The 72,089-nt window shown below is 36.0% G+C and overlaps 2 protein-coding genes and 1 long non-coding RNA gene across 11 annotated transcripts; 1 reads left to right on the forward strand and 2 right to left on the reverse strand.

Moving 5' to 3' along the window:
• Positions 1-27,193: 27,193 nt before the first annotated feature.
• On the reverse strand, positions 27,194-28,629 carry LOC145094363 (uncharacterized). Of its 2 annotated transcripts, none has more exons than XR_013703310.1 (3): positions 28,462-28,629; positions 28,037-28,105; positions 27,194-27,426 (listed from the first exon to the last, which is right to left on the reverse strand). It is a non-coding gene; the product is annotated as an uncharacterized LOC145094363 (long non-coding RNA). The 2 variants fall into 2 exon arrangements; XR_013703309.1 differs by having other exon boundaries at positions 28,458-28,629.
• Positions 28,630-39,422: 10,793 nt separating this feature from the next.
• Positions 39,423-42,717, forward strand: LOC145091993 (BOI-related E3 ubiquitin-protein ligase 1-like). Of its 8 annotated transcripts, none has more exons than XM_079029856.1 (7): positions 39,423-39,583; positions 39,681-39,715; positions 39,966-40,025; positions 40,090-40,215; positions 40,924-41,066; positions 41,162-41,520; positions 42,119-42,717. In XM_079029856.1, the coding sequence occupies exons 5-7, from the start codon at positions 40,961-40,963 to the stop codon at positions 42,623-42,625; spliced, it is 972 nt and encodes a 323-aa protein (XP_078885982.1). In that variant the 5' UTR covers positions 39,423-39,583; positions 39,681-39,715; positions 39,966-40,025; positions 40,090-40,215; positions 40,924-40,960; the 3' UTR covers positions 42,626-42,717. The 8 variants fall into 8 exon arrangements, with proteins under 8 accessions (XP_078885982.1, XP_078885978.1, XP_078885981.1 ...); XM_079029852.1 differs by having other exon boundaries at positions 40,090-40,183; positions 40,928-41,066; XM_079029855.1 differs by having other exon boundaries at positions 39,966-40,215.
• A 9,476-nt stretch (positions 42,718-52,193) lies between these two features.
• On the reverse strand, positions 52,194-53,681 carry INO (Plant-specific transcription factor YABBY family protein). The gene is made up of 6 exons (XM_079032594.1): positions 53,555-53,681; positions 53,290-53,427; positions 53,042-53,186; positions 52,795-52,843; positions 52,636-52,711; positions 52,194-52,502 (listed from the first exon to the last, which is right to left on the reverse strand). Exons 1-6 carry the CDS (start codon positions 53,636-53,638, stop codon positions 52,395-52,397), a joined length of 600 nt encoding a protein of 199 aa, XP_078888720.1. The 5' UTR covers positions 53,639-53,681; the 3' UTR covers positions 52,194-52,394.
• Positions 53,682-72,089: the final 18,408 nt, after the last annotated feature.

Here is a 72,089-nt window from a genome sequence, read left to right on the forward strand (position 1 = left end):
AGTATGTTGGATTAAGAAGACAAGTAAATACCAAATATGAATTAGAAGTGAAAAGAAATTTTTGTGCGGGAAGGGTAGGAAATAGAAGCAACAGTAATTGAGGAGGGTTGTATGCAAAAGACCAAAATATATGATATTTCGTGATTTTTATACCAAACTTTCAGCACAAATTTATTAACACGCCTCACTCTAGCCATACCCTTTAAATCAAAATTCAAGAAAACAAAAGGGATACGACTCATGTAAGTAAATAACAATAAAAATGTTCTAAGAGAGAGTTATAAAGGGAGAGTTTTATTTATTCAACTAGGTTAATACCGATAGAAATCAAGCTCGAAAATAAAAACATTATTGATAATTTAAAATCATATTAACTAATCAAAGGTTTTTAAAAATTTATTAATTTACAAAAATTTTGTTTGTAAGACTATAATGATTAGTCTCTCTCTCTCTCTCTCTCTCTCTCTCTCTCTATATATATATATATATATATATATATATATATATATATATATATATATATATATATATATATATATATATATATATATATATATATATATATATATATATAGAGAGAGAGAGAGAGAGAGAGAGAGAGAGAGAGAGAGAGAGGTTTAGGTTCTATGGAAAAAAAACCCTAAAAATCATAAAAATACATAAAAAAATACTTAGAGATCACAAATTTTTTTTCTGATTTTTTTTTTAAAAAATCGTAGGTTTTTGTTTAAATTCGCTGAAAAAAAATAAAAAATTAAATTTTTTTGTAAAAAAAAAACAAAAGTTTTTTCAAAAATTTTTTTCACCGGTTTTGTATAAAAAGTTGCGATTTTTTCAAAAAAAAATTTCAAAAAAAGTTTTGTGATCTCTATGTATTTTTTTTTATGCTTTTTAGGGTTTTTTTGTTTTCCAATAAACCCTTCCCTATATATATATATATATATATATATATATATATATATATATATATATATATATATATATATATATATATATATATATATATGGGGATAGAGAATATACATTACAGCCCCACCTAAGTTTAGGTATTAAACCTTTAACATATGTCGTTTTAACTTAGTAATTATACACGATTTGGTTTTCACTTGGTAATTATATCGTCCCCAATAACATTTCTTCCCTTTATTATCGTTTTACCATCCTTGTTTTCTTTCATCCGTTATCATTTATTACTTCACATTAATGAACAATATTATTTTCCATCATCACAAAAGTCAAACATAATCAGTGTTCTTGTTTCCTTATCAAAACTATTGTATACATCATGAATCTACATCTTCAAGTGTTAATCGCGAATCCCCTAATCAAAATCTTTATGTAGTAAAACAACGTATTTTCATGAGGCTTAGTACCTAAGTTTAGGTGAGGCTATAATGTATTCTCTCTCTCTCTCTCTCTCTCTCTCTATATATATATATATATATATATATATATATATATATATATATAGAGAGAGAGAGAGAGAGAGAGAGAGAAAGAACTAGGTCCAAATGTTTCTCACATCTATTTTCTGCTATAATACACCAATAAAAATTTAGTAAAAATAAATTATTATTTAATCAAATAAAGATAGATATTAAATGATTTCCATGATTATATGTATATTAAATTATATCCATAATTATAATTCTTTTTTTTATGGAAACTAATTAAATTCGTTATTAATATCAACAATGATATTTTTTTCAGAATGAATTTGCATCTAAATTTTCATGTATGGGTTCGTATTTTGTTTCACGACCCACTCATTTAAAATACAACAAAGTTGTCTACAACATGGAGAACAAGAGTGTATTCTAGTAGAATGAGAGTTTATTCTAGAATAATGAAAATATATTCTAACAAAATGAGAGTGTATTCTAGACGAATACACTCTCGTTCTTTATACTCTATACAACTTTGTTGTATTTTAAATGAGTGGGTCCATAAACAAAACACGAACCCATATATGAAAACCTAGAAGAGAATTCATTCTGAAAGAATGTTATTGTTGACATTAATGACTGTGACATCCCCAATTTCACGGCCAGAAAAGACCGATTTGTTTATGCTTTATTTGAAAATCAGAGCATCCTTTTGAAGAAATATGTTGCGAAATTTGTTCCCAAAAATATGACAAGTAAATTATCAAAGCATTTCCGAAGAAATGTGTTTTCATTATATTAAAAACGCTAGGATGTCATTATCAATACAGTACATAAGCATAAACAGAAACAGTACAGGCCTTACAACATCTATTATTCTAATGGCCTATAATCCATTAATCTCTCATCAGATCATCACTCATGTGCTCTATTGCTGTAACGCCCGTAGATCGGGGCTAGTCAATTTAAAGACGATAAGCATCAAAAAATGAGTTTCTGATAGAAGATTATTTAGAATGAATAATCTTAACTAGGTTATAGTATATGTTACAAGGATTCCGTACATATAAAGAGCGTCGAAATCCGAATTATAACGAAGAAGTTATGACCTGTCGAAGTTTCGCGACAGAACCGGCACGATGCTGAATGACGTAAAAAGTGAATTTATGTTAGAGCGATATTTAGCCTTAGCGATCTAAACAAAAGTCGTAGATTTCGTTAAACCGAGAGCGTGCATAAAAGGAACGCCCAAATCTGACTTCGTATGAGGAAGTTATGATTTTTCTAAGTTTTGACTTAGCAGTATGCAGCCCAAATACTCGATTTGAGATCGAGCGGTTTTTAGCCGAAACAATCTAAATGAGAATCGAAGATCTCGTTGTTAGTAGCGAAACGATGAAAAGTTAGGCGAGAACGGACGTCAGACGAAGAAGTTATGAATTTATAACGAAGTTTTTATGTCCTAGCCTTCTAAAAATAAATAATAAAAATAAAAGTCAAAATTAGCCGACGGAGTCTAAATGAAAGTTGTAGAGTATGGTCTGACCTTCGCGTGGATATAAAGAACGTCGAAAACGGAGCTCGTATGCGAAAGTTACGCAATTTAGAAGTTCGACGAGTCAATTACGCCCCGCGTAATTGAGTACGCCCCGCGTACTCAGTCGGATGCAACTTGTCTGACCAATACTCGAGTGCCACAGATCGACGCATGCAGTGACGTCAAAGTACGCCCCGCGTACTGAGTACGCCCTGCGTAATTTGAGATTACGCCCCGCGTAATCCCAGACCCTCAGCCTATAAATAGAACTCGAAATCAGCCATTTTCTCTTGTTCAAACTCTTCCCTCTCTCTAAGTTTTGCCTCGATTTGCGTGCCAATCATATCCCGAAGCCCCGGTATCATTCCCGAGCCCCGAAGTGAGATCCGAAGCCCCGAGAATCCCGAAGAGCGTTATTCCCGAGCCGAAGCCCTGCCCGCGAGGAGCCGGTTTTTGTGAAGATCTTCCAGATCTACGAAGAGACACTACTTCTGCAAGACGTAGTGCTGTCAGATCATCTTCTGATCAAGTGAGTGTATAGTCACTTTCATCTTACACATAAATATGAAGTATTTTATAAAATACGTGTTATGTGTATATTTATATATATTGTTGTTTAGATGCATGAGTGCATAGTTACTTTCTCCTAATACATAAATATAAAGTATTAGCTATGAAATACGTGCTATGTGTTGTATATTAATTATCTATTTGAGATGGATTTGGAATTGATGTTTTTATACGGGTGTTAAATGATTTAAATTGTGTTTGTATTTATATCTACAAAAAATGTTGGGTAGAACATGGGTAGATGGAATAGTTGGTGACGATGCGACTTCGTGCCTATTGAGTAAGCCCAGGTGACTATGAGACGTAGTGCCTATTGAGTAAGCCCAGGTGACTATGAGACGTAGTGCCTATTGAGTAAGCCCAGGTGACTATGAGACGTAGTGCCTATTGTGTAAACCCTGGTGACTATGAGACGTAGTGACAATTGTATGAACCCAGGTGACTATGAGACGTAGTGCCTATTGTGTAAACCGTGGTGACTATGAGACGTAGTGCCATTTGTATGAACCCAGGTGACTATGAGACGTAGTGCCTATTGTGTAAGCCCTGGTGACTATGAGACGTAGTGCCAATTGTACGAACCCTGGTGACTATGCGACGTAGTACCTATTGTATGAACCGTGGTAGCAAATGGACTGTGAGCCAGTTCCTCAGGTAAACCCTTAGGAATGAATAAAGGAAGTATAATCGATTCTTAGGGTAAAACCTTAAAGAAGATAATGGGGATGGGTATTTGGGTCAATTGTTGGTAATTGAATATAATAAATGTATTATTGTGGGTTGAAAACCCTATATGCTCACCAGGCTCCCAAGCCTGACCCACTCAGTTTTCTTTGTATCACAGATATCAATACGAAGACATAATTCACTGAGAGAATAAAGGAGATGTAAATCATTAGTGTAAATGAATGTAAGTTCTGTTTATGCTTATGTTCCTGTATTGACGATGACATCCCAAACGTTTTAAAATGAATAAAATACGTTTCATCGAAAATGTTTTAATAACGTATTTATCATGTTTTTCTGGGGACAAATTCCGCGACACTTTTATTAAAGAAGTACTCTGATTTTTATAAAGCATAAACAAATCGGTCTTTTCTGGCCGTGATTTTGGGGATGTCACAGTTGGTATCAGAGCATTAGTTTAAGCGAACTAGGAATTTGTAGGAAATTTCTAGACTTAAACTTAGAATGCTAAGTAATGATTGTGAGGAGTGTGTCTAAAATATGTTAGGTAGTACACCTAAATTGACACAAGCACTAGTTTATTTTAGGAGTGATGCCTAAAATGCTTTTATGTGCTAAATATTTTGTGTGATAGCTATATTGATGCTATTATTTGTTCGGATCTATGGTCTGTTGCCGACCGGATTTGGAAACCTTATGTGTGTAGGATTCTAAGCGTATGACTACGATATTAGAACTAGCATGTAAATGTTTCGGAGTGATAAGGAGATTTATAAGTTTATCGTAATTAAAGCTTTCTTATCTTAAAATTCTCGCTTGGTACACCGAATGTCTGCTTGGATGTACAAAAGGTCATGGTGAAGACTTGTAGAGAATTGAGTAAATGGAAGAAATAAAGAAGGCTTATGATAGTGAATGACACCTATCGGAAGATATCATAAGAGTGGTATCCTGCCTTTAGAGTATGTCTTATGAAATAACAGTACGTTTAGAGGAGTACGGTACGTCTGAAGTACACATTTGATTGGCGGGATGATGGAACGATTGGTGAAATTCTTGAAGTTGTCTCATCGTCTGGTATTTCCATCACCAATCGAGTTGAATTAGAGTTGATGATTGAAGATTGAGCAATGAAGAAGTCCTAGTAGAGTCTAGGGAAATTGTTTATGATTATTTGGACACATTCGTATGTGTTAAATTGTTTTGTGATTTTCTTGTATGGTGACTTGGTCGACTGCGGGACAATACTTGGGACGAGTATGAGTAGGTGTGAAAGGTAGTAGATGCATATACTACCGGAAGCACAGGACTCGCACTTGGATCAGGGAAAGTCACAAGGTTACCAAGAAGCTAGTGATTGATTCCACTTTATTCTGGTATGTCATTACCATTGTTTCGGTAATGACTAGTAAGATGGTTCTTGTTCCGACCCTAGTGGTCATGTTTAAATTTGAGTTCGACTATGAGGAGTTTGTTACGTGGTCTAGAGGACCGAGTTAGATGTAACATCTGACTTAAGTCAGAAGGTTGAAGTTAATGCGATTGATAGTGTCGCTCTCGTTGTTAAAAGAAGTTTGTAGGTAGAAATGCTACATGCTGAAATGTGATTATATCGCATTAGAATATGAAGGAAGGTATATTCCATTTTGGAATTTAACTCTAAGAGACCAAAGTCTAAGCATTACATCATGCGATGAGAGGTCAGTAGAGCACGACCCATCGGTCTGTTACAACAGATAAAGGAAAGTATTTATCCTGAGAAGAAAAAGGAGTCCTCAATAAGGACCTATTTTGTAACTCAAAGGTTACGATTGAAAGCCAACATAGTACGAAGAGCAGGTGCAAGATTGAGCATCACGGTGATTACTTAGGATGGAAGGATGACATATGGAATCATTATACAAGCCCTATTTCGTTGATGATTCCGGGACGTAATCATCCTAAGGGGGAGATAATTGTAACGCCCGTAGATCGGGGCTAGTCAATTTAAAGACGATAAGCGTCAAAAAATGAGTTTCTGATATAAGATTATTTAGAATGAATAATCTTAACTAGGTTATAGTATATGTTACAAGGATTCCGTACATATAAAGAGCGTCGAAATCCGAATTATAACGAAGAAGTTATGACCTGTCGAAGTTTCGCGACAGAACCGGCACGATGCTGAATGACGTAAAAAGTGAATTTATGTTAGAGCGATATTTAGCCTTAGCGATCTAAACAAAAGTCGTAGATTTCGTTAAACCGAGAGCGTGCATAAAAGGAACGCCCAAATCTGACTTCGTATGAGGAAGTTATGATTTTTCTAAGTTTTGACTTAGCAGTATGCAGCCCAAATACTCGATTTGAGATCGAGCGGTTTTTAGCCGAAACAATCTAAATGAGAATCGAAGATCTCGTTGTTAGTAGCGAAACGATGAAAAGTTAGGCGAGAACGGACGTCAGACGAAGAAGTTATGAATTTATAACGAAGTTTTTATGTCCTAGCCTTCTAAAAATAAATAATAAAAATAAAAGTCAAAATTAGCCGACGGAGTCTAAATGAAAGTTGTAGAGTATGGTCTGACCTTCGCGTGGATATAAAGAACGTCGAAAACGGAGCTCGTATGCGAAAGTTACGCAATTTAGAAGTTCGACGAGTCAATTACGCCCCGCGTAATTGAGTACGCCCCGCGTACTCAGTCGGATGCAACTTGTCTGACCAATACTCGAGTGCCACAGATCGACGCATGCAGTGACGTCAAAGTATGCCCCGCGTACTGAGTACGCCCTGCGTAATTTGAGATTACGCCCCGCGTAATCCCAGACCCTCAGCCTATAAATAGAACTCGAAATCAGCCATTTTCTCTTGTTCAAACTCTTCCCTCTCTCTAAGTTTTGCCTCGATTTGCGTGCCAATCATATCCCGAAGCCCCGGTATCATTCCCGAGCCCCGAAGTGAGATCCGAAGCCCCGAGAATCCCGAAGAGCGTTATTCCCGAGCCGAAGCCCTGCCCGCGAGGAGCCGGTTTTTGTGAAGATCTTCCAGATCTACGAAGAGACACTACTTCTGCAAGACGTAGTGCTGTCAGATCATCTTCTGATCAAGTGAGTGTATAGTCACTTTCATCTTACACATAAATATGAAGTATTTTATAAAATACGTGTTATGTGTATATTTATATATATTGTTGTTTAGATGCATGAGTGCATAGTTACTTTCTCCTAATACATAAATATAAAGTATTAGCTATGAAATACGTGCTATGTGTTGTATATTAATTATCTATTTGAGATGGATTTGGAATTGATGTTTTTATACGGGTGTTAAATGATTTAAATTGTGTTTGTATTTATATCTACAAAAAATGTTGGGTAGAACATGGGTAGATGGAATAGTTGGTGACGATGCGACTTCGTGCCTATTGAGTAAGCCCAGGTGACTATGAGACGTAGTGCCTATTGAGTAAGCCCAGGTGACTATGAGACGTAGTGCCTATTGAGTAAGCCCAGGTGACTATGAGACGTAGTGCCTATTGTGTAAACCCTGGTGACTATGAGACGTAGTGACAATTGTATGAACCCAGGTGACTATGAGACGTAGTGCCTATTGTGTAAACCGTGGTGACTATGAGACGTAGTGCCATTTGTATGAACCCAGGTGACTATGAGACGTAGTGCCTATTGTGTAAGCCCTGGTGACTATGAGACGTAGTGCCAATTGTACGAACCCTGGTGACTATGCGACGTAGTACCTATTGTATGAACCGTGGTAGCAAATGGACTGTGAGCCAGTTCCTCAGGTAAACCCTTAGGAATGAATAAAGGAAGTATAATCGATTCTTAGGGTAAAACCTTAAAGAAGATAATGGGGATGGGTATTTGGGTCAATTGTTGGTAATTGAATATAATAAATGTATTATTGTGGGTTGAAAACCCTATATGCTCACCAGGCTCCCAAGCCTGACCCACTCAGTTTTCTTTGTATCACAGGTATCAATACGAAGACATAATTCACTGAGAGAATAAAGGAGATGTAAATCATTAGTGTAAATGAATGTAAGTTCTGTTTATGCTTATGTTCCTGTATTGACGATGACATCCCAAACGTTTTAAAATGAATAAAATACGTTTCATCGAAAATGTTTTAATAACGTATTTATCATGTTTTTCTGGGGACAAATTCCGCGACACTTTTATTAAAGAAGTACTCTGATTTTTATAAAGCATAAACAAATCGGTCTTTTCTGGCCGTGATTTTGGGGATGTCACAGTTGGTATCAGAGCATTAGTTTAAGCGAACTAGGAATTTGTAGGAAATTTCTAGACTTAAACTTAGAATGCTAAGTAATGATTGTGAGGAGTGTGTCTAAAATATGTTAGGTAGTACACCTAAATTGACACAAGCACTAGTTTATTTTAGGAGTGATGCCTAAAATGCTTTTATGTGCTAAATATTTTGTGTGATAGCTATATTGATGCTATTATTTGTTCGGATCTATGGTCTGTTGCCGACCGGATTTGGAAACCTTATGTGTGTAGGATTCTAAGCGTATGACTACGATATTAGAACTAGCATGTAAATGTTTCGGAGTGATAAGGAGATTTATAAGTTTATCGTAATTAAAGCTTTCTTATCTTAAAATTCTCGCTTGGTACACCGAATGTCTGCTTGGATGTACAAAAGGTCATGGTGAAGACTTGTAGAGAATTGAGTAAATGGAAGAAATAAAGAAGGCTTATGATAGTGAATGACACCTATCGGAAGATATCATAAGAGTGGTATCCTGCCTTTAGAGTATGTCTTATGAAATAACAGTACGTTTAGAGGAGTACGGTACGTCTGAAGTACACATTTGATTGGCGGGATGATGGAACGATTGGTGAAATTCTTGAAGTTGTCTCATCGTCTGGTATTTCCATCACCAATCGAGTTGAATTAGAGTTGATGATTGAAGATTGAGCAATGAAGAAGTCCTAGTAGAGTCTAGGGAAATTGTTTATGATTATTTGGACACATTCGTATGTGTTAAATTGTTTTGTGATTTTCTTGTATGGTGACTTGGTCGACTGCGGGACAATACTTGGGACGAGTATGAGTAGGTGTGAAAGGTAGTAGATGCATATACTACCGGAAGCACAGGACTCGCACTTGGATCAGGGAAAGTCACAAGGTTACCAAGAAGCTAGTGATTGATTCCACTTTATTCTGGTATGTCATTACCATTGTTTCGGTAATGACTAGTAAGATGGTTCTTGTTCCGACCCTAGTGGTCATGTTTAAATTTGAGTTCGACTATGAGGAGTTTGTTACGTGGTCTAGAGGACCGAGTTAGATGTAACATCTGACTTAAGTCAGAAGGTTGAAGTTAATGCGATTGATAGTGTCGCTCTCGTTGTTAAAAGAAGTTTGTAGGTAGAAATGCTACATGCTGAAATGTGATTATATCGCATTAGAATATGAAGGAAGGTATATTCCATTTTGGAATTTAACTCTAAGAGACCAAAGTCTAAGCATTACATCATGCGATGAGAGGTCAGTAGAGCACGACCCATCGGTTTGTTACAACAGATAAAGGAAAGTATTTATCCTGAGAAGAAAAAGGAGTCCTCAATAAGGACCTATTTTGTAACTCAAAGGTTACGATTGAAAGCCAACATAGTACGAAGAGCAGGTGCAAGATTGAGCATCACGGTGATTACTTAGGATGGAAGGATGACATATGGAATCATTATACAAGCCCTATTTCGTTGATGATTCCGGGACGTAATCATCCTAAGGGGGAGATAATTGTAACGCCCGTAGATCGGGGCTAGTCAATTTAAAGACGATAAGCGTCAAAAAATGAGTTTCTGATAGAAGATTATTTAGAATGAATAATCTTAACTAGGTTATAGTATATGTTACAAGGATTCCGTACATATAAAGAGCGTCGAAATCCGAATTATAACGAAGAAGTTATGACCTGTCGAAGTTTCGCGACAGAACCGGCACGATGCTGAATGACGTAAAAAGTGAATTTATGTTAGAGCGATATTTAGCCTTAGCGATCTAAACAAAAGTCGTAGATTTCGTTAAACCGAGAGCGTGCATAAAAGGAACGCCCAAATCTGACTTCGTATGAGGAAGTTATGATTTTTCTAAGTTTTGACTTAGCAGTATGCAGCCCAAATACTCGATTTGAGATCGAGCGGTTTTTAGCCGAAACAATCTAAATGAGAATCGAAGATCTCGTTGTTAGTAGCGAAACGATGAAAAGTTAGGCGAGAACGGACGTCAGACGAAGAAGTTATGAATTTATAACGAAGTTTTTATGTCCTAGCCTTCTAAAAATAAATAATAAAAATAAAAGTCAAAATTAGCCGACGGAGTCTAAATGAAAGTTGTAGAGTATGGTCTGACCTTCGCGTGGATATAAAGAACGTCGAAAACGGAGCTCGTATGCGAAAGTTACGCAATTTAGAAGTTCGACGAGTCAATTACGCCCCGCGTAATTGAGTACGCCCCGCGTACTCAGTCGGATGCAACTTGTCTGACCAATACTCGAGTGCCACAGATCGACGCATGCAGTGACGTCAAAGTACGCCCCGCGTAAGCGAGTACGCCCCGCGTACTGAGTACGCCCTGCGTAATTTGAGATTACGCCCCGCGTAATCCCAGACCCTCAGCCTATAAATAGAACTCGAAATCAGCCATTTTCTCTTGTTCAAACTCTTCACTCTCTCTAAGTTTTGCCTCGATTTGCGTGCCAATCATATCCCGAAGCCCCGGTATCATTCCCGAGCCCCGAAGTGAGATCCGAAGCCCCGAGAATCCCGAAGAGCGTTATTCCCGAGCCGAAGCCCTGCCCGCGAGGAGCCGGTTTTTGTGAAGATCTTCCAGATCTACGAAGAGACACTACTTCTGCAAGACGTAGTGCTGTCAGATCATCTTCTGATCAAGTGAGTGTATAGTCACTTTCATCTTACACATAAATATGAAGTATTTTATAAAATACGTGTTATGTGTATATTTATATATATTGTTGTTTAGATGCATGAGTGCATAGTTACTTTCTCCTAATACATAAATATAAAGTATTAGCTATGAAATACGTGCTATGTGTTGTATATTAATTATCTATTTGAGATGGATTTGGAATTGATGTTTTTATACGGGTGTTAAATGATTTAAATTGTGTTTGTATTTATATCTACAAAAAATGTTGGGTAGAACATGGGTAGATGGAATAGTTGGTGACGATGCGACTTCGTGCCTATTGAGTAAGCCCAGGTGACTATGAGACGTAGTGCCTATTGAGTAAGCCCAGGTGACTATGAGACGTAGTGCCTATTGAGTAAGCCCAGGTGACTATGAGACGTAGTGCCTATTGTGTAAACCCTGGTGACTATGAGACGTAGTGACAATTGTATGAACCCAGGTGACTATGAGACGTAGTGCCTATTGTGTAAACCGTGGTGACTATGAGACGTAGTGCCATTTGTATGAACCCAGGTGACTATGAGACGTAGTGCCTATTGTGTAAGCCCTGGTGACTATGAGACGTAGTGCCAATTGTACGAACCCTGGTGACTATGCGACGTAGTACCTATTGTATGAACCGTGGTAGCAAATGGACTGTGAGCCAGTTCCTCAGGTAAACCCTTAGGAATGAATAAAGGAAGTATAATCGATTCTTAGGGTAAAACCTTAAAGAAGATAATGGGGATGGGTATTTGGGTCAATTGTTGGTAATTGAATATAATAAATGTATTATTGTGGGTTGAAAACCCTATATGCTCACCAGGCTCCCAAGCCTGACCCACTCAGTTTTCTTTGTATCACAGGTATCAATACGAAGACATAATTCACTGAGAGAATAAAGGAGATGTAAATCATTAGTGTAAATGAATGTAAGTTCTGTTTATGCTTATGTTCCTGTATTGACGATGACATCCCAAACGTTTTAAAATGAATAAAATACGTTTCATCGAAAATGTTTTAATAACGTATTTATCATGTTTTTCTGGGGACAAATTCCGCGACACTTTTATTAAAGAAGTACTCTGATTTTTATAAAGCATAAACAAATCGGTCTTTTCTGGCCGTGATTTTGGGGATGTCACAATTGCCACTACCTGTAATACGAAAAACTAAGTGAGTCAGGTTTGGGAGCCTAGTTAGCATATAGGTTTTCAACCCATAATAATTAAGTTTTTTAATTTCATCAAATCAATCAACCCGGTTACCCGTTCCCGTTATCCTCACTTCATGTCCCTAAAACATCTAAATTAAGGGAGCCTAGCCTAAGGATTTTCATTGGGATGAACAACACTTAGGGGATTCATTAGCAATATATGTCAAAAAGGCAACCATGAAAGGGAATGAGTACACCTGGTGAACACGTAGTTCAAAAACACCTATAGGTTGCGAGCCTGCCAGCGTTCTATTGGACTGTCTAGAATAGCCCGTGGTCGTCATCTATACTCCGTTAGATGACTAAATCAGCTTAAACATCGAGGCCTCTCATCAATTATTTCATCATCTATATCATCTACCCATCTTTACCCATCATAATTATAGGTATAAAATACATATATACTTTAAATCGAATAAAACATGTATATTTTGTCCATCCAGCATAGATATCAAGAACACATATAATATGCACACAACACATAATTCATATTAAATACTTCGTATCTATATGTAAAATGAAAGTAACCAATACACTCACTTGTTAAAGTGACGACTCCATAGTCGGGCAGCGCATCGCTTCTAACAATATTATTTTCCTTCGACGAAACCTAATATCATTATCACTAGATTTAGTCTAATATTTATTGCGACTTAAGGTCTACGAGAAATAGTGTTTTTATTGTATTATATAAGTGTTAAACAATACTTTTCAACTACTATGTACATATATGGGCCATATATGAAACACCGGAGGGCAGGACCATTTTGGCATTTAAGTTGTTCTGAAATCCAACAACCTTATGCGGACCTTCAAACTAGATCCCCCGTACCATGAGCAGTTAAAAGGTATTATAATAGCATTTTGTATAATTTATAATACTTAGTACATGTATTCTCCACAAAATAAGTAAATACAAAAGAGGGGTCGTAACACTCATAGATAAATCTTGTTTATAGGTTCATAATAACGATAATGAACTTAAATATAAGTTATACTTAAAGTAGGGTACGCTTAACTCACTTACAAGGGGGTTTTAGCTAGGAGCTGAGCTCTGCAGGGCCAAAACTTCTGAGCCGAAAGCTCTTCTTCTAGCACTTGGGAAGTGCTAGGGAATGGGAGGGGCTAAGGAGGGTATTAGAGAGAGAAAGAATGGATTTGGTGTGAGGAAATGGGGTGATTTATGATGGGTTTTATACATAACAAACAATCCTATGTGTGCATACAGCTCTAATTTGCAGGATCTATGCTTTCACTATTAGATATACAAGCATTGAACACAAAACCTAGAAACCCTAGGAGGCTAGTATAATTTTCGAAATTAACATAAAACTAAGGTTATGATACATACCTTGATTGTTAATTGTAATAACAATAAAATCCTTGAAGATCTTGAACTTTGAGAGCAAGTGTCATAAGTGTCACACCTCTAATGGCTCACAAACACACCAAGCAAGAGGCTGATATGAGAGAGAAGGAGGAGGCTATGATTTTATGATCTTCTTAGGGTTTTAGAAGCCTAACATATCCGAAATCCATAATGGGTTATGCCCTTTATATAGTTGTTGGTTGCTTAGGGCCAAAGCTAGGGTTAAGATAAGGAAACCCTAATCCCTTTGCTTAAGGCCTAAACAGCTCATGGATCCTCATCCTTAAGGCCTTGAACGAAATATCTAGGGCCTTCCCAATAGAATTTCATCCATCCCTCCAAGGATGTCCCAAGAGCCAAATTCCACAACTATCAATAAATTGCAAAACAGCCCCTGCACTACTAATTAATTCCTTTAATCCTAAAATTAATTCCAAATTAATTTCTGATTAAATATCAATTAATAATATGATTTCTAATTAATATATTATTTCCATACTACATTAATAAATCATGTATTTCAATTTATAATTCAAAATGATAAATTCTTCCTTTTCCTCAATTAATCATCCTGTCAAGTTGCTAGTATGAAGGCAACCCAAAAGGAGTGTGCTACTATCAATTCAAGTATATAAAAATTATAGTTGTGAGCTTAGACACCTAATCCAACAATTTATGCCTCTATTACTAGGTTGAGAAATGGGAGTACGTGGGGCGTAATTTTTTCGTACGTGGGGCGTACTGTTAGGTGCATTTCATGCATCCATTTTGTAGTTTTACTCCATAAAAGTGCATTGCATTTAGGTTTAAACTCATGCATTTTGCATATTCTTCGGGATTTTTCATGATGCAATTTCATTCACACACTTTTCTGATATTTCAGGGACTTTTGGAGGTAGGATCTTAATTAAGGTGATGAATAAGAGATATGGATGAAGTTTCAGGACTTGTGGAGCATCGAGGAGGAAGATATCAAGAAAATGAAGATTTTAGCTTTACAGAAATTTACATGGCCGAGTAAATGCAAGCCTCGTGTTTACACGGGTCGGGTAAACGCATTCTATCAAGCATTGAACTTTGAAGGCCTGACCAAATTGAGAATTCTACTTTTTGTGTTTACACAGCCGTGTAAATGGTAGTGTTAGTTTACACGGGCTGTGTAAACGAGGTCGTCAGATTAAAATAGATTATCTCCTTTCTAAAAAGGTGCAACGGGTTCCTGAAGAGAGAGATTCGGTTTTGTGAGTTCTGGAGGCGATTTGGAGGAGAATTTTGAAGGCAATTGTTGCTTGAAAACACTTGGATTTCATTTGGATTTTAATTTGTAAGACTTTAATTTCAACTTCTAGGTTTGTTCTTTGTTCTAGTCATGAGTGGCTAGAAGCCTAACTCTCCAACTTCATGTATTGACAATTATGCGTGTGAACTCAATCATTCGACTTGGTGTTTGTTTTAAATGCTATCTAGTGAATTTGATTTTGTTTTAATTGAAGGTTTGATTTCAATTCTAGTTCTTTTTAGCCAATTGATTTAGGGTTGATTCATTCCAGTTATCTAATATGCAAAATTTGTAATTGTTTTGTCATATAGAACAAGTAACAAACACTAGATTGAACTTTCTTAAAATTATTCCAGTGTAAATCAAATTCATACATTCTTACACTTCCAAGCTTATGAGAAGTATTGAATGTTGTTGGTAAATTTCACACAAGCATAATGCAATCTTTCCACCTATTCTAAGAACTTGTTTAGATTATGTTAGTTAGACTAGAATTAATTAAATAACTTATTTTAATTAATTAAAATGGTGAATGTGAATTGCTAGAATAAGTTCTTTAATTAATTCTTTAATTAATTCTAGTCTAACTAACCTAATCTAAACAAGTTCTTAGAATAGGTGGAAAGATTGCATTATGCTTGTGTGAAATTTACCAACTACATTCAATACTTCTCATAAGCTTGGAAGTGTAAGAATGTATGAATTTGATTTACACCAGAATAATTTTAAGAAAGTTCAATCTAGTGTTTGTTACTTGTTCTATATGACAAAACAATTACGGATTTTGCATATTAGATAACTTGAATGAATCAACCCTAACTTAATTAGCCAAAAAGAACTAGAATTGAAATCAAACATTCAATTAAAACAAAATCAAATTCACTAGATAGCATTTAAAACAAACACCAAGTCAAACAATTGAATTCACACACTTAATTGTCAATACATGAATTTGGAGAGTTAGGCTTCTAGCCACTCATGACTAGAACAAAGAACAAACCTAGAAGTTGAAATTATAGTCTTACAAATTAAAATCCAAATGAAATCCAAGTGTTTTCAAGCAATAATTGCCTTCAAAATGCTCCTGCAAATCGCCTCCAAAACTCACAAAATCGACTCTCTCTCTCTTCTGGAACCAGATGCACCTTTTTAGAAATGAGATAAATTGTTTTAAACTGACGACCTCGTTTACTCAACCCGTGTAAACTAACACTACCATTTACACGGCCGTGTAAACACAAAAAGTAGAATGCTTAATTTGGTCAGGCCTTCAAAGTTTGATGCTTGATAGAATGCGTTTACACGGCCCATGTAAACACAAGGCTTGCATTTACATGGTCATGTAAACTTATGTAAAACTAAAATCTTCATTTTCTTGATATCTTCCTCCTTGATGCTCCACAAGACCTGAAACTTCATCCATATCTCTTATTCATCACCTCAATTAAGATCCTGCCTCCAAAAGTCCCTGAAATATCAGAAAAGTGTGTGAATGAAATTGCATCATGAAAAATCCCTAAGAATATGCAAAATGCATGACTTTAAACCTAAATGCAATGCAATTTTATTAAGTAAAACTACAAAATGGATGCATGAAATGCACCTAACACGTACCAAGCCCTACGTTGGGCGAACGTGGGATATGTGTCGCAATCCGGTGGCAAGGCGTGGGGAGGAAGCAACGACCATGATTGTGCCATGTGTCATCCTCACATCTTAACTCATAATTTAATTATCTTCTAAATACCGTAACTTTCGCATACGAACTCCGTTTTTGACGTTCTTTATGTCCACGCGTAGGTAGTGACACAACTTTCATTTAGACTCTGTCGGCTAGTTTTAACTTTATTTTTAAAGTTATATTTTAACAGACTTAGATAGATAAAGTCCGTTAAAAATTCATAACTTTGTCATCCAACGTCCGTTTTTGTATGTATTTATATCATCGAGCTCCTATTAACGATATCTCCGATTCTCGTTTAGATTGTGTCGGCTAAAAATCAATCGATCTAAAATTCGATTTCCGGTCTGCATACTGCTATGCCAAATCTTAGAAAAAGCATAACTTCCTCTAACTAACTCATATTTGGACGTTATCTATATGCACGCTCTCGGTTTAACGTATACTGCGACTTTCTTTCAGATTGCTAAGGCTAAAAAGTATGTTATCGCAACTCACTTTTTATGATACACAGCTTCATGCCGGTTTTGTCGTAAAACTTTGACGAGTCATAACTTCTTCGTTATAAATCGGATTTCAGCGTTCTTTATATCTCTAGAATCCTTGTCACGGCCACTACAAATTTCTTCATAGATGTTGGTTCTATCTATTATTTTATTTTTTATGCATATTTTTATTATTATTTTGTTACATCATTATAAGCACGTATATTGCACATAATTCACATAAATCACATAATACTCAAGTAATTCTTCTTCAATACTTCAAAATAGGGTAAAATTGTTGACCCTAACTACTACATCATTATAATAATGCTTATCTAGAAATGCGAGCGTTACAATTCTCTCCTCCTTAGGATGATTCCATCTCAGAATCATGCATCAACAAACAGATGTGGATAGCGACTGATCATATCACTCTCTGTTTTCCCAGGTGAGGTTCAGCCCATTCGAATGTTTCCATTGCACAAGCACTAATTCGACCATCTTACATCGCAACTAATTTTTCTTACGGTCAACAATTGCTTTAGGCTCTTTGACTAACCTCTTATTTTCATCCATCCTTAACTCCGAAAGTGGAATTATATCGGGAACTTCTCGTGTGAACTTCCTCAAATAACACACATGGAAAGTGTTATGAACACCATCTAGTTCTTCTAGCAATTCCAGCCTGTAAGCTTGGTTCCCAATCCTTTGAAGAACTTTGAATGGTCCAATAAGCCTTGGAATCAACTTTCCTCTCTTTCCAAATCTTATAAGTCCCTTCCACGGGGAGACTTTAAGCAATACCGAATCTCCAACTTCAAATTTCATTGGTCTACGTTTTTTGTCAGCATAGCTCTTTTGGCGATCCTGAGCTGCCAACATCCTTTCTCTAATCACTTTTAGCTTTTCAGCAGTATGATGGACTATTTCGGGACCCATAAACTGCTTTTGTCCAGCCTCAAGCCAACAAGACGGCGTATGATATTTATGTCCGTACAAGGCTTGATAAGGTGTCCTCTTAATGCTCGAATGGTAACTATTGTTATAGGAAAACTCTACCTGGGGTAAATGCTCATCCCAATTACCTTGAAACTCTAAGGTACATGATCTAACATATCTTCCAGTGTTTAAGTTATTCTTTCGCTTTGACCATAAGTCTGTGGATGGTAGGTTGTACTTAAACACAATTGTGTACCCACTTCCTCTTGTAGACTCTTCCAAAATCTTGATGTGAAACGACTGTCATGATCCCATACGATTTTTAAGGGAACACTGTGAAGTCTTACTATCCCCTTCACATAAGTATTTGCAAGCTTATCCATAGACCATCTCTCTTTGGCTGCTATGAAGTGTGCACTTTTCGTGAAACGATCCACAACTATCCAAATCATGTCGTGACCGTTCTTCGTAGTTTTGTCACAAAATCCATGGTGATGTCTTCCTATTTACCCATGGGTACATGTAAAGGTTCTAAGCTCCCATATTGTTTCTGATGTTGCGTTTTTGCTCTTGCACATGTTACACAATCTGCCACATACTTTGCAACATTGAGCTTCATCGTCGGCCACCGGTAGTAAGGTTTCATATCCCTATACATCTTAGTGTTATGGGGATGAATTAAATACATTGTCTTGTGAGCTTCTTCCTTCAGAAGGTCTCATATTCCTCCCATCTTAGTGTTGGATAAGGTGTCTAAGTCCATGACTATATTTGGTATGTACTTGACCCAACTTAGCATGGTCCATTTGTGTTGCATGACATCAGAACAGTTGGATAGACAAATTAGAAAAGAATAATTGTGATTTGTTAATATATTATAAGTTCTAATATATTAATATAAAATCATATTATTTAATTAGTATTGATCGAAAATTAATTTGGAATTAATTTTGTGATTAAAAGAGACTAATTAAATACATGGGGATTGATTGTGTAAATCATTCATTCTTATATAGTGGGCTTATGATCCATGGTTCATTATATTGGGGTTAAAACCCATAGGGTCATCCATGAATGCTCCATGGAGGTTAAAACCCATGGATCATAGGGGAAATGAAAAGTCATGCACATTAGGGGTTACATGGTGTAATCCTACATGTGACACGCTATATAAAGAACCTCATAGCAAGTAAATCGGCCACTAGACATACAAGTGAGGGCTAGTCGAATTTTGAGTACAAGTGGTCTTCTCTCAAGTTATTCCAATAGTTGCGGTGTCGTGTGAGACATTTGAGGCATCACACTTGGGGTGCTAGGCTCACAAGGTCTTAAGGAATCAAAGCTACAAGAAAAGGTATGTTATTCTACTAGTTTTTATATTACATATACCCCATGATACGCTAGTTAGGATGAAACCCTTGGAAAATGAAATTTTGCATGTATAATAGAGAAAACATAGATCCAAGGTTTCTAGGGTTACATGTACACCATAGGAGTGTTAGAATGCTCAAAACCCTTCAACGGTATCAAAGCCTAGGCTTGTTTTCAATTATACTTGATGCAAATTGCTGAAAAAAGTCAAATTTTTGCTCTTTGTTTAGTAAACTCGCCGAGTCCATGGAGGGACTCAACGAGTCCATGTGAAAACTCATCCAACTCGTCGAGTTGGTTCTTGCACTCGACGAGTCGGAGGCCCTAAGTGTAGAATTTCAAGTTTTATTGTTAGAATTGGACTAGGATCATTACCCTAAACTGTTTTTAGATTGTTAAACTTGTTTTTGATGTGGTAATGATTGTGCTTGTCCAATTTCAATGATAATTGTCAAAGTTTCAAGTTTTATATTAAGTTCATATGATACTTGAAAATTGTTGATATGAATGTTTCTTGCTTATGAGTTGTTGTTAGATCATATGAATTATTTGCATATTGTTTGTTATTTAATTGTTGATTTAAATGTTTCATAATGGACTCCATAACTTGTCCTCAGGTTATGGAATTCCAAAAGTCTCTTCCATTAAAATCCTTTAAAACTCATAAGTTATAGAAATATAAAGTTTTGAATAGTTTCAAAACTTGCCCCTAAGTTTTGGAATTTGTAAAGTCACTTTAGAAAACTTTAATTCCAAACCCTAGAATTTTAAAAGTTTAAAATTCATCCCTTATACTTTATAATATTATAATTTAATAATATATATATATATATATATATATATATATATATATATATATATATATATATATATATCAAGTCAGTCTTACCGTTAGTAGGCCTCATTCACGAAGCCGGTCTATAAGGGGGTATAAGGTTGTTGCCTATAAAATGGCAGCTTAATGGGTGTCCACTCTCACCCACCACTTCCTTGACTGGTGGAGGGTCGTTAGCCGAACAAGTAGGATAGGACTATAATTCTCCCTTCATTAAAAGTATAATGATAATTATAAAGTAATTAAACTTTTATAAATTCCCAATCTTAGTTACTTTAGGAAAATGTGAAATTGATGCTAACCCATGAAATTACACTTTGTACCATTACCAAGTCTTCAGTGGAGCGTGTGTGGTTAACCGACACACTAACTTAGACTAGTAAGGGTGGCAAAGGGTAGCTTAATGTTTATTATAGATCAGTGGAGTGTGTGTGGTTAACCGGCACATTGATTAGGTAATAAAGTTAAGAGTACCAAGTTAATTTGCATGGTTATTCACACCTTGTTTTGTGATCCCCGATATCCCAGTCACAAACTTGAAGGGCATATTTGAGATTTAAACATGTCATTGAATTGTTCAATGAATCTCAAAAGATCTAGGAATTTCAATCCGATTAAAACCTAATAATCTATTTCGTTTTTCATGGTGGAAATTGGTAAATCATCATTTACCCACCTTCAAATATTTTGTAGCTTGGATTATGGCATCCCTCTTCCAAGTTATAAAATATTGTGTTGGGTCCTCACCTTAATATTTCATTTGGGTGTCTTATTAAGGATTCTATATCTAATCTAAACTTGTCTTTCTTTCTTTTCAAATGTCTTCCAACAATGCTGCTTCTGGCTCAAACCGTTCTGGCTCATTCTCTCTCATGAACCTTTGTGGGAAAGTCATCTTTGATGGATCCAACATCAATGATTGGATTAGGAACATCAGGATGGTCACTCATTATGAGGACAAGGAATATGTACTAGACAAGGAGCTTAAAGAAATCAATGAGTCTGCTGCTACTCCTCAGAAAATTGCCGACTTTAGGGCACATGAGAAAGATGCCACCAAGGTAGCTTGTATCATGCTTGGCACTATGGCACCTGAACTCCAAAAGTCCTATGAGGACTTCTACCCTTTTGAGATGCACCTGGATCTGATGGAAAAGTAGCATCAGAGTGCACGCCAAGAGAGGTATGAAATCATCTGCTCTATGATCACAATAAAGATGAAGGATGGTGAATCCATCACGGCCCACCTACATAAAATGCGAAGGTTCGTGGATCATCTGCTCAAATTGAATGTGAACTTTAACAAGGAGCTGGCTATAGATATCATTATACACTCCTTACCTCCATGTTATGATTAGTTCCGAATGACCTATCATGTGAACGAGGAGGTCACTTTGAGTAAGCTTCAGGGACTTTTGAGGAATACAGAAAGTGGTCTTAAAGGTAAAAATGTTGTGGCTACTCCTACTACTGCCCCCGTTCTGGAAATCGGGCTAGGTAAAGGGAAGAAGAGGAAGTGTAACATCCCCCTCTGGCACATATCACAATATTGTCCGCTTTGGGCCACTCGGCACGAGGACTTCCCAGGGGGTCACCCATCCTGGTACTACTCCCACCCAAGCACGCTTAACTGTAGAGTTCTTATGAGATCTGTTGCTCTCATGGCTTTAAAACGCATTGTGATAGGGAAGGTATCCACACCCATTATAAGGAATGCTTAGTTCTCCTTCTCAGCCGATGTGAGATCAGATCTAACCCACTTTCACCCCCCATTATAGGGTTCGACGTCCTCGTCGAACACATCAACCCGTGCCCTGGCTCTGATACCATTTGTAACATCCCCCTTTGGCACGTATCATAATATTGTCCGCTTTGGGCCACTCGACACGAGGACTTCCCAGGGGGTCACCTATCCTGGTACTAAGCATTTGTAAGATCAGATCCCACATCGGCTGGAAAGGAGAACTAAGCATTCCTTATAAGGGGTGTGGATACCTTTCCTATCACGACGCGTTTTAAAGCCGTGAGGGAAGCAGATCCCATAATAACTCTGCAGTTAAGCGTGCTCGGGCGGGAGTAGTACTAGGATGGGTGACCCCCTGGGAAGTCCTCGTGTCGAGTGGCCCAAAGCGGACAATATTGTGATAGGTGCCAGAGGGGGATGTTACAAATGGTATCAGAGCCAGGGCACGGGTCAATGTGTTCGACGGGGACGTCGAACCCTATAATGGAGGGTGAAAGTGGGTTAGATCTGATCCCACATCGGTTGGGAAGGAGAACTAAGCATTCCTTATAAGGGGTGTGGATACCTTCCCTGTCACAACGCGTTTTAAAGCCGTGAGGGTAGCAAATCCCATAAGAACTCTGCAGTTAAGCGTGCTCGGGCGGGAGTAGTACCAGGATGGGTGACCCCCTGGGAAGTCCTCGTGCCGAGTGGCCCAAAGCGCGAAGCTGCCCTAAGTACCTGCAAAATGTTAAGGATGGGAAGGTTAAACCTACCCATGTAGATATTTACACTATATTGTCCAATAACTCACCACATACTAATTCTTGGGGTCCTTGATACAGGGTGTGGAATTCACATTTGTTCTGATTTGCAGGGCCTAAAAAGAAGTGAGCATGTGGAGCACGGGAATATAAACTTAATCATGGGGAATAGGAAATCATCACCTGTCACCAAGATTGGAGTTTACTCTTTATTGCTTAGTAATGGATTGGCTATTTGAATAAATGTTGTTACTCGTCTAAAATGGCGAGAAATATTATTTGTTTTCATGGCTTGTACAAACAAGGATTTACTTTTTCATTTGATAATGATATTGGTGCTATTAATGTTTTTTTACAATGATGTATTTTACTTTAAAGCATTACCTTATAATGGTGTATATGAAGGTGTGAATGTTGTAGACAACTTAGGAAATAATGTATTGCATATTGATTCTTCCATTAGTATAGATAAAGCACCTCGTGGCATTGTCGTCTTGGACATGTCAACAAGAAGCGCATAGGCCAACTCCAAAAGGCTGGAGTCTTGGAGTCATTTGACTTAAAGTCAAATGATAGTTGCAAATCTTGTTTACTTGGAAAAATGACTAAGTCACCCGTCACTAGTACTTGTCAAAGGGGTGAGGGTTTGTTGGATCTCATACACACCGATGTGTGTGGGCCCTTCAGAACCGCCACAAGGGATGCTAACCGCTTCTATGTGACTTTTACTGATGATTATAGTAGATATGGTTATGTCTACTTAATCAAGCATAAGTCAAAAACCTTTGAAAAGTTAAAAGAGTTCAAGCAAGAAGTGGAGAATCAGATGGGCAGGAAGATTAAGATGCTCTGATCCGATCGAGGTGGTGAGTATCTTAGTATCGAGTTCCTTGACTATCTTAAGGAATGTGAGATTGTCTCACAATTGACACCTCCTAGGACACCACAATTGAACGGTGTGGCTGAGAGGCGTAATCGAACTTTGTTGGACATGGTTCGTTCCATGATGAGTTGAGCTTTGTTACCAATCTCCTTATGGGGGTATGCGTTAGAGACTGGCGCCCACATCCTTAACCTAGTTCCAACTAAAAAGGTCACCAAAACACCTCACGAGATGTGGATTGGGAAAGCTCCCACATTAGACCACATCAAGATTTGGGGTTGCGAGGCTTTCGTGAGATGCGAGACTCACGACAAGCTCGAACATCGAAGTGAGCGGTGTATTTTCATCGGCTACCCATATAAATCCTTTGGTTACCTCTTCTATAGACCTAGTGAAAACGTGGTTTTTGTAGCAAGGAGAGGAATCTTTCGTGAGAGAAAATTCATAAGCCAAGGAAACAGTGGGAGGCAAATTGACCTTGAAGAGCTTCAAGAGTCGAGTGGTGAAGGAACCTCAAACACTAGTCATCAGCCTGAGGAGGAAACTCCTGTTGAGCCAATTGTCGAGTCTGTACCTCTGAGGCGTTCCACCAGAGTTAGGAATGCACCTGAGCATTATTATGGTTTCCATATTACTGCAGAAGGTGATACAGTGATTGGTGATAATACATTGATTAATCTGGATGAACCTAACAGCTATAAGGAAGCCAAGGCAGGCCCTGAGTCAGCCAAATGGAAAGAGGCTATGGACAGCGAGATTCAGTCTATGTATGACAATCATGTTTGGAACTTGGTTGACAATGTACCAGGTTTTAAGATAGTAGGCTATCCCACATGGTCTTACATTAAATGCCACCGGCTCCTCCCCCCCCCCCCCCCCCCCCCCCCCGGAGGGGGGGGGGGGTCTTCCATGCAGGTATCACAAAGACAACTAGCATAACACATATCATATAATCACTAGCATACCACTTAGCATAAAACTAACTATCATACCACATATCTCTACTACAGTTAGTGTACCACATAACATAAAATGGGTCGGCCTTGGTACCTTAGACTCATTGGTATATTGAGAAGACTCGCCTCGCACTGCAGAAGCTTCCCGTATGAATTCCTTAGCTACTGCCCCTGCCAGCTTCCCAAGCTGTCACTACCAGTCAATATACCCAATTAGCAATTTGTTGGGTCAAAATATGGTTTATACTTTGCTTTTCTAGGCAATTATATTTTTATGTAATATTTTATGAGCTTTCAGTCTAGTTTACGATCAGGTGGGGTTTACGGTTGAGTTTACGGCCGTAAACCCATTTACGGACCATGTCCAGATAGCTCATATTCCCCTTGTATAAATATAGGTGTTAGGGTGTGAGGAATTGATGGGTGAACAGAAGAGAGTTTACGACCAAGAGAGAAACTAGAGAGGAGCTTTTGTGTGTGTGAATCTTTTGTATCTGGAAGTTTAATTCTAATCAATTCATACAGAGATTCATATTATTCTTCTTCTCCTTCTCTTCTATTTAATCTGACATCATCCGTTTGATTGGGATTCCGCACCATCAAACGGATCTGATTGATACACAAGCAAATTAGGGACTTACAATTGGTATTAGAGCAAGGTTGTATCAGTCAATTTTGTTAGATTTGGAGCATTATTTGATCTTATTTTCGAAATATTCTTGCGTTTTTAGATAGATCTCTGAAAAATAAGGGGGGTTTGTTCTTCGTGTTTTTCATAAAAAATGGTTTTTGATCGAGTTTTGGAGCAAAAAAGGGCAAAAATCATTGTTTTTGGTCGTAACCTGCGAGGGGGTGGTGGCCAGCAGCTAGGGTTTCCGAGGAGTTCACGGTCAGAGGTTACGGTCCGAGGCCTCGCACATTTACGGCCCGAGCTTGCGGCTCGGAGTTTACTGCTCAACATTGTTTCTGGTTCGCACTTCAGCAGCCTCGCACTCAGCAGCTCGTTCAGTAAGCCTCGCAGCACAACAGCGTCAAATAAAAAGAAAGCGAAAGTGCAAGGGCCGGGTTTCGAACCCACGACCTCCAGATCAACAAGCCTGCGCCTTATCCAACTCAACTAGTCAAATCCTTGTTCCTTTCCTTCGAAATTTAAACTATAACCCGTCTTTCTCGCAACAAGTTTTCCTATTTTGACACTTTTAACCAAAACTCAATTTCTTTTAATTTTAAATTTCTTTTTCATCCAAAATAAAAAAAAATTAAAATAAAATAAATAATAATAATAATAATAATAATAAAATAATTTTAAAAAAATATTATTTTTAACTTTTTATTTTTGATTTTTTATTTAAAATTTTGATTTTGACTTTCAAGTTTGATCTTTGACTTTAAACTTTAACTTTTTCGTTTAATTTTTAAATTTTCAAATTTAGTTTTTCGGTTTGACTTTCAAGTTTGACTTTTTCAAGTTTGACTTTTTAAATTTGACTTTTAAGTTTTATTTTAGCTTCTTGTTGTGCTTTTTAATTGCTTTTAAGGTCAACGAGGGAAATAAAGACATGAAAGAGAGTCGCCAGGAGATGTTAAGACAAAGTTTCAACATTTTCGATTATATCCCTGAAGAAACCCTCGAAACTCAGTTGCAACGATTTACTACACTTACTAGTGAGATGTATATAGCTGGGATCTTCTTGTCTAAGTTTGAGATAAACAAAAAGCTACTGAATTCACTTCCGAAATTGTGGGATATGAACGTGGCTATCATCAAGAAGACAAAAGATCTCAATCATCTTAGTCTTGCTGGAGTAATTGAAGAACTTGATGCTTTGAAGTGTAGAGAAACAATGAGTTCTGAAAACATTCCGGTCACTGAAGTTACATGTACTCCAGCTTGTGAAGCTATGATTAAATTTCTTCGGGAACAAATTGATTTATTAAAAAGAGAAGTTGAGGACCTGAGATATGAAGGATATCAACTCAGGAAAGGACAGAAACCCCTGCAGGCTGAATTGGAAGCAAAAACCAAATACTTTAGGAAGCTTCAGGAAGAGTATAGCAACAAGTGTGAAAATTATGATTATGTTAAGAGACAATTTGCTGTTGTAACTGAAGAACTTGACACATTGAAAATTAAGTGTGGAAAAACAGATGTCAGTTTCAAAAATTATACTGCGTCAAGTCAGACAGTCGAGTCCTTATTTGAAACCCAATTAAAATTTAAAGATAATCAAAACAAGGGTCTAGGGTATGATAGTGTTCCTCCACCTTTCAATCATAACTACACATCCATCCCTATGTCACAGGAACAAATTGTCAGGGAGGCACATCTTAAATATGGCAAACGAGCTGGATTTATGTCAGGAGGAGTTATTAATATTGAAAATACTAATGTTTCTACTTCATGTACAGGTAAAGTAGCAGAAGATAAGAACAAGGAGAGCACTACTAAACAAACCAATGACACCTTGAACTCAGAATATGTTGCTTCGAATTCTGTTACACCTAACATGTGACATTCCCAAAATCACGGCCAGAAAAGACCGGTTTGTTTATGCTTTGTTTAAAAATCAGAGTTACATTTTAAATGAAAGTGTTGCGGAATTTGTCCCAAAACAAAAATATGATAAAGATTTATCAAAAGCATTTCCATAGAAATGTATTTCATTAAAAGACTCGGGATGTCATGTTCGTACAGATCAAAAGCATAAACAGTACAATATAAGCCTTACTACATTATTTCATATCTACAGGCCTATATCCGTAATCCCTCGTCCAAAACATCACACCTATGCTCATGCGCCACTACCTGTAATACATAAAACTAAGTGGGTCAGGCTTGGGAGCCTGGTGAGCACATAGGGTTTTCAACCCATAATAAATAAGTTTATTAATTTCATTGATCAACAATAACCAAATTACCCGTTCCCGTTATCCTCACTTACGTCCCTAAACACCTATCATAAGGGACCTAGCCTAAGGATCATCATCGGGACGGACACTACTGCTAAGGGGATTCCTCAGCAATAAATGTCCTAAAGGCAACCATGTGGGGGATGGAGTACACCGGTGAACATATCGTTCACAAACACCTACAGGCTGCGAGCCTGCTAGTGTTCCACCGGACTGTCTAGAAGAGTCCGTGGTCGTCATCCATACTCCGCTAGATGACAGAATCAACAACATCAACATCGAGGCCTCTCATCATTTTATCACACATCACCTATTGCATCTACCCATGTTTTACCCCAACATTTTCGTAGATATAAAATACATATACAGTTTAAATCATTGAAAACATGTATAACAACGTTCATCTAGCATAGATAGCAAGTATTCAGATAATATGCACACATAGCACGTAATTTATATAAAATACTTCATATCTATGTGTAAGTTGAAAGTAACTATGCACTCACTTGTTAAGGTGATGATTCCAAAATCGGGCAACGCTTGCTTCTAACGATTCTATTTTCCTTCGACGAAACCTAGCATTATTATCGCTAAATTTTAGTCTAATATTTACCGTGACCAACTATTAGTCTTAGTATTATTATTATTATATAAGCGTTAAAAAATATTTTCCAACCACTATGTACAGACAGGGGCCAGACATAAAACACCGGAGGGCATGACCATTTTGGCATATAGCACTTCTGAAATCCAACAACCCTATGCGGCCCTTTAAACCAGATTCCCCGTACCGCGAGTAGTTAAAAAAAAATATTATAACGACACTTATATAAGTTATAATAATAGCTCAAATATTTATTATAAGTTCATAATAACAATACTAATTTTAAATATAAGCTATATTAAAATAAGGTAAGCATAACTTACTTACAAGGGGGTTTTAGCTAGGAGTCGGGCTCTGCAGGGGCAGAACTTCGTCGCTGAATCTTTCTAAGAAAGATTCGTGCAGCGCTTCAGCGCTCACCTTACTATACTAAGCTACAGAAAGAGAAGTCGAATCACGAGGGACCGAAATGCTCGGGGGATAAGGAGAGAAAGACTCTTGAATCAAGAGATTGGTGCAAGAAATATGAGAGCCCAAGGCTCTTATTTATACTAATTGAATTTTCAAAAACTACCCTCCATAATTACTTAATGACCTTTTAGTTATATAAACAACTAAACACCCCTCTATAATACTATTATAAATGGATTTAATGATATTTGTACTAAACTAACGTCGAAAGAACTCAACATTAGTCTTATAATGACCGCATCGTCGATACCTTTCTAATGATATATACATATGTATATATATGTGTACGTATACATGATTTATACTTTATTTTAATACGTAAATATGCTATTATAATTTGTAACTCGTTCATACGAACTCCGTTTTTGACGTTCTTTATATCCATGCGTAGGTGAAGACGTACTCTACAACTTTCGTTTAGACTCCGTCGGCTAATTTTGACTTTATTTTTAAAGTTATATTTTTAACAAACCGGGACAGGATTGGTCTGTTTAAAATCTCATAACTTCTTCATACGAAGTCAGATTTGGGCGTTCTTTTTATCGATGTTCTTAGTTTAACATATTCTACGACTTTCGTTTAGATCACTAAGGCTAAATCTCGCTCTATCGTAAATTCACTATTCACGCTTCCCAGTATCGTGTCGGTTCTGTCGTGAAACTTCGACAGGTCATAACTTCTTCGTTATAACTCGGATTTCGGCGTTCCTTATATGCACGGAAACCTTGAGACATATTCTACAACTTTATGTAGAGATATCGGGATTATCTCACACTTTAATTTTGACGCTTATTTTTATTGTTTATTAATTATACATTTATAATTAAATAATAAACACATATAATTCACATAATACTCAAATATTTCATCTTTATTACTTCAAAAAGAGTTACAAGAGTTGACCTAGACTATTACATTGACAAAAATGCTTAGCCCTGAAACCTGGGCGTTACGGTGGGTTAGACCTGATCCCACATCGGCTTGGAAGGAGAATTAAACACTCCTTATAAGGGTGTGGATACCTTCCTTGTCACAACGCGTTTTAAAGCCGTGAGGGCAGCAGATCCCATAAGAACTCTGCAGTTAAGCGTGCTCGGGCGGGAGTAGTACCGGGATGGGTGACCCCCTGGGAAGTCCTCGTGCCGAGTGGCCCAAAGCGGACAATATTGAATCGTCTACGCTCTGTGTTCGATGCGTTGGTAGGCACGAAAGATTTTAAATGGACTTGACTAGGGAGAGTTGAACTTAATGAATTTAAGGACTTGACAAACTTTGACCTAGTTAGATCCGTTTAACCTGATTTCACGACGCTCGGATAGGTTGAGCAGGGAGATATACATGGGAATCTACCGGTCACATTAAATAACCTATATCTAGAACTGTGGATTCACTTTTCCTCGATGTGTGGATTCTGTCCTTAATTCCGGTTGGATGGGGCGACTGGTAAATTCCAATAAATTAGGTATGTAAAAAATCATTTTCTTTCTTTCTGTTTGTTAGTCATATGTTGTCTCCTTTGCGTGACTTCCAATCCGACCTGGTACACAATATATGCAACTCTATTTCTCTGCATGTTATATATATGAAATTCCTCTTATCTGTTAGCTATATGCTGTCTTATTTGCGTGACTTCCAATCCGACCTGGTATACAGCATATGCAACATTCTACTTCTCAATCCCTCTAAAACGTTAAGTAATAGCAATCTGAATCTGCTCTCTCTCTCTCTCTCTCTCTTTCTGAATGATTGTCTACTCACCCGATATAAGGAGTACTCTGGAAGTTCTTGATGGCTGGGGCATATCAGGAAGCGGGAAACATGTTATAGTACAATTAAAATTAAACACATACAGATTATCTGTAGATCTCGCTGCTCGATTTAGGTGGACAACAATATCCCTGGTTGTAGTCAGTTAAATGGTCATAAGAAAAATCTATTTAAGAATTAGGGACAATCATGATAATAAAGTTATAATTAGATATATGCATGTATCATGTCATTGGTAAATTGTCCAAATCTTGTCACAAATGTTTCGCGTTTAAGTGGACCACAATACTGGCGATCGATCAGACGAAGATGTGAAGATAAGGGTACCAACAAGTGGAATAAGACTGTCCAACAACTTTGATCCCAAATCACTCTTAAAGTTAGCTATTATTTTTGCATTTGTTAAGTTTGTTCATAGTGTTCTTCTAATTTAAATATTAGGGGAAAATTAAAAAAATAAAAATAAAAAATAGTGTTATTTCTGTTTTATTTCTTGTTCAGAAAAATAAAAAATAAAAATAAAAATAAAAATCCAAAAAATATTTTTGTTTCTGTGCTAAGTTTTCTTTTAGTTTTGTTTTGTCTTGAAAAGTGAATTTAGGTGAAGATGAAACTCATGGAGTTTGTGTCGAAGATTTCTGAGCCAAGGCTTCGTCCGTGAGCATCGAAGAATTCTCACTCGAAGGAGCAAGAAATGAAGATTATTCTTTCAACATTCAATTTGTCAACCCCAGAAGCAAGGTGAAGCTGCACTTGAAGATTATGTGACAGATTGCATTGAAGCCTCCTCAATCAATCTGCTGCTATCTATGAACCTGCTGAAGTGATCCAGAAGATTATTTCTCTATGAAGTTCTCTCTGAAGATTCTCAAGCTGAAAGCACCAATTTTCAAGAATCAATACGTCAAGCCTCCTCACCCAATCTGCATTCAATGCCACATTCTGAAGAAAAGCTCAAGGGCTCAAGATGAAGTCATTCATGGAAGATTCATATGTTCATCCTGATGTTGTGAAGAAATCGAAGGTTAAAGCTGAAGCCAAGCTCCCAATGAAGATTAACAAGAAGAGTCAGCTACTTTTTAGGGGGGACTTGTTGGGTCAATTAAGAAAAGAAAGCTATAAACCAAGGGGGAGATTGTTGGGTCAAAATATGGTTTATACTTTGCTTTTCTGGGCAATTATATTTTTATGTAATATTTTATGAGCTTTCAGTCTAGTTTACGGTCAGGTGGGGTTTACGGTTGAGTTTACGACCGTAAACCCATTTACGGCCCATGTCCAGTTAGCCCATATTCCCCTTGTATAATATAGGTGTTAGGGTGTGAGGAGTTGATGGATGAACAGAAGAGAGTTTACGGCCAAGAGAGAAACTAGAGAGGAGCTTTTGTGTGTGTGAATCTTTTGTATCTAGAACTTTTATTCTAATCAATTCATACATAGATTCATATTATTCTTCTTCTCCTTCTCTTCTATTTGATCTGACATCATCCGTTTGATTGGGATTCTGCACCATCAAACGGATCTGATTGATACACAGGCAAATTAGGGACTTACACAATTGGGTCCCATACCATAATCCTTAATCCATGCATGGGGTAAAATGACCATTCTACCCCTGGCACAGTATGATCCAAAACTAAGGCCCAACCAAAAACAAAAACTTAACACTATAATGTCCATAAAACCATCAATGGACCAAAACATCTAACTTTTGATGACCCACTAAATCCCAAAGACCCAATGTCCATTTCTTGGCCTAACCCGAGGCCCAAAACACACCAACCCCATAACTGATGAGTATGTCGGGCATACTCTTCTATACGCTAAGCGTATTGGCTGAATGAAGTGTACGCTGCGCGTACCTGCATGTACACCCATCGTACTCCTATGATAAGCCACCTTTCCATTAAGTGCTTAATACTCGATCCCACCAGTCCAAATCACAGATCTGAGCTATACTTAATGTATAAACCCATAAAGTCACTGACTTGGTGACTTTGCATGCCCCAAACAAACCCAAACTCCAAAAATGGCATTCTACTTCCATAAAAATGACCCTAACTCATGCATGAACCCATTAAGATCTTCAAGATGGCAATTTTCTGTCTTAGGGACTCAAATAGCATCAAGGGTGAAAACCCCCAAGTCTACGAATCGAATTTGAACCATAAAGCTTCATCCTTAGGACCAAAAAGGAACCAAAACCCAAAAATGGTAGATCTAAGAGATGAATGATAGAGTTCAAAGCTTTATACATTCATCAAGCTGATAATGAGTCCTAAAAGCCATATCCATAAGCTTCTCCTTGATTCTCCTCTTTGCATCAAACTCCTTCTTCTTGAAATGGACCAAACACCTCCAAAATGGGCTCCATAAGCTCAAAATGCCACCATGGATGATATATGACGATTTCTAGGGTTTAGAGGGATGGAGGCTGAAGATATTAGGGTTAGGTAATGAGATAAGGAGTTTAAATAGGGTCAAAGACCCTAAAATAGGGTTCTGATTTGACTAGAGTACGCCCAACATACATACGGTACGCCCAACATACTCCGGGGAACATTCGCGACCCTCCTGGTCAGTACGCCCAACGTACTACCTTCTTCGCTAGTACGCCCCATGTACTCGGCTAAGCCTGAAAACCATGAAACTTTTGAAGACCATAACTTCTTCGTTATAAGCCTGATTCCGACGATCCTTATATCCACGTAAAGGTGACGAGAAGCCCTACCCTTCTAACAACTCAAACCTTTCTTAAGACCTTATGAACAAAAATCCATTTTCCACAAAAGCCCGAACTACCACTTTACTAAAATCCCCCTAAGCTCTAAAACACGAACCGAACACCTGAATCACTTCTAATACATCACCAGCACCCAAATAGGCATAAATCTTACCTTCCCAATAGCCATAATCCTTATAATGAGACCTTCGAGCCACAACCTCAAACTAGGAGTCAATTTGGAACAGAGCGTTACATGATAGGTGTTAGCCTCATTAAACCTACTTATACTGGTGTCTTATAAAGCCTTCTACGTTGTAGGTGATCAAATACTTATTATTGGTTGGGATTGGATTAGGCCAATATACACAATTTCTTGAATATGGTTTCTTACGTGGGAGACATCAAGGAGTATATGTGGTCTTATACATAACCCTTTCTACTTTTGAGACCATGTTTTGGACCTAATAAATGGACCAAATTGGTTGTAAATCCATATAATCCAATATATTATAGTTCAAACCATTGATGTATCATGTCGCTTGTTGCTCTCATGTCTTATTAAAATCTTATATGTCTTGTATTCGTATAAACTCGGTTGTGTAATGTACAGCAAACTGATTTCCTCGAGTTCAGTTATGGTATTGTTAGTAGAGAATTTGATCATAATTATAGGGTAATAATTACACATTAATCAGAAACTTCACAAACCACTCTGGCACCATACATTTTCATCGTTCGTCCCTCTTATGATTGCAACACGTTTCTGCCCGTGCACGAAGCTTGTATGTAATAATGTTCACATGCCAATATTCTAAATGTGCATGATGTTAAAAATATTATTGACCTCCTATAGCTAGTCGAGAACGCCTTTAAGATCAAGATTCACAATGAAATTGGTTACCTTAGCCTTGATCCAATAGTCGCCTCCATAACCATTTTGCTTGCTTCTACCACGTCGATCATCAAAAAAATATCCCTCTTCATGAAAGAAATCATTCACATGGATCTATTGTTTGTTGTTAACAAGCGGTCGACTGCATCATGTAGCATCAATTTTACCACGATTGTGTTGGGGTTATCGTTGATTTCCCCCATGGTTGCCATTCTCATGATGTTCATGGTCATTGGACCACCTACAATCATGGTGCATAGTTCTTTAAGTTGTATAATGATATTATCAACTACATGCCATAAGTCCTCAACCAAGTGACCCCTACCATTTTAGGTTTGGTTGTTGGACTTCTTCAATGTTGCTTGTCTTGTGATGGTAACAAACTCTATAACTAAATGACAAAAGTATAATTTCTAGAGCTAATTGGAATTATAGAACAAGGAAAATGCTAGAGCTAAATGCTATAAGTATATATTCTAATTATTTAAGTTGATAAATCTTCCATGGAAAAAGCTAGAGCTAAATGAGCTTTGAAACATTGATTAGCTTAATTATGTTAATATAATATGTTCGGACAACTATGTTTACAAGCTTCCATTGTGACATATTATGAGTTAGATTAATGTCATATAAGATTTATTTATTAAAAGTAATGGGCTAATAAACTAATATGTTACGGTACCTCCGTACCTAATATATTTGTGAACTCGTAAGTCGTAACACAACACCACCCAATTTGAAAAACCAACTCGCAAAGAAAACATAACCCACAAATTTGTCATCGTCTCATATGACCATTTTCTTTGTTTGCCGGCCGAATAAAACTGCTTTAAGATGATACAGAAGAACCGTATGCTTATCAATTTCTTTAGTATCGGACAACCATGGACGTGTCTTTCAACTATTTTATAAGAAACATACAAAGTTATACGAATGACAACTAATACAAATCTATCGTTTATTTATTTCGAATCAAATAAATAACAAAATTGACATATAATAATTCAAAATAAAATATGACATTCATATTCTAGCATTATGTTGAATGTTCACCTTGAAAAAAGTCAAAAGAAAAGTCCCAATCAAGAAAAGGCACACAATTTAGATGGCTCCGGAAATTCAATTTTGACCATTGAGGGTCCAACACTCTTTGAAAAATATGCTCGTATTGTCTCCAATATTCTAAGTTGTCAACTCCTTCAATTCAACCCTAAATTATGCAACCTACTATCTCGAAGGATTCTAAAGCGTTGGTATGTCATAGCTACAGAATAGGGGTTGAATGGTCTTTTCTTATCTATCATGTATTTAATTTTATATCTATCTTATTTATGAATATTTTTGAATTGTATCTCATCAAATCCGTTATTTTTGATTATTTTGTTTCACATTCACTTATCGAACCGTATAACAGGTCTAAACAAATGTTTATAAGAAAATGTCAAATGGGTCATGAGCCGATTTTGATCGAAATGGGTTAGGTGGATTTAAAGCTAATGACTTGTAGATCCATCTCCAAAGTCCAAACAACTTCATACTTGTTTTAAAATTTAAAAGTTTTGGAGTTTGGAAATAACAAAAAAAAATTGTTTTTTTGAACGGCCAAATTTTATTAATTAAAAATTATCAAAAAGCTAACAAAACTTACAAACGAATTGAAAGACTAGGGTTTACAACCAAGCTCCCCAACTAATGCTAATCTTTCTATACCGATACACAAATGAATTATAAGAATATCATTTAATGAATTTCTTCTAACATTATTCCAACTAAAAAGGATGATGTTTCTAAAATTCCATAGAATCCATCATTTAGTCATGATAATTGATTTCAAAGCAAGCCTGTTTGTCATTGAAAGGTTAACTTAGTCATTGGCAACTTCACACAAAATAAGAAGATGCTTGGGATCTTCCATATTTGAATTACAAACACCACACACCACAAAAGGAACATCCATTCCTTTCGCATCCAAGTTTAGACGAGTAGACAATCTGTTGAGACGACAACTCCATTAAAATATATTGGTCATCCTTACGTGATAATTATTTCATTTGGTTGAAATAGTACCATCTAGGAGAGAGTTACCATCAATAATCATTCTAGCTTCGGAGACCATGAATTGATCATCTCCACCTATATCCTATACTTATATGTCCATGAAGTATGAAAGAGTACAACCAAGGACCAAATCGGTCATCTATTGTAGTTGTGCCAATATTGTCCCTTCATTAACCGACTCCAAGACCAATCAAACAATTTTCCATTCCATCTTTGACTGATTTTGCAACCAAAATCGGTATCAAATAAAAACAACCGATTAAATCTCACAATCAAAGGACAATTACAAATCCATCAATCTTTCCAGAAATAAGTAGACACCCCATCACCTACCTTTTCTTTTGATAGCATCTCGATCAATAAATCTGCAGTCATGTAATTGATTAATTGAACCAATAATACTCAATCAAACACATTTTATGTATTTATTATTTAATGACTTTTTTTTTGCCCTAAAAAACCTTGTTAGGGTTTGTGTTATCGACCAAACAAGAAGGGAAAAAGGAGAACAGAGAGATAGTGTGTTTAATTAGGTCTCTCCTCAAACACTTCTTATCTTTTCGCCAAAAGAGTGCAACCATAAATCATGCTTTAAGTCAAAACAACGAAAAAATGTTCAAAAATAAAAACAAACATAACAACTTATGTCTTAAGAATACGAAAAGCGACACCAATACATATTTCTTTTTATATACAACACTTTATGTTTTATAGAATTGTACAACACAATACTTTAATAAGCAATTGTTAGGCTGATGGGTGTGGTGTCACACTTGCTATAGTCCACATCAGCGCCACGTAGGATTTGCCACACTCTTTTTAATTTTTGTCATTTATATGACGTGGGTTGTCATACTTGCCATGTTATTTTTTTTAAAAAACAATTAATTGAAAATGGTTAAATTAATAATAATAATAATAATTATTATTATTATTATTATAATAATAATTAATAAAAATAAATCAATTTATCTTATATAAATAGGTTTTATACGTTCATTTATTATGCATAGAGATGGCAAAAATCCCCATACCCAATGGGGAACCCGAAACTCGCACCTGTTTTGACTGGGGAATCCCCAGGTTGACCGGGGATGGGGACGGGGATGGGGAATACCCGAATAAAAAAAGTGTGGATGGGGATGAGGATGGGGTTACCCTTAATCCCCGACCCTGGACCCGCCCCCGACATATATTAATATATATAAATAATACATAACATATATTTATAATATAGTTTATAATACATAAAATTTGATCTAAGTAACCTAACTCATTAGTAATTACTTGGTTGAAATTATACTTTTTGCTTTTTCTTTTATCTAATTTAAACTCGTGTATATATATTTTTTCTCTTTGGTTGATTTATTTTACCTTAAATATCAATCTGATAATTTTTTCTATTTGATTTTTCATATATGTATTTAAATTTGGTAGAAAATTTATTTATATTTTTTCTGCAATTTATGGGTACTTATATATTTTATAAAATCTTTAAACTTATGCTGGTGAAATTGAAATATAGAGTTTTTTCTTATGTAAAAGTTTGCATGTTAAAAGAGAAAAAGAAATCCTCGTTCCCCGTTGGGAATCCCCAGTCCCCGTTGGGGGTGGGGATGTTGGGGGTGGGGATGAGGGTTTATTTATATTCCTTGATAAGGATGGGGATGAGGATGGGATTGGAATGAGGATTCGAGGATGGGGATGGGGATTGGGGTCCCCTGTGTTCCCCGCCCCCATTGCCATCTCTAGTTATGCAATTTCTTGAAGTCCGATTTGAGGAGATATTTCAAAAAAGGTTTAACGGCGCAGCTTGTTGCCTGTTTGTCATCTCAGTCATTGTACGATAATAATTAAATGAACAATAAATGAATTATAAGATGTAGTTTTATAAGTCCGGTTGTCTTCTTCCTTCAACGACTGGAATGAGTTTTTTTTTCTGTAGATCCAAATTTCCAACCCTAATTAATATCCAAACCCCATACTTTTACTCTCTCTCATCGGTATATTTCCGCCGAGTTGCCGAGTCGAGCTCGGCATGCCGAGGGCTTGACCGAGTGTTCGCCGATCATACCGAATCCTTTCCCAAAGCCACACCGTTTAGTCTTATGTATGAAAAAAAAAATTATTATATACAAATCTATCAAAAATATCAAATGAACAAACTAAAAGGATCGAAGTGTCAAACGATCATAGCGGAGGGGGGGGGGACTTTTGATGTAAAGAAAAGGTTGTCCGCAAAAAGGGTATAAAAGAGAAAAACCAAATATTATGGGTCGTCGTTTTCTCATCCGCCAGCATTTACCCGCCAAAAACAAGAATGCGGGGCCCACCCCTTCCTTCCTTGTGTTCTGTTCAACATTGTCATCCGTTCCCGGGCATCGGACCGACCACCGCTATTTTCAAGGCATTGACATAAATACCCTCCACTAGTTTCCTATCCTACATCAGTAATTTCTAATAATATTATTATAAAATAAAGTTACAATAAATAGCAGATACAAACTTATCATAACAGTTTATTTCTAGATAATCAATATTTTTATCAATATAATATTTATGTTTAATTTGCAATAAAACTATATCCATAACCTCCAGAAACCTATTCATCGTTTTTCCTCGTTTTTTCATAAATTTTATATCTCTCCAAGTCTCCAACATTTCCTTATTAAAAAGAATTTAAAACTATAATAATATTTTTCATTGATATTCATTACAAATTATAAGTCATTTATGTCGTTGTAGAAATAAGCAGTTAATAGGTATCATTAAATGTGTGCATATTTAACAATTTTATTAATTTTAGAACAAAAAAGTTTATTTTATGTATCATTTTGTTTTGACCGATTAAATTAGGAGAAACTCTATCAAGGCATTAAATGAATTTATTGTTTTTCTCATAGAAGTGATTTAAAAATTTGCTAGATATGTAACAATTTTGCCTTTAGTTTTAGGCATTATTTACTAATTTAAAATTTCTACCAATATGAGTAATGATGAAAGCTTTGATTTACTTACAATATTATTAAGAATAGCCGTCCATTCTTGAAATCAAATTTGGTAGAGAAAACGAAAATACACAGATATAATTAAATTGGATTGCAGAAAAAAAGAGGAAGATTTTAGTAGATCTTTGAAAACATAATTATATTATCAGATGTGTGTATCCAAGGGCAATTACGTAATTTTAGTAGAGAAAGATCCGGTGGATCGAGGAGTAGGGGGCGTGATTCCAGAAATTTGCTGGGTCGCGTGTTCCCTGGGCCCCACACTCTCTACGTATTTCCCCGCCTTTACTTTTTTTTTTTTTTTGTCAGGAAAATTAAATTAAAAGAAAATACGTTATAAGAAGAAGTGAAGGCGCATTTTAATATTTATGTCTCAACGTCCATCCATCCATCCATCACCCCCGTTTGCGTAACCACCACCACCGCACCGATCAATTATCTGTTTATCTCATCTAACCTTTCTCTCTCTCTCTCTCTCTCTCTCTCTCTCTCTCTCTCCCTCTCTCTCTCATCACTCATGAACTCCAGGTATATTCTCCTTTTCAGATGGATTTTTGTTCTGGATTTGAGTTTTTGAAGTGATTCGAGTAATGATGTATAGATTGTTTGGTTTGTGAATTTGCAGGATCGATTGAAGTTTTCGCGGTGGTTGTCGTTGAGGTAATTTTCGATTTGTGCGTTGTTTTGTTAACTGATTGATTGCTTTGGTTTTCGTGTAATTGATGATGTAAGTAGATTCATCATCTGGTTATAAGTTACAATACTTTGTGTTACGTTTGGTTTTTTGTTTCAATTCTGAATTTTGTTTGAGTTTACTGTTTGATTTGTTGTTTTTACTATGAGAAGTTTTCGATCATGTACTTTCTTTTCGTAGTGCGAGTTTTATGTGTTTTTGAGATTTATCATGTAGTGGTTTTCTGTGGATTTCCGGGAGTTGGAAGGAGTGCTGGATTGGTGTTGAATCCAGTAGGTAAGATAGTTCGTTGGTGAATGTTTTCGACTTGATGAAGGGCTTACGCTTGGAAATTTTGAAGGTTGAGGACGTGACTGTTAGGATTCTAATTTCTAGGGTTCATATCTGGGTTTTGGCTCAAGAAATCATACATGGATAAGAATCATAGGAGATATGTATGTGCGCCTGTTTAGCCTTCCTTAATTAAATAGATATTTCATTAAAGTATTCTACTGGAACTAATCATCATTTTGGTTTATAATCAAGATTTCATAGTTGTAGACTTGATCATCAATCTCTCTTTTTGTAGTTGAATATATGCTGCAAATATAGATTCTTGTCACTTGTTGGTGTCCCCCTCATCCAACTTGTGTATTTAACCCAATAAAGATGATCATGACGCCCATTTGTTGCAAGTTTATTCCTTGCTTGTTAGTTCTGTGTCAATGTAGTGCTGTGTATCACACTATTAAGGCACATGGAATAGTTGCTTTTTAGTGGAGTCGTCACTTTGTAAGTAACTGGCCGTTGTTGTTCATCCAAAATTGTGAATTTTGGCTTGACTTGGGTAAATTTACTCCCACAAAATTTCAACATCTGTCTTGTTGCCTCACTTGATTGAATAACAACTGTCTTTTTATGTTGATAAGCATTCATTCTTTAGGAACCAATAAAATACATCATTGTGTACAAATTGGAAACATACATTATTGCTCCCATTCTTAGCTTGGTATCCTTTTAAGTTCTTTATATCATATATCACTATTCTTGATTGGAAACATATTCTCTGAAGTAGTGTGGGAATCTTATGTTATTGGGTGCATAAATTTGTTGTATAGTGTAAAGGGCATTACTTTTGGTGGCATTGGCAACTTGTAGCATTCCAAAATCTAATTCTTTTTTCCATTATTCTTTTATAGGTGGATTGTCTTTGTATAAATCATTTAAAGAACATGTTGGGAGGAAGTAACAGCAATTCATTAATCCCTGTCTTTGTTGATGAGAACCTTTTCCAATACCCTTCAAACACATCAAACCAATTGCAACTATTTGGAAATGGTAAATTTCTATCCTTCTAAAACAAGATTCAAAAATTCTTTATTTTTCAAACTTATTGACATTCATCTGATCTTTTTGAATTTCCATATTGTCAGTTGCATGTAATGTTGATCAAGTAAATTATTCAGCAAGAGATCAAAATAGTCCTGTTTTTCGACCCAACAAACGACCAAGGGAAACTGAGGCTAATAACCTTATGCAGAAAAAGCTTCAGATTTCATTGAATCATAGTTTTTATAATGAGGATATTAACCCCCCTTCAACCATCCCAAACCCACACCATGTATCAACTGGTTTAAAGTTATCATATGATGATGAGGAACGCAACTCTTCCATCACTTCAGCAAGTGCAAGTATGACATTAGCACCATCAATCATGTCTTCTTTTGGTGATAGCATCACAACTGAACTTGATCGACACAAAGATGAATTTGAAAGATACATTATGATCCAGGTACTATTTCCTTGGGACCAAATATTGAAAATTGCATTTCTCTGTTCCTACTGAAAAAAAAAGACGTAAATGCCCTCTTGTTCTTCATCATTGATACCTTGAAACCTTTTCTAGTTAATGCAACCCCAGTGATCTGTCATGTATAGATATGGGCAAAATAGTCATTTGACATGTGTTAGGGACTCAAAGCAACAGCTTGTACTGCGTTTTGGATGGCATGACCTTGCAATTTTTTTTATTGCTGCCAAAAAGGTGGGGCATTATCCCACTCTCGGATTTTTGTAAATGCAAAAGACGTAAATGCCCTCCTTGTTCTAGAAAACTTTTTTAGTCCCTTCCAGGTCTTGTCACAAATGCTGTTATCATATAAGGTGAAAATAATAAATTGATACGGGTTTTTGGTTAACCCATGTAAAAAGAGTATTTTACCCTTTTTATGATATTTGATAGATTATTTGGGTCATTTCACATGTGTTGGCCAATGAAACCATAGGGGCATTTTTTCAACACAAAGTGGACGAAACACTTAATTTACTATAATAATATGAGTCTGTACATTATTTGTGTATTAACCCTTTTTGGAAATTAACAATAACAGGAAGAAAACATGTTGAAAGGGATGAGGGACATAAGGCAGAGACACATGGCTTCATTCTTGGCTGCCATAGAGAAAGGGGTAGCCAATAAAGTACGCGAGAAAGAACACGAGATCCAAACCATAAACCGCAAAAACAAAGAACTTGTGGAAAGAATAAAACACGTGGCAAATGAAGCTCAAAATTGGCACTACAGAGCAAAGTACAACGAGTCCATGGTTAACATATTGAAAACAAACCTCCACCAAGCACTTGCTCAAGGAAATGATAACCAAATCAAAGAAGGATTTGGAGACACGGATCTTGAAAACGATAATGATGCGGTATCATCTATGGATCCTAAAAACCATACTACTACTACTTGCAAGGCATGCAGAACAAAAGAGGTGTCGGTTTTGGTAATGCCATGTAGACACCTGAGTTTGTGTAAAGATTGTGATAGTTTTACAAGTGTGTGTCCCGTTTGCCAGGTAGTTAAAACTGTTAGTGTGGAAGTCTACCTGTCGTGAAAGGAGAAACTTTTAACTTATAAAATGAAAAAAAATCATCCACACATATAACCTTTGTTTATTTGTTTATTTGTATATCGAGTGTTCTGGTATATATATGCGTTTAACAGAAACTTATATATATATATATATATATATATATATATATATATATATATATATATATATATATATATATATATATATATATATATATATATATATATATATATATATATATATATATATATATATATTCAAATGATCCTTAACATGTTGAAGAAATATTATTTCTTTCATCTCTACACAATAGACACACCTCTTCAACATAAGCCTCTCACTCTCTCATGACGTTTTGTTTTTTCAACTTCTTTTGGTCAAGAGCTTCTTGACATATCTCATCTATGGTACCAACAATGATGAATAATTATTTACTTATTTCGAGGATGAACCTAAATACATTGATCGGTACTGGCACTTGGAATGAATCGAAGGACCAACAGATGACCCTGAACTTGGGATCGTCTTTATTGAAGATAAAGATGCAGGATCTTCTTCTGGTTAATAAAGAAACACCTCGGTCACTATGAATTCCTTGACGCAATAATTGATTTGGCTTAAAGATCCAAGAAGGCTTTAGAAGATACGAGGAACAAGATTATCAGAGAGATTGAATGATGGCTAGCTGTACGAATTGGGTAATATAAATCAAGGACTTTATGATTGATTATCCGTGGTCCAACAAAAGTCACATAGGGGGAGATTGTTACTCTACCAAAAAAAGGACCATATTGAACCATCCCACAAACCTTCCATTTCAAGTAGCCGAAGATGGAAGATGTGTATGCCAAAAGACATCCATTTATAGAATCTTTTAGTTGACTTTTAGTTTTACTTTGTAATAGGACAACTTTAGAAGATATGACAATATCTTTTGTCAACGTAGAAATCAAATATTCTTTTATATTTTTGTTCCTACTCATCTTTCTACTCACCAGATCAAAACAAGTATTCAAACCAAGAGAATGATTAAAAGAAAAAAAAAAAGATTTGAAAAACCTCAACTTTTTAGAACAAGTCCGAAGTCCGAGTCAAATAACAATGATTTGAAGCACTTCTTTTTACACTATTTCGAAAACCCAAGGACTCAATCGTATGGATATGTAAAATACAAGATTTCCAATCCTAGCAGGAAAATGAGGGAAGGGATACTCAATTTAAAGTGAGTAAACAGAATTCCATACTCGATCTCATAGATACGTATAGAATTCTGCGGAAAACCATATTCGATGAAAGTCCTATGTACGGCTTGGAGGGAGATCTTTCATATCTTTATAGATCCACCCTACCATATGGAGTAAAAAAGCCAAAATAAGTGATTTTAGCACTTATAAAAAGAAAACCGATTCTTGAACCTTTTTCACGCTCATGTCACGTCGAGGTATTGTAGAAGAAAAAACTGCAAAATCAGATCCAATTTATCGTAATCGATTAGTTAACATGTTGGTTAACCGTATTCTGAAACATGGGAAAAAAATCATTGGTTTATCAAATTATCTATCGAGTCGTGAAAAAGATTCAAAGACAGAAACAAATCCAGTATTGTTCATGTGATTATTTTATATAAACAGGAACAAAACATAGAAATATATTTAATTTATATTTGTCAACGTACTATTTGTAAAAAGAAACAAGAGTAAATTACAGTTTTGGTCCTTATGGTTTGTCAGATTCGTACTTTCAGTCTAACTTTTGAAAGTTCGACAAGATGTATCCCTGAGGTTTAAAGAAATTGCATTGCACACCCTTAGTTCTTTAAAAAGATCATTTTACCCTTATATATATATATATATATATATATATATATATATATATATATATATATATATATATACACACACACACACACACACACAATTGTTTAATTCATTTATATTTTTCCGGTTATATTTTATTTTATTGATTTATATTTTTTTATGATTTAAATCTTTTTGAAATTTTATTCGAATATATTTTTTAATGTTTTTTTGTTTATATTTTTTTGACGTTTTTTTAAAAACATTTATTGTCTTTATTTTGATGCTTTGTTCGAATATATTTTTTAATGTTTTGTATTTTTTTATATTTTTGTAAAGCTTTTTATAAAATTTTTTATATAAAAAATATAAAAAACTTTTTTAAATGTGAATATGATTAACACATATTCGGTAAAAAAATTATTTATTTGAATAGGGTTATTGTATACACTAACTGGAATTCGAAACGAGTGTCAATGACTTCGAGTTCAGTTTATTTAGTTTTGAAAATTTTTTAACAATTTTATTTCGAACAACTAATGCTAATCAAAATTCATATAACTCACACACATGTGTCAACGTTTTCGAGTTTATTTTTTATTTTTAGAAATTTTGTTCATTTTTGAGTTATATAGTTTCCAATTAGCAATTATATAACTTGAAACACGTTTTCGAATTTCGGTTAGCCTATATATTAATATTCTTGCCTTAGTTATTTGTTTTCATTAGAACTCATATATATATATATATATATATATATATATATATATATATATATATATATATATATATATATATATATATATATATATATATTTGAGACATGGGGACACGATTTTAGCAACTCAAAAATAAAAAATAAAACAAGTAAAATGCAAAATAAAAGGAAAATTCTGAAATAAATTTTTAAATCTTATTTTCGTTGTTTAATTTATCAAAAAAAAAAATTAGCGTTTTTTTTTTCAAAATATATGTAAAATATTCTAATAGAATATCACGCTGTAAATAATCAAATTGAATTTTTAGAATGTTAGAATATTTAATATTCTGCTAAAATTGGTAAATATGTTAAAATATTCTAATATTCTACCATAATTAATAGATTTGTTAGAATATTATAATATTTTGTTAGAATTTTTTAAATATGTATAGTTTAATATTCTACTAGAATATTCTACTATTTTAAAAATTCGATTTGAATATTTACAGAATAATATTCTATTAGAATATTCGTATATTTGGAAAAAACGATAATTTTTTTATTTACTTTTTATTTCTTTTATTTATTATTATTATTTTTTTTTATTTTGATAATATAAATGACAAAAATATTATTTAAAAAAATTCTAAAAGTTTCATTTATTTTGCATTTTAAAAATATTTTTTTATCTCCAAAATAAACGGCTAGGATTACGTCCCCATTTCTCACAAAATATGATGATTTCAGATGAGCTAACCTTATATATATATATATATATATATATATATATATATATATATATATATATATATATATATATATATATACACACGCACACACACACACAAAGGTAAAATAGTCTTTATAAATGGATTAAAGATGTGCAGTGAAATTTCTTTAAACCATAAGGATAGATCTTGTTAAATTTTCGAAGATTAGACTGAAATTACGAATCTAACCAAACTATAAGGACCAAAACTGTAATTTACTCAAGAAACTATATTATCTCTAAAATACCATACCACCTTAGTGTATAAATAGGTTATCGTAGGATAACTAAATACTTGTCCATAATGCATGCAATTTCAATTCAACAACGTTTGTCTACAATGTTTTAAAAACCGATTTGAACCGGCCGGTCAAACCGGTTGGACTGGAAGCTAGAGAAAGAAGCGTTTCATCTAACACCGGTTTTATGTCTATTTATAAACTGAACCAGCCGTTTTTTTCAAAAATCCGGTTGAACCAGTTATATTAAACCGTTTAAACCGGTAAAATTAAAAAAAAAACACATACAAATGAACCATTTTTATACAAAACCTAGTTTTTTTTCACATCAATTTTAGATTTTTTTTTTTGAGTAAAAACACATCATATATAAAGTTTTTTTAATACGTTTGTATTCATCAAAAACTGTATTTTGTTTATGTATTATACTTTATTTTATTTTTAATGTTTTTAATGTGCATTTTTAAGGTAATTTGTAGATGTCTACATATATGTAGAAAAATAGGTAAAAAAAATGAAAATTACAAAAACCGGTTGAACCGGAAACCGGTTACCATACCGGTTCAACCGGAAAATCAGTCACCATACCGATTCAACTAAAAATTCGGTTGAACCGAAAACCGGTAACCATATCGGTTTAACTAAAAAACCAGTTTTTAAAACATTGTTTCTCTCTCAAATACTTTTCTTCTTATGGTTCTTAAGTTATTTAACACTCTTTGCTGATTTATTTTGCACTTGTTAATCATTATATAACAAAACTAACTCTTTATGTATGTTATTGGTCTTTGTTTGTCGGTTCTTGTCTTGTAATTTGTTTCCATATAAAGCTCTTGTAGCATCATTCAACTTTCTAGACTTCCTCATATGTAGTATACATATCTCCCTATTCTAATAAATGAATAAATTTATTTTCTTATTGACAAGTGTTATAATATTAAAAATATTTATTAATATTATGTAACCTATGATACTACATGTCAATCTATTAATTCTTCATTTCAAATTTTGAATTTTAAATTTTCTACTCCAATTACATTAAATTAATAATTGATTTTTCATTTTAGATTTTAAATTTCACATTCTAATTACATTAAATTAATAACAATAAAATAAAAAGTTACATAAATTTAATATATATTATAAGGTGATATAATTTCATGTATTTATTTAAATCAACGATTATAATTTTATATAACTAAAAAATATCTCTTAATTAATATTTTTTTTGAAATAATTGATTAATAATTTTGAGTTTTTATTATGAAAGTTTAATTAATTTTATAACCGTGGTTCTCACGGGTTATAAACTAGTATGTTAATAAACTACTAACTAGTATCTTTCTAGCGATATACTTGGTAAGTGCAACATCAGTGTTTTTGTGTTTTTGAGGTATGAACTTGTTGCTACCCGAAAATAGTGTATTAAAATTTTTGAATTAAATTTAATAACAATTATATGTAAAATTAGAAAGGAAAGAAATGTCCTTAGAGACCCAAATGGTAACAAATTCAAACTTAGAGACGAAATGGTTATAAAAAAAGTTGGAATAGGAGTCCATTTTGGAAAAAATGGTTAGAACAAAACAATATATCCCTTACAATTTCGCTATGGTTAGAAAAAAAATAGAAGTCATCCTAAAAGAAAAGTTATAATTGTTGCTTGTGTTACAGTCATTATAATCAAAGGATGGTCTAACACCAACTGCTCTAAAAAACATGCCAGTGACGACACTATAATCTTCTATGTCTAATTCTTATTGTGGCAATCCCTCAATCTAAAAAAAAACACAAAAAGACGATTTGTTGTGGTATGCGTGTTGGCAAATTATCCAAGTCGGATATGGCAAGATGGCATGTTCTGTCTAGATCATACATTACTTGGAGTGTTTTCCAAGGTTTCAGATTTTTCCTTAAGCTATAAAGAATCCTTTATATGGAAATTATGTTTGATTACATTTAGAAATCCTAGTTATATTCTGATGTGTTTTCTGTTCAACATATATAGTTGATAAGATCCTGTAATCGATTATTCATATTGGAGTTTTGAGTCAGTTTTACTTCAATAAAATTACATGCAAGTTAGGCATCATATTTTATTGTTTTCTGTTGTGCTTTTTAATTGGTATCAGAGCAACTCACATTGTGTGGTGAACCTAAGCCTACAAACCAAAGCCTTGCGTTAGAAGGTGAATTTGCAACAAAAGAAAGAAGTTCTCATGTTCGATTTCTGTTCTCCTGAATTTGCGACAGAAGAGGAACCTTTTCCTGATTTTTTCTGTTCGTATGGAAACCAAAGACCTACCATCTATTTTTTCTTATTCGAGATCAGAGAGAGAACTCATATGGGGAACCTGATAAAAAAACAAATCAGTGAACAATCAATTTCCTTTTCTTGTAGTGGGTTTCACGAGTTGGATCACTCGATAATAGCAGAACCATTCACCTTGAGCCAGTTATCAAGAAATGTTGATCAACAATTTGACAGGTAAGGAAGGATCGAAAATCAATATGTGATGACAGGAGGAAAATAATCATAGCCACCGATGAAGGAATCAACTTCATTAATTTTTTATAGTGTCCAACCCTTATGACTACAAATTACACCATCTGGAGGATGCACATGGGGGTGTTATTCTGGATTCATAGTGTCTGAGATATGATTGATCTTGGACTAGATGACATGAAGACGAACAACATTGTGAAAGGGTTATTGTTTCATTTGATTCCGGAAGACTTAATCCTTCCAATCGGTAATCTAAAAACTAGAAAAGAGATGTAGGATGCAATAAAAACATGAAATCTGAGGGCTGATCGAGTAAAGGAAGCAAGTCTCCAAACGTTGACTATAGAGTTCGAGAATATAAATATGCACGACACCGACTCAATAGATGATTTTGCTGCAAAAATATCGAGATTTGCTTCAAAATCTACCTCGCTAGGAGAAGTAATGACAGAATAGAAACTTGTGAAGAAGTTTCTTACGAGCCTTCCTAGACGATTTGTTTACATTGTAGCAACTCTTGAACAAGTCTTGGATCTTAAGACGATAGGATTTGAAGACGTGGTTGGTCACTTAAAAGCCTATGAAGAAAGAATCAAGGGAGAAGATAAAGAATCCGAAACACAAGCAAAGCTACTCTATTCGAAAACTGAATCATCCAACAGAAACAACGAGCCATCAAGAGGTAGAGGTCGAGGTTCAAATTATCAAGGTAGAGGACAAGGTCGGGGTAACACACAAGCTCACAGTCACTTAGAATCCTCTAAAAATTATAAAGATCAAAAGCAAAAGGGAAAAATGCAAACAAAGAGATCTCTCAAACATCCAATGTTACCGGTGTGATAAATACAGACACTTCGCTTCAAGATACCCGGATCGAACCAAAAACCATGAGGCAAACCTTAATGAGACACACGAAGGAGATACAAATCATAAATAAGGGACATTCTTTATGATGAATACAATTCAAGAAACGATGTTCTTGAACGAAGAAAAATATATCCCTCCAAAAATTGTAGAAAAAGATGATGAAGATGAAATTTGGTACTTAGACAATGGTATGAGCAACCACATGACCGACAACCACTCATATTTTAGGAAGCGAGGTGAAAAAACAAAAGTCTAAAATTGGAAAAAGCTTTATATGGTCTTCGACAATCTCCAAGAAAATGGAATTTGAAGCTTAATAATACTTTGAAAAATATGGGTTTTCAACGATGCATGCAAGAAAATGTGGTTTATATAAATGTTTCAAATGGAGAATATGTAATTGTTGTGGTTTATATAGATGATTTATTCGTCACGAGAACAAGTCTAGAGTTTATAAATCAATTCAAGAAATTAATGGCATTGCAATTTGAAATGTCAGACCTTGGAGAACTAACTTGCTACTTGGGTATTGAAGTATTGCAAGAAAACGGTTGTGTAAAGGTAAAGCAAGAGAGTTATATCATGAAAATTCTAAAAGAATAAGGTATGGAAGACTGTAATTCAACTCAATGTCTTATGGAACCGGGACTAAAACTGTCTAAAGCTGAAGATGAACCTAAAGTTGAAGCTACCCATTATCAGAAACTAGTGGGTTGCTTACGATATCTCTTGCACACACATCCAGATTTAGCATATTCGAATGGAGTAGTTAGCCGTTATATGCAAAGTCGAAGAGAATCTCATACACGTGCTATTAAGAAAATTCTTTGTTACTTGCGTGGTACAACATCTTTTGGGATAATATATAAACGAAGTAAAAATATGAGCTTGCTAGTATACATTGATAACAATCATAAGATGATGGTTGAAGTACAATAAGACATGTTTTCTACCTTGGTGACTCACCTAACACTTGGTGCTCCTAGAAGCAAGGCACAATAGCATTATCTTCGTGTGAAGTTGAGTTCATGGCAACTAATACAGCTGCATGTCAGGCAGTTTGGTTATAAGAGAGTTGTTAGATGAGCTGACAGGAATGAAGAAACATAAGGTGTTGATTCGAATAGTCAACAAATCAACAATTGCATTGTCAAAGAACCATGTATTTCATGGAAGAAGCAAACATATTCAAGTTTGTTATCACTTCATTCGAGAGCGAGTTGAAAACGAATAAGTGATGGTTGAACATGTTTTCAGGGACAAGCAATGTGCATATCCATTTACGAAGGTCTTAGCTCGGATAAGGTTCACATAGATAAGATCGTTGCTTGGCATGCAAGAATTACCCTCGACTTAGAAATTCATGGGGTGATTGTTGGTGAATTATTTGAGTCAGATATGGCAAGATGGCGTGTTTTGTCCAAATCATACATTACTTGGAGTGTTGTCCAAGGTTCTAGAGTTTTCCTTAAGCCACAAGGAATTATTTACATGGAAAATTTTGTTTGATTACATTTAGGAATCCTAGTTATATTCTGATTTGTTTTCTGTTTAACATATATAATTGACAAGATCATGTAATTGATTACAATTTTACTTCAATAAAATTACATGCGAGTTAAACATCATACTTTACTGTTTTCTGTTGTGCTTTTAATGCCAACATTCCTCGACTAGTCGATGTGATGTCGAAGTATGGAGACTTGATTTTGAGAGTTTTCGAATTTATTCACTCTCAACGAACTCAAAACTTCCTCGACACAAAGACTATTGTATATATTGACACTGATATTGTCGAACCATAGCTCGTCTAACAACCAATAATGGCCGCGTATGTTTATAGAAAAATATACATGCTCAACATTAATAAATACAAAAATTAGATATATTTGATTGTCTAACCATTTCTAAAACAAAATAATAAGAAACAACTTTGGTTCAACTTAAAAATGGCACAAGAAGGTTTTGTCAGGCAGTTGTCACTCTTAAATCGAGAACTGAAGCTCTTAAATCACAAAGTACTCCAAACCCCAAGAGCATCTAGCCAGCTACTACGTGCCTAAGAAGATCAATAATATGCACATTATTGAACCCCAAACATCTTCTTAAAATGGAAAGAACAACTAATGGTTCTTAATTCAATGGGGTCAGTTACACAAATGTCATTTAAAGGGCTTTTTTTTTCTTAAAGAGGATGCCTTCAATACTTTCCATTATAAGACACCATTACCTTGTGAAGGAACCTGCAAGTTCTTGCAACAGAAAGCCATGCTCCTATCTCTGTGGTAAAGTACTCCTCTTATACTAAGCTTTAATCGATCATCTTCGTCTTTTCATACCACGCTAGCTAGTAGGAATATGTCACTAACTTCTCATTTAGTGGCATGAAAGTGACTAGGTATCTATAGTTTAATGAGCAAAAACTGAGGCTTACCTTTTTTTTTTTTTTTTTTTTTTTTTCTTTCCTGTAAACTTATAAAGTTTAACTGTTTTTCACCACGATCAGATTCTTTAAAAGAAATATGATCGTGCAAAACAGCACAAGAAATTTTTTAAGCCCAAAGCAATAGAATAATTCAATAAACTCAAAATAAAAAATGGTTGTCATATACACAAGAACAGCTTGCTCACACACTCGAGGTCCATGGGTGGTTTTGGCTAGGAATCGGCTACGTTCTTGAAACCTCGTATATATTATGAGCAAAAGGCAAAAGAAAAAAGAACATATATTGATTTTTCGAGGTATCTAAATTAAAGGTGGTGTTACGTTAATTGGCTATAGATTAATTAAGGCTTCAAATCAAATGAAATTATCACCGGCCATAATTAGAACGAAACTTATAACTACTTAGTCACTAGCTAGCCTCTAATCCGCAACATGTTCTTCGGCTTGCATTGTATGAGTGTGTTAACTTAAGAAGGCTTCTCCGAACCAAGCTCCTGAATCATCACTGTGGGTTCATTACCCGAAGCCTTTGATTTCTCTCCTTGGTTCTGTTGACTTGGTGGTGAATGAGCCCACTGAAACAAGAATCAAATTCACGTACTAAGTTCATGATAATCATCATATGTATGTATGTATATGTGTGTGTGTGTGTGTTTGTTATTAACTAGGTTGTTTCCTTAAATATATGTACACTCATAGAACGCATACATTTTTGGCTGCTGTACTAAAGGCTAGCTTATGAGAAATGTTGGGATGCTGTGTCTTCAGCCTTATGATCTCTTCTCTGATAATGCACATAGTCATGAGTTGAAGCATAGTTACATGTATCTACCCAAAAATTATAAACTTAAATGAGTACTACTATACTTGATGAATTTGTTATATGCGGATGGAGCACGTTGCCTCTTTTCCGGGGCTGCAAACAAAATCATAATTGAGCTCATCAGGAAGATACAGTAATATTTGAAGTAATTTAAATGATGACAGTGTTTTCCTTTATCAGGATATGGGTATATGGGGCTTGTGTGTGGAAAGACACATTGTTTTATCATGTCGGAAAGGTAATTAAAGACTAGTTCTTAATGTATATAAATAAGATTTAAGTAAATTTTACGCTTGTTGACAACATGGTTAACTAAAACAAGATCATCTTCGTTGTCTTCATCTGATGAGGATGTTGAGATGAGAGGGGAAGAGCTACGCTTGCTCACTGGTGGTTTAGCTACTTCTTCGTCTTCTTTACAAACTTCCACCGTTGGCTTCATTTGAGAGAAGCAGATTTCATAAAACCGATACTATGCAGCATACATATGATAAAGATAGTATAATATACTGAAAGAAAATGAAAAAAAAAACACACACCTCTTCTTGGTTATTAATAGAAGGAAGCAGATGAAGAGGAAGAAAAGAGGATCTCATCATGTTCACTGAAAGGAGACCTGCGCAATGGCCACACTTGACTGTAACCACCATGGATAAGCAGCTACATGGTACACTAACCTGTAGACATATAGATACAATATAAATTGTCATGTGGGGAATGAGAATAAATAAAAACTCAAACGGAATAGAAATGCCACAGCTAGTAAACACTAATTTGGTTTAGTTAACATGCATAGGGGTTTACCAGCAAAACAGTGGTGCAGAACCCACATTGAACATAGCAAATTTGTTCTTGCTGAAGGTCAAAGAGATGGCTTAATGTTGACATTTCCTAGATAGAGAAGATAGAGAGATAGAGATGTGAACGTGAAGGATGGATGGTGTACTTGAATAAACACGAACATATATATATATATATATATATATATATATATATATATATATATATATATATATATATATATATATATATATATATATATATATATATATATATATATATATATATATATATATGAGAAAAGTGAATATGTGGTTGTCACGTATATAATATTAGATATAGAACTATCAAAAATGACTTCTTTTTGATTAAATACATAAATTTTTTTATTGTTAGCTTCTTCCTATTGCTTTTGAGTTCATATTATGTCCGATTTAATAATTTATCCTCAACATTTATGTATTTCAAATGTTTTGTTTATATTAGACTTCTAGTAGGTTTTATAATTTTCTTTGGCACCTACCATATATACATCATATGTACATTTGCATGGTTTTTTTGGATGTGCTATGAAAAAAAGTTTATTGGGTTTTTAATGAATAACCCGTAAGAACCACAATTATAAAATTATTTAAACTTTCATATTAAAAAATCAAAACTATTAATCAATTACTTTAAATAAATTATTATTTAAGAGATATTTTTATAGTTATATATAATTATAATAATTGATTTAAATAAATACATGAAGTTATACTACCGTATAATTTGTTTTAATTTTATTTTATTTGTTAATCTAATGTTATTAATTTAATACAATTAAAGTAAAAAAAAAATTAAAATTAAAATTTAATGTAATTAGGATGGAAAATTTAAAATTTAAAATTAATAATTAATATGTTGACAAATGACATTATATGAGACATATAATATTAATCAGGACTTTTAATATATTGGCACTTTTAATATATATATATATATATATATATATATATATATATATATATATATATATATATATATATATATATATATATATATATATATGAGACCAACAAACTTTTTATCTATATTAAATTTAGGTATCAAATTTCATACGTATGTAGATACATATATCTTAAGATAATTGCAAAAAAAAAATTACATGCATGTATTTATGGACATTTTTTTTTGAAAATGTATATTTGCACAAAAAATATGAATATGCATTAAAATGCATTTTTTTGAAAAAAATCTTTTTTTAAATCTTAATTTTGAAAGATAAGGTATATTTTTACTTATTTGGAAAAAAAAATATTTTATTTATTTATTTTTACTTTTTTTATTTTTTTTTTAAATTTTAAATCAGTAAAGATGTTCCTTACATTTCGAAATTAGTAACTAAAAAAATTCAAAAAAAAATGCATTTTAAAGCATATTCATAATTTTTTTTGTGTATATGCTTATTTAAAAAAAACATATTTATTACTTCTATATGTATACATAAGAGTAAGCATATACATATACATATGAATAAATATATGCATATGAATATGCATATGCATATACATATACATATGGATATGCGTAAGAATAAATATATACGCATATGATAATTAAATACATATGATTATGTTTCTGCGTATACATATACATATACATATACATATACATATACATATACATATACATATACATAAGTATATGCATAAGAATAAATATATGCATAAGAACAAGTATATGCATATAAATAAGTAGATGCATATGGATATGCATATGCATAAGAATAAGTATATGCATACAAATATGAATAAATATATAGATATGCATATAAATAAGTATTTGCGTATGAATAAAAATAAGTATATGCATATGCATATGTATATATACATATACTTATTAATATACATATACATATTCATTTTCTAAATTAAAGTAAGCAACCCAAACATTTAGCTTCTCTGGCTCTTCTCTTATTTTAATTGTCCTCAAAGCCCTAAACAACACAATCAAGTAGCAACAATGTAAATTTACATAATTTAAATAATATTTGATATGAACTATGAAGAACATTTATACCTTTCAGCCATTAATCGACCCTTTTCAACTTCATTCAACGAGAGAAAAATGTCATGTATTTTATCCAGATAAAGCTGCTATTTGGAGAGCTTCTTATCATCTTCTCATAATCATCAACCGTTCTTGGAACATTTTTCTGCAATAGTCTCTCCCCTACAACCCTAATTTCTAGTTCCTTGTTTACAAAAAATTAAAAATTACGATATTGCCCTTCAGAAAGAGAATGGAGAGATTATTAGCTTATTGTCACACCCCAAAACCGGAACGGCGGAAACGTTCTGGGGTGGATGACGTCATGTCAAGTATCACAACACATGCATATAGTAATCAAAGTACAACAAAACATTGCATTAATAGTAATAATTTTACATGGTTACATTACATAGTGTCAAAGTAATACAAGCAACATATATAAAGTGCAGCAAGGTACTTAGGCCATCTTCATCAGCAGCTACGGGGATGTACCTGTCTAATTGCTTACCTGAGATTACAAGTTATTTGAAAAGCGAGTATCAGCATTTTTACAAATGCTGGTGAGTTCATAAGCATTTAGTGTCATTTAGTCAAATAACTTTAATAAGTAGTAGTTTAAGTGCTTTCAGTGCTTCAGTGTCCTTTCCAGAAAATCCTATATTTTCTTTAAATAAGCAGCCTTCTACCAAGACTGTTTCAGTGCATTGTGGTAAGAGGTAGTTTTCCCTTAATTGACATTGTTATCAAAATACTGAATTTGATTATTTAAGAAAGCAGGAGACATCAGGGAATAACATATGCCTCAGCAGTGAGGACTGCTGACTAAGGTAAAGAATCATAGACTCCAGGAGGGTATCGAACTGACGACACGCCTGGTTCAGTCTAACAAAGGGGAGACATAGACCCCAGAAGGTACCAGACGAAAGGTACAGCCGGTAAGGTCTAAAACAGTAAATATAAACCGAAGACGATACCAAATGAAAGGTATCTCTCACAAGGTCAGAACAAAGACTACGGACCCCAGACAGTATCAATTGAAAGATACAGCTAGCAAGGTCGAAACAGAGACTATAGACCTCAGACAGTATCAAATGAAAGATACAGCTAGCAAGGTCGATACAGAGATTATAGACCCCAGACAGTATCAAATGAAAGATACAGCTAGCAAGGTCGAAACAGAGTGACTCTGAAAAGTGACATCAGCGTACAGTGTAAATTGCTGACAAAAATACCGTTACCTTAAAGCCATGAATTATAAGGCAACCCAGGATACTCGTAACCATACTGACTAGAGTTCCAGACGCCCTACAAGCATCTATATAATATGACATTTGTCACCCCTTGGCTTGGTGGGCCGTGGACTGTAGCTAGCAGTCAGGGTGCGGGGTTGTCAATCCCGTATAGGCCTATACACACAATGTCCGCTCTCCCTACAGGAGACTCTGGTTACCAACTAGACGACGGAGAAGGCCGCGTCCCGAAGATGCATCCCAAATAGAGAATAGTGTGTTTCTTGAGAGGAGTGGGTTTCTAACACAAGTGATATTCTAGAGGTAGAGACTTCCAAGCAGTGGGTAGTGTGTTTCTAAAGTGAGTGTAGAATAGAAGAAGAGACTCTTAATTGACTTGACTAGAGAATTCCCTATATGTCCATACTCATATACATAGTATTTAACTAATGGACCAAACGACCTTCGGACGGCTACCTGATCCCACCAGACCACATCTCAACGAAGAAAAGGAAATAGGGCCGATGAGCCTTCCTAAGTCTTTCAGTCATTACTTATATATACCTATATAAGTACGGACATACATCTAACTATGAATAAGTGGGTATCAAGTAAAAGTGATTCTCGTGAAGTGGGAGTGTCTAATAAGTGAAGCAAGAGTGGTCGCAAGTGAAGTATAAGTGTCGAATAAGTATAGGCGCATCGCGAAGTAGATATGACCACAAGTGAAGTAAGAGCGTATCAAGTATAAGTGAAGTAAAGTCGATCTCAAATACAAGCGAAGTAGAATCGTATCACTAAGTAAGAGGGTAAATAAGTATAAGCGTTATCAAGTATAAGTGACTTCAGGTATAAGCAAAACATTACAGAGTAGGAGCATAAAATAAGTATAAGCGAAGCAGTGGTATCTAACAATTAAAAGTATTCATGAAAAACCCTTAAAGATTTTGTTACTCAGGAAAATCGCATTTGTATTCTTTGATAAAATAGGTGTGAAAATCTTTAGAAATCTTTGAGAATCTTTTATAAATCAGTTGAAATGAGTCTTTGATAAGCTATGAAAGTAAGAACTTGAACAATTTAAAAACCCTTTTTGAAAGCCATTTATAGTGTCCTACTCGGTAAAACAGTGTACAGTGGTAAAATCTTGTGCATACGGGTTATCAATCACATGTGATTGATATGATAACTGGCATGTTTAACTTGTAATCCCCCCCTATGAAAACATTTAAAAGCATTAAAAAGGTTCATTCAGGGGTATGAACTCACCTGGTATGAGTAGGTCCGACGGAAGTGTCGTTTGGGCGCTCGGGGTCACGCAAGGACTTGAACACACACAAGGACCTATTTTAACATATGATAACATATGTTCACATACAATTAGAATATAATACACTAATTAAACAATTATACACACTCAAAGGAGTGGAAAACACTTTTGGTTGAGTGTTTGGGGTCCCGGGTAGCGTTTAAGGGTGCTAAGGGTCTCCTATCAGCTGTGGGACTTTGCTATGCTCAAGTATCAAGGGTGTAAAGGGGTTTAAAGCATCAATATGGACCAAACAAGGAGTTTACGGCCCAACCTAAGGGAGTTTACGGCCGTAAACTCCCAAGGTTCTATTCTTGGGGTTTTGATGCTTCTAGCTTGATCCTTGATTTATTCTAAGCACTTTTCATCAAAGGCATGATTGGATTTGAGGCTTCTAAAGGTATTTTATAGGATTTTACGGCCTAAGAACTCTCCCAAGGGAGTTTACGGCCGTAAACTCTCAATCTTTGAGTTTAGTGAAGTTTCAAGCCTCTAATGCCTTTCTAGTGATTTCTAATGAAGTGTGATGCTATTTTGGAGGATTAAAACTAACATTTGAGGGGGTTTTGGGGAGTTTACGGCCTAGATAATGTTTGGGCCGTAAACTCCAAGAAATGTCTCATTTTTCTTGTGTTTAAGCCTTTAATTCCATTCTAGCATTTTATGGTAAATGTCTAAGGCCATTAGGGGGGCAAAAATCACACTTTTGGGCATGATTTAGGGAGTTTACGGCCTTGACTATTCATGGGCCGTAAACTCCTTTCTTTAATTCATTTTGGAGTGTTCTAGTGTCCTAAACTCAAAGGAATAAGTCCCTAAAATATGTAATAAGCCCTAGGATGAGTTTGGTGCACATTTGGGACCCTAACTTGTGGAGTTTACGGCCTAAGCATGTGCTTGGGCCGTAAACTCTTCTTTGAGTCCTAAATCCATGCATTTTAGTGTTTAAACACCCTTAGGCTATAACCCCTATTAGTTTCTAAGCTTATGGTCAAGTTTAAAGGCATATTTAGTACCTTTTTAGGGGTTTACGGCCCTAGAATGTTCTTGGGCCGTAAACTCCTTATCCTATGCCTTCTTGGATGATTTTTGGGCTATAAACATAAATCAATACGCTTAGAATAAGTTAGGGTAAGCGGACTTACAATTTGGAAGCGTTTGGTTGCGAATTCGGGGCGAAAACGGGTCTAGAGAGAGAGTATAGAGAGAGAGTGTAAAAAGTCTCCAATGGACTCCACTCACCCATATATGGGTTTCACAGTCGGGGCTCAGTGGAATTTTACCCGATACTGCCGCTAAACGGGGCTTTTGGTCGCACCCGATTTAGTGGTTGTAATAATAAAACTTGACATTTTCTAAATGAATGAAAATGTGTGTCTTGTGTTTTTATTCCCTTTTATCACGACTTAACGGCATGTTAAAGGTAACCAAATGGAATGTTTATTAAATTGATGCCCTCTATTTAACGGGACTTTTATACAGTGGAATATTCCGTTAACGGTAACGGGGAAATGTAACGGGACAACTTGGGTTGTCACATCATCCCCCCGTTAGAGGGAATTTCGTCCCGAAATTCAAGTCTAGGCAAGGAAGTAGGCATGAATTGTCAAGTAGAGATGAGGGAGTACTTCCTATACGGTTGCCCTTGCATTCCCAAGTGATCTCTAGTCTGTGTTTGTCCTTCCCACAGATCTTCACATACGGGATGCGCATTCCGTCTAGTGTAGCTAGCGGGTTCCGACTGGTGTACCTATGAAGTCAGGGTTCTCGATGGATTCTATCAAGATGCGTGAGGCACGAAGAGTGTTGTCGGATAATCGCATATCAAGTCTAAGAAGTGGATCGGTCGAATGTGAATCTTGTGGTATATCCGAAAGTAGTAGTGGTCTGAAAAGGATTGGACCAAATCTCCATGAGTATTCCCGGATGGTCCTACGCTCTCGGAAGGGTAGAGCCTTTCAGTACTTAGAACATAGTGTACTTCTATGGCAAGATCATCATTAGCGTGATCGCCATTCCGAAGTTCCTAACGTTCTCTCTCGTACTGGTAGTGTAGTCCTTCGGGTTGGTTCTTAGGAATCTCAAGTGGTCTTCAGTTTCATGCTTTCTTTCCACTGGATGATAGAGGCTTCCTAGATCGTCAAGTGGGTTGCGCGACTATGGTCATCGGTTTGCTATAGAGTGTCTATCTCCAGCTTGTGCAAAATGGACCTGCACTAACGACGCTTGAGATACGGAAACCCTGAGAATCGGGGAGATAGGGTTTCACCAGACGAGTGTTGGACTATCTCGCGAGGTAGTTCTACTATCTCTGCTTGAGATAGTATTCGGAGAACACCTATTAGTCCAAGGAATCTCTAAGACTGTGGTTTATTCTAGCGTGGAAAGTGCGTGCTCCGACGTAATCCCTCGACTAACACCAAGGCTGGTGGCGAGTCTATAATCTTTTCGGGATCCGTGTCATGAGATTTAACGCAACTACTTTCGCACTTGACCAAGTATTCTTGGCTGCGAAGTTTACCCTGTGGTTCTCGGTATTCTAGTGTTTACCTCGGGAAATATGATTCATCATCTACGAGGCGACGACGATTTTCCTCCTTGTGAGAGGGTGGAGGATGATAAGCACTACCTGCCTATAACTGGGTGGGCAAGGTGTAGGAGTAGTGCGAGCACCTACCGTAACTATTCTCCCAAAGGTTCTGAGTTTTCTCGGTCTAAGGCAAATCTAGTGGGCATAGGGTCTCTTCACTCGGAACTCTACTAGCTCAATCCGCAGTAGTTCTCTTGATTTTCTGCTCCTATGTCATCGAATGGGGTGAAAGTGTTTTGCGAAGAGGTTCATGGTAGAACTCATGCGTGGCTTAACTGCCCATACTTGATGGATGCCAGCGGTACACCTGGTCATAGTGGCCAGCCTCATGAGTTCTATTCTCTGGGTTCACGAACCTTATGTGTGAGGTGAGGAGGGTCACCCAGGGAACTCAACGGAGTATGCCTCGGATGGTTGTCGTTTTCTGAGGTATTTGCAGTGCCTTTCACTTTGGTGTTCATTTGACTACGAGGGGTCGATCGACGACGTGGGGTACCCTCACTTGAGTACTTCGGAAGGTTTGAGATAAGAGGGACGGTTGACGAATTGCATTAGATGTGATTATTTGTGTTAGGTTCGGGTTCGGAGGAACCTTTATTTGCCGATACGGCCATGGAGAAAGCTCACAGCACTAAGAATGTACACATGGTTGCACGAAGTCGAACCGTGCTCAATAGAGTCGTCGAAGTTGACACACTTCGACATGATATAAAGTGAAGATCGATAGAGTCATGTGCCGAACAGGCACGCAAGTTCTAGGCGTCTCGGGTTTCGTCCCATATATCGCTACCGCGGATACTTGGACCGATAGAGTCGACGCGGAACTATAGAGAGTTCTAAGTGTTTCCGAATAGAGTATCTTTTCTTGAATGGATTCTCACGAGGCATTTCTATAATCGCCTCACATATACTAGTCATGTATATTTAAGGTGGGGAGGACTGTTGACTGAGCGACCCCGCCCTAAATCCACAACCAAACGAGGAACAGGAAATGAGGCGGCATTCGCTCACTCTAGGACTATCCATCCTAAATATACATGGCCGTAACGTATATGTTTAGCCATTGTAGTTTTACCTAATGAATTTTTAAATTTTTTATAACAGTGCTGCGACTTTCACCTTACTAGAAAGAATTTATACTTGAATTAGTCTTTTATTGTTTTCTTAGCTTAGTTATCCGGGATCAAGAGACGTACCAAAAATCCAACGAGTTTCTTTGTTGCTTCTTCCTAAGCAGTAGTGTCAGGCTCCTTCTGTGTCTTTGTCTTTCTCTTCAGTTGGGCAGTCCCTCTTAGAGTGTCCCATTCTACCACATAGGTGGCAAACCATACGGGTCGCCACATTGGTGGTTGGTGTAATGAACTCAACCGGGGTTCTGCAGACACGAGCAGTATGCCCCAGCATGTGGCACCTAGCACAATAAAGTTCCCGGCAGGTACCATGATGATGGTAGCTGCACTTGCTGCAGTGGGGAAGGTCTCCTAGGTATGGTCTTCTTGAGGTCGGGAGGGAAGGATTTACAGGGGTATCGACTGCCTCAGCTCGTTGCCCTTCGGAAGGTCCTGGAGCCGAGGTACTTCCCTCCTCTATCTTGAATTTTCTCTTTAGCGGGTTAAGTGGAGGTTCTTGGGTGGCTGAGTGGGGAAGAGTGGGTTGCTGCCGTCCATTGCCAGAATTAGAAATCCCGACAGGGGCCTTGCTAACATTGGCGTTGTTAGCATTCAGGTGAGCCATGACAGCTGATACGGCTGCTGAGACTGCAGCTTGGAACGTAGCTTCATCGAATAAGAAGGTAGGTTTCTTGCTTGCGGATTGGTTACGCTTCTTCGGTGGCATGGTTTTTCCTACACGGAGAGGAATACAAGGTAATGAGAGATGATGGTTAACCCTGGACATTTCTGTCCTGAACGCATTAGGCATAAATTTTTCTCGTGCCTCGGGTACTAGTTGTTTGAACGTTGACCTACATCCCTATGATGTAGTCCTGGAAATCAAGGTAAGAGTATGAGTATCGGAAAAAGGCCATAAGATGCGAGTCGTTCCTACTAAGTTACTTTTATACATGGAAAGGTTTCACTCTCCGGCCTGGAAAGAATTGAGAACGGTTCGGAACGAAATCGTGGAAAGGGAAACTCACAAGGGCAGATGGCTAAAATTTTCTCAATAGAGATGTGGGGATCCGCCCTAATCGCGTATCTGGCAACGGGAAACGACGATTTACCTAACACATAGCGTGAGTAGTGTAACCACTAACTCACTAAACTGCATCATTTTTAAGGGTGAATTATCGTGGCGAATACGAGGAAAAGAAAATTCCCGGGTTCTATGTACTAGCTCCCTCGGTCTGCCTCGTATCTTTGGCTGGAATCGGCGTTGGCTTCCTTTGGGGTAGTTTCTTAGGGTTCTCTTCTCATATGGACATATCGAATTTCTACTCCGCCTTCCTTCTGATTCCAACTGTGGGCGTCATCACTTCAGGATGGATGACTGGGAATCTCCGAAGTTTAGGCGAATCTCTCACCACTGTCCCTAAGAGAATATGGGCACTTGGTGCATTCAATAGTATCGACCCAGTTCATTTATTTCCGAACAGGAAATCTTCTCAATGAATCTCCTCGGGGTCGGAATCAACTCTTCTGTCAAGCAGTGAAGTGGATAGGGTTTTTCTACAGGGTTCGCGCGAGAATGGAAATGTCTAAAGAATCCTAAGGGGTTATTAACAGTTCACTGTATGATCCATATCGAGTCCCGCTATGATTACACAGGGTATACAAATCCTATATAGCTTAGATCCGATAGGCCTTCGAATATGTGATACTACTCTAGGACCACATCCCAACGAGGAAAAGGAAACAGAGCGAAACCACACCTTCTTAGCCTATGGGATCTTTATTATATAAGATCTTGGAAGTACACCCTCTGTAGTTGTAGGTATATCGATAAGGGTCTTTTTAATTATTCACGCAAGGTTGTTTATAGATTCTAAAACACCCCTATGGTACTTTAATTCTTGATTGAGTCTCATCTTCTGATTATGATTCTGGGATTAGTGTGGATCTTTTAGCGTTCTAAAATACTCCTATAGTATTTTAACTTTATGTTGGGCTCTAGAATTCCTATTTGGTAAGTTTCAGATCTGCTGCACACCACTATCACTCCCGAGCACACGTTCATCGCATCTTGGATAAATGTAGTTGATCAGGTTACATTTATCCCAGCTTACGATTACATAACTGCCCAGGTTTGACTGTAGTGCTCAACATCCGAAGACTTTTATTATTGTTCTTCTTGTGATACTTTTGTTCGAGCGCTTAGATTCTGGATGTTATTATACTTTGGTAAAATATGGTTATATTTTAAAGTATAATTCTTGGTCAGAGTGTTTTATCCCATTGCATTTATAGGCTGTATATCTTTTATGAATTGATATACTTAGCTCACTATAAACAATGCTCTGATACCAATCTGTCACACCCCAAAACCGGAACGGCGGAAACGTTCTGGGGTGGATGACGTCATGTCAAGTATCACAACACATGCATATAGTAATCAAAGTACAACAAAACATTGCATTAATAGTAATAATTTTACATGGTTACATTACATAGTGTCAAAGTAATACAAGCAACATATATAAAGTGCAGCAAGGTACTTAGGCCATCTTCATCAGCAGCTCCGGGGATGTACCTGTCTAATCGCTTACCTGAGATTACAAGTTATTTGAAAAGCGAGTATCAGCATTTTTACAAATGCTGGTGAGTTCATAAGCATTTAGTGTCATTTAGTCAAATAACTTTAATAAGTAGTAGTTTAAGTGCTTTCAGTGCTTCAGTGTCCTTTCCAGAAAATCCTATATTTTCTTTAAATAAGCAGCCTTCTACCAAGACTGTTTCAGTGCATTGTGGTAAGAGGTAGTTTTCCCTTAATTGACATTGTTATCAAAATACTGAATTTGATTATTTAAGAAAGCAGGAGACATCAGGGAATAACATATGCCTCAGTAGTGAGGACTGCTGACTAAGGCAAAGAATCATAGACTCCAGGAGGGTATCGAACTGACGACACGCCTGGTTCAGTCTAACAAAGGGGAGACATAGACCCCAGAAGGTACCAAACGAAAGGTACAGCTGGTAAGGTCTAAAACAGTAAATATAAACCGAAGACGATACCAAATGAAAGGTATCTCTCACAAGGTCAGAACAAAGACTACGGACCCCAGACAGTATCAATTGAAAGATACAGCTAGCAAGGTCGAAACAGAGACTATAAACCCCAGACAGTATCAAATGAAAGATACAGCTAGCAAGGTCGATACAGAGATTATAGACCCCAGACAGTATCAAATGAAAGATACAGCTAGCAAGGTCGAAACAGAGTGACTCTGAAAAGTGACATCAGCGTACAGTGTAAATTGCTGACAAAAATACCGTTACCTTAAAGCCATGAATTATAAGGCAACCCAGGATACTCGTAACCATACTGACTAGAGTTCCAGACGCCCTACAAGCATCTATATAATATGACATTTGTCACCCCTTGGCTTGGTGGGCCGTGGACTGTAGCTAGCAGTCAGGGTGCGGGGTTGTCAATCCCGTATAGGCCTATACACACAATGTCCGCTCTCCCTACAGGAGACTCTGGTTACCAACTAGACGACGGAGAAGGCCGCGTCCCGAAGATGCATCCCAAATAGAGAATAGTGTGTTTCTTGAGAGGAGTGGGTTTCTAACACAAGTGATATTCTAGAGGTAGAGACTTCCAAGCAGTGGGTAGTGTGTTTCTAAAGTGAGTGTAGAATAGAAGAAGAGACTCTTAATTGACTTGACTAGAGAATTCCCTATATGTCCATACTCATATACATAGTATTTAACTAATGGACCAAACGACCTTCGGACGGCTACCTGATCCCACCAGACCACATCTCAACGAAGAAAAGGAAATAGGGCCGATGAGCCTTCCTAAGTCTTTCAGTCATTACTTATATATACCTATATAAGTACGGACATACATCTAACTATGAATAAGTGGGTATCAAGTAAAAGTGATTCTCGTGAAGTGGGAGTGTCTAATAAGTGAAGCAAGAGTGGTCGCAAGTGAAGTATAAGTGTCGAATAAGTATAGGCGCATCGCGAAGTAGATATGACCACAAGTGAAGTAAGAGCGTATCAAGTATAAGTGAAGTAAAGTCGATCTCAAATACAAGCGAAGTAGAATCGTATCACTAAGTAAGAGGGTAAATAAGTATAAGCGTTATCAAGTATAAGTGACTTCAGGTATAAGCAAAACATTACAGAGTAGGAGCATAAAATAAGTATAAGCGAAGCAGTGGTATCTAACAATTAAAAGTATTCATGAAAAACCCTTAAAGATTTTGTTACTCAGGAAAATCGCATTTGTATTCTTTGATAAAATAGGTGTGAAAATCTTTAGAAATCTTTGAGAATCTTTTATAAATCAGTTGAAATGAGTCTTTGATAAGCTATGAAAGTAAGAACTTGAACAATTTAAAAACCCTTTTTGAAAGCCATTTATAGTGTCCTACTCGGTAAAACAGTGTACAGTGGTAAAATCTTGTGCATGCGGGTTATCAATCACATGTGATTGATATGATAACTGGCATGTTTAAATTGTAATCCCCCCCTATGAAAACATTTAAAAGCATTAAAAAGGTTCATTCAGGGGTATGAACTCACCTGGTATGAGTAGGTCCGACGGAAGTGTCGTTTGGGCGCTCGGGGTCACGCAAGGACTTGAACACACACAAGGACCTATTTTAACATATGATAACATATGTTCACATACAATTAGCATATAATACACTAATTAAACAATTATACACACTCAAAGGAGTGGAAAACACTTTTGGTTGAGTGTTTGGGGTCCCGGGTAGCGTTTAAGGGTGCTAAGGGTCTCCTATCAGCTGTGGGACTTTGCTATGCTCAAGTATCAAGGGTGTAAAGGGTGTAAAGGGGTTTAAAGCATCAATATGGACCAAAAAAGGAGTTTTCGGCCCAACCTAAGGGAGTTTACGGCCGTAAACTCCCAAGGTTCTATTCTTGGGGTTTTGATGCTTCTAGCTTGATCCTTGATTTATTCTAAGCACTTTTCATCAAAGGCATGATTGGATTTGAGGCTTCTAAAGGTATTTTATAGGAGTTTACGGCCTAAGAACTCTCCCAAGGGAGTTTACGGCCGTAAACTCTCAATCTTTGAGTTTAGTGAAGTTTCAAGCCTCTAATGCCTTTCTAGTGATTTCTAATGAAGTGTGATGCTATTTTGGAGGATTAAAACTAACATTTGAGGGGGTTTTGGGGAGTTTACGGCCTAGATAATGTTTGGGCCGTAAACTCCAAGAAATGTCTCATTTTTCTTGTGTTTAAGCCTTTAATTCCATTCTAGCATTTTATGGTAAATGTCTAAGGCCATTAGGGGGGCAAAAATCACACTTTTGGGCATGATTTAGGGAGTTTACGGCCTTGACTATTCATGGGCCGTAAACTCCTTTCTTTAATTCATTTTGGAGTGTTCTAGTGTCCTAAACTCAAAGGAATAAGTCCCTAAAATATGTAATAAGCCCTAGGATGAGTTTGGTGCACATTTGGGACCCTAACTTGTGGAGTTTACGGCCTAAGCATGTGCTTGGGCCGTAAACTCTTCTTTGAGTCCTAAATCCATGCATTTTAGTGTTTAAACACCCCTAGGCTGTAACCCCTATTAGTTTCTAAGCTTATGGTCAAGTTTAAAGGCATATTTAGTACCTTTTTAGGGGTTTACGGCCCTAGAATGTTCCTGGGCCGTAAACTCCTTATCCTATGCCTTCTTGGATGATTTTTGGGCTATAAACATAAATCAATACGCTTAGAATAAGTTAGGGTAAGCGGACTTACAATTTGGAAGCGTTTGGTTGCGAATTCGGGGCGAAAACGGGTCTAGAGAGAGAGTATAGAGAGAGAGTGTAAAAAGTCTCCAATGGACTCCACTCACCCATATATGGGTTTCACAGTCGGGGCTCAGTGGAATTTTACCCGATACTGCCGCTAAACGGGGCTTTTGGTCGCACCCGATTTAGTGGTCATAATAATAAAACTTGACATTTTCTAAATGAATGAAAATGTGTGTCTTGTGTTTTTATTCCCTTTTATCACGACTTAACGGCATGTTAAAGGTAACCAAATGGAATGTTTATTAAATTGATGCCCTCTATCTAACGGGACTTTTATACAGTGGAATATTCCGTTAACGGTAACGGGGAAATGTAACGGGACAACTTGGGTTGTCACACTTATGTACATACCTTTCATCTGTTTCTTTCTTTTTGGTTCGCTTACTTTTGTTCTCATTCTTTTCAAGTTTTTTTGTTATCAAGAGGCTCTAGACTTTGAGCTTGTTCTTCCTCTATAGGTGACTCATCTGCTTTTTTATATAATGTAACTTCAAGAGGAAGAAAAGAAGCCCTGGATTCCACTTAAGCTAAAGTTGGATGTTTAGAGAGTGGAATCAGTGATTCTGAGGTCTCGGATGTGATAGGATCATCAGATTCGGAATCAGAATCTTCAGGTGCATCAAAATCATGAATTTGTTGTGTTTCAATATCGAAATATGATCCCTTCATTCCTAAAGAGATTCTTTGTCTCTCTTCATCAACCTGATTATGAATTTAAGACAGAAATATGTAAACTGACAAGCCAAGGGTATATTTGACAATTCATTTGAAATATAATATTTATGTTTTTATTTGTTGACCTTGAAAATCTTGGCCTTAACTTTTTCTCAATTTTTGTACTTTGACTCAATGTCTTCACTATGACCTTATGGGAGCTCAGACACATGGTATAGTCCAACTTTTTGAGCATATAAAGATCGTCGAAATCGGAGTTAGGACGCAGAAGTTATGGCCTTCGAAATTTAGATTAGGAAAGAAGGTTTGGCATATACGTTGGACGTGGAAGGTATGTACACTGGGCATACTTGGCTTAATTGATCGCAGTGTTTCTCCCTAGTACGTTGGGCATATGCGAGGCAGCGTCAAACCCAAATTTTTGGGTCTTGGACCCTATTTAAAGACCTTAACTTATTGGAAACCCTTCTTATCTTTAGCCTCCATCCTCTAAAGCAGTTCCCTCGAAACCTATCCACATTTATGAGATTCTTGAGCCCTTTGAGTGATGTGGAGTGTTCTTGGTGCATCTTGGAGAAGAAAGAGCTTACATGAGAAGTTTTGGTTATCTTGGAGCTTGTAGATCCAAACCTTGTTCACCTTGATCTTTCTTCTGGAGGTATGAAGCTTGAATCTTGATGGTTCTTTTATACAGATCTAGTTTTAGGATATGTTATGAGCATGTTTTGGTCCCATGGCTTGAATCTTGTGAGTAGAAGTTACTCCAGAACCTTTGGGCGTCATTTCTAGTCATTTTTTAGGTCATTAATTCATCAAAATCGAATCTTGATGGTTGTGGTACAAAAATGCATGAGCTATTGGCCATTAAGTGTTAATAAGAAGCTAGGGTTTGGTTTTGGGTTTCATTAAGCCATGCAAAAGCTTAAAGTTGTTGACTTTACCAGTTAAGACCTTCCCAAGACTTAGATCTCAGTATTGGATGTTGTATCTTAAAGTATTAAGTGCTTAAAATGAGTTTTGAGATCCCTGTGATTACCCCCTACATAAATTGGAGTACGCAACGCGTATAACTTCCTGGTCCCGTTTTTCCTTTTCTGTGATTACCGAGTATGCGCTGCGTTATTGGGTGGTACGCATGACATACTCACTTGAGGGCCATTTGGGCCTTGGGTCCTGTTGGGTTTAGGCCATGGTTAGATGGGTCAAGTACATGAAGGGTAAAATAGTCTTTTACCCCTTAACATGATAGAATATGGACCTTTGATTATGAGTTATTACCCTAACTATTGATTAGGGGTGATTTTTGGATATGTTCAGTGTGAGGATCCTTATAGCAGCAACACTTGTGTGAATCGGTTATCTTCAGATTGAGGTGAGTCTCCTCACTTTACTTGTGGGTCGAAGGCACCAATGTCGGCCCACTGGGTTATGTTTTATGATAGTAGTGGTCCTTGTGACACTTTTTGATATGTATGTATGTGCTTGATGTCTTTGTGACTCTTACTAGTATGAATGTATGCTTAGTTGTAGGGGTGGAATAGACCCGTACCGGTTGAAAGATATCAAAGGAGTCGGAAGGGACTCAAAGAGTCAGAATGGAGTCGCGATTCAGAAGGGAGTCACGAGTCGGAAGGGAGTCGCAATTTGGAAGGGAGTCACGAGTCGGAAGGGACTTAGAGGTGAAACAGACCCGTTACAACTTTAGACTTGTATGTATGTATGATTTGCATGTTTGATGTGTATGTATGGTATATGGTATTTTGAGGAACTCACTAAGCTTTGTGATTACGATTTAAGTTCATGTTTTAGGTACCTTCAGTTCAAAAGGGAAGGGTACGGACTGATTGCAATGCATCCACCTGCAACTTCGTATGAAGTAGTTATGCTTCTTCGAAGTCTCGTGATTAAAATGACACGGCTATATGCATTGTAAAAAGTGAATTTTAGATAGGTTGCTTATTAGCCTAATCAATCCAAATGAAATTCGTAGTAATCGTAAAACCGAGAGCGTGCATATAGAAAATGCCTAACTCTGACTTCATATGAGGAAGTTATGATTTTTCAAAGTTTCAATGCAGTTATGTTAGCATAGAAATTGAAATTTGAATCGATCGATTTTTAGCCGAAACAATCTAAATGAGAGTTGAAGATCTCATAAATAGGAGTCTGTCGATATAAACACAATCAAGAATAGATGTCGTATGAAAAAGATATGCATTTTAAACAAAGTTTAGCAGTCTAAGTTGTGACATCCCCAAATCCACGGTCATTTTAAAAATTTTATTTATGCTTATTAGAAAATCAGAGTATCCTTTTTAGGATAAATATATCATCAACACATTTCCGAAGAAATGTATTTTGTTTATATTAAAACTTTGGGATGTCATCATCAATACAAAAACATAAGCATAAACAGACATTACATTCATTTACACTAGTGATCTACATCTCCTTTAATCTCTCAGTGTAATGTAGCTTCGTATTGACACTTGTGATACAAATAAACTGAATGGGTTAGGTTGAGAAACTTGGTGAGTACATAGGGATTTCAATCCCACAATGTTATATCGTGTATATATATATATATATATATATATATATATGTGTGTGTGTGTGTGTGTGTGTCTGTGTCTGTGTCTGTGTGTGTGTTTTAAAACTCACAACATATATAATTTCACCTCATATAAGCAATTTATACCCCACCCCGTCGATCCAAACAACGACACGATCTATACTCTCGAATCTAAAATTAACCTCTTTACTTATTCCATACCCCCGGATCTAAAGTTAACCTCTTTACCTAATCCATACTCCCGGATCTAAAATTAACCTATTTACCTAATCCATACTCCCGGATCAGGTATGTCTAATCCATTCTCCAGGAGAGATCACTATTCCCATTCCGTACTATCGGACTAGGGACAATTGACTATGTCTAATCCATGCTCCCGGATTAATGAAAAATAACTCTATCCTCTCCATACTCTCGGGCTAAGGACAAATGACTAAGTCTAATCCATGCTCTCGGATCAATGACAAGTTTTAAAGTTATACCCTCCATGTATATCTCGCTCGTACTCATAAGGAGATACTACCCAATATTCTTCTTAATTAATTTAGGTTTAATCTGTATCCTAAATCATCATATATTATCAGATATGCTCTTAACATGTATTTCAGTCAATATCAAATATTTCACACACAAATATATATATATATATATATATATATATATATATATATATATATATTTAATACTTTAATCAATACTTGTATTAAAATCATGTTCATGAAAGGGACTATGCACTAACATAAACTTTTTAACATATATTTAACTCTTTAACATTTATTTAATACTTTAATTAATACTTGTATTAAAATCATGTTCATGAAAGGGACTATGCACTCACACATAAACTCTTTAACAAATATTAATGAAACATCCCAAAAATACAGTCCAAAATTTCATTGTTTATTTATAAATAATCTCATAGTAACCAAAATCGTCTCATAAAAACATAAGTGATAGTATGTCAAAACATCATATCAAAGCACTGTATCAAACTTACACGTCCAAATATCAGAGTAAATCATCTCAGGCTAAACGTTGTGGTGTGTGCAATGTAGTCATCCCGAGCTCTTCCCCTTACTAGCGGAAGTACCTGAAACCAAAACTGAAAACTATAAGCACGAAGCTTAGTGAGTCTCCCCAAAATACCACATACGATGCACATATCACATAATCACATAACAAAATATCTTAGGCCTATCCCACTACATTG

This window comes from Lactuca serriola, chromosome 3, assembly GCF_051521515.1.
Source record: "Lactuca serriola cultivar US96UC23 chromosome 3, Lser_US96UC23_V15, whole genome shotgun sequence".
In the NCBI taxonomy this organism is placed as follows: Eukaryota; Viridiplantae; Streptophyta; class Magnoliopsida; order Asterales; family Asteraceae; genus Lactuca; species Lactuca serriola.

Excerpts from the sequence above, each read along its gene's own strand:
- LOC145091993 (XM_079029852.1), top strand. The coding sequence starts at position 40,160 with ATGGATAAGAATCATAGGAGATAT. Across the intron at positions 41,067-41,161 it reads ATTGCAACTATTTGGAAATG|TTGCATGTAATGTTGATCAA; the intron begins GTAAATTTCTAT and ends CCATATTGTCAG. Across the intron at positions 41,521-42,118 it reads AAAGATACATTATGATCCAG|GAAGAAAACATGTTGAAAGG; the intron begins GTACTATTTCCT and ends TAACAATAACAG.
- INO (XM_079032594.1), bottom strand. The coding sequence starts at position 53,638 with ATGTCAACATTAAGCCATCTCTTTGACCTTCAGCAAGAACAAATTTGC. Across the intron at positions 53,187-53,289 it reads CTATTAATAACCAAGAAGAG|CCAACGGTGGAAGTTTGTAA; the intron begins GTGTGTGTTTTT and ends TCTCAAATGAAG. Across the intron at positions 52,712-52,794 it reads GCATATAACAAATTCATCAA|AGAAGAGATCATAAGGCTGA; the intron begins GTATAGTAGTAC and ends GTGCATTATCAG.